This window comes from Lactuca virosa, chromosome 7, assembly GCF_052849685.1.
Source record: "Lactuca virosa cultivar CGN04683 chromosome 7, Lactuca_virosa_CGN04683_v6, whole genome shotgun sequence".
In the NCBI taxonomy this organism is placed as follows: domain Eukaryota; kingdom Viridiplantae; phylum Streptophyta; class Magnoliopsida; order Asterales; family Asteraceae; genus Lactuca; species Lactuca virosa.
Genome location: NC_136432.1, coordinates 252837616 through 252909704, shown reverse-complemented (window position 1 = coordinate 252909704; position 72089 = coordinate 252837616). Strand labels below are relative to the sequence as shown.

At 37.2% G+C, this 72089-nt stretch overlaps 3 protein-coding genes and 1 pseudogene across 8 annotated transcripts; 3 read left to right on the top strand and 1 right to left on the bottom strand.

Annotated features, from left to right (window-relative positions):
• Window positions 1-36060: 36060 nt before the first annotated feature.
• LOC145125566 (EID1-like F-box protein 2) lies at window positions 36061-38406 on the top strand. 4 transcript variants are annotated; one of them, XR_013716048.1, is made up of 5 exons: window positions 36061-36199; window positions 36365-36493; window positions 36830-37609; window positions 37708-37780; window positions 38174-38406. XR_013716048.1 is itself a non-coding variant. In XM_079061013.1 (4 exons), exons 2-3 carry the CDS (start codon window positions 36412-36414, stop codon window positions 37571-37573), a joined length of 747 nt encoding a protein of 248 aa, XP_078917139.1. In that variant the 5' UTR covers window positions 36062-36199; window positions 36365-36411; the 3' UTR covers window positions 37574-37609; window positions 38174-38406. The 4 variants fall into 4 exon arrangements, 1 of the variants encoding a protein (XP_078917139.1); XR_013716049.1 differs by having other exon boundaries at window positions 36062-36199; window positions 36365-36402; XR_013716047.1 differs by having other exon boundaries at window positions 36062-36199; window positions 36365-36414.
• A 3273-nt stretch (window positions 38407-41679) lies between these two features.
• Window positions 41680-44821, top strand: LOC145123472 (tRNA-specific adenosine deaminase TAD3-like). The gene is made up of 10 exons (XM_079058683.1): window positions 41680-41862; window positions 42481-42574; window positions 42645-42696; window positions 42776-42849; window positions 42937-43058; window positions 43162-43244; window positions 43335-43431; window positions 43515-43889; window positions 44370-44467; window positions 44557-44821. The coding sequence occupies exons 2-10, from the start codon at window positions 42490-42492 to the stop codon at window positions 44732-44734; spliced, it is 1164 nt and encodes a 387-aa protein (XP_078914809.1). The 5' UTR covers window positions 41680-41862; window positions 42481-42489; the 3' UTR covers window positions 44735-44821.
• Window positions 44822-50665: 5844 nt separating this feature from the next.
• LOC145124295 (putative ubiquitin conjugation factor E4) lies at window positions 50666-57024 on the top strand (annotated as a pseudogene). Its single transcript, XR_013715585.1, has 16 exons — window positions 50666-51629; window positions 51745-51949; window positions 52043-52194; window positions 52302-52524; window positions 52613-52748; window positions 53090-53293; window positions 53386-53498; window positions 53591-53708; window positions 54189-54278; window positions 54350-54544; window positions 55368-55463; window positions 55543-55665; window positions 55747-55797; window positions 55877-56032; window positions 56125-56214; window positions 56685-57024. The product of XR_013715585.1 is annotated as a putative ubiquitin conjugation factor E4 (transcript).
• A 1828-nt stretch (window positions 57025-58852) lies between these two features.
• LOC145123262 (uncharacterized) lies at window positions 58853-60911 on the bottom strand. 2 transcript variants are annotated; one of them, XM_079058487.1, is made up of 6 exons: window positions 60675-60911; window positions 60093-60585; window positions 59827-59965; window positions 59668-59729; window positions 59291-59429; window positions 58853-59132 (listed from the first exon to the last, which is right to left on the bottom strand). In XM_079058487.1, exons 1-6 carry the CDS (start codon window positions 60886-60888, stop codon window positions 59007-59009), a joined length of 1173 nt encoding a protein of 390 aa, XP_078914613.1. In that variant the 5' UTR covers window positions 60889-60911; the 3' UTR covers window positions 58853-59006. The 2 variants fall into 2 exon arrangements, with proteins under 2 accessions (XP_078914613.1, XP_078914612.1); XM_079058486.1 differs by having other exon boundaries at window positions 60093-60591; window positions 60675-60910.
• Between the last annotated feature and the right edge of the window lie 11178 nt (window positions 60912-72089).

Below are 72089 nucleotides of genomic sequence, written 5' to 3'. Positions count from 1 at the left end.
TCGGGCACTAGAGGTTCTAAGAGTTCATGAGCCCATTTTGAGTGTAAGAATATTCTCTCAAAAGCCATCCTTTGTCCAAGGTGTGTTGTGAACCATTTGAGGTGTCACACTTGGGGCACTAAGTTCTTAAAGGCCAAAACTACAAGCTACAACAAAGAGGTAATTCTATAACTCATTTCTATGATGTTTATGTCAATTGTATGCTAGTTGTAGGCTTAATGCTTTGGAAACAATATTACATGTATAATTAGAGAAAACATAGATCCAAAGCATTTAGGGTTGTATGTGCACCATAGGATGTTGTAGTATACTAAAACCCATCAGTGGTATCAGAGCCTAGGGTTGTTTTCTATTATACTTGATGTTTTATTGGTTTTCAAAGTGAAACAATCGAATTTTATGCCTTCTGCCCAGTGAACTCGCCGAGTCCATTGGGTGACTCACCGAGTCCCCTCATAAAATGGCCAACTCGACGAGTCCAGTTCATGTACTCGCCGAGTTGGTGCTCCAGTGGGTAAATTTTCGACTTTTGCCCAGAAATTGGATTAGGATCATTACCCCAAACTATTTTTTGAACCATGAAACGTGTTTTTTCATATGGTAATGATCATGCTTGTCTAATTAATAGATAATTGTCATAGTTTCAAGATTTGTATTAGTTTATATGATAGACTAATTTCTTGTAAATAGTTGATGTGAATTATCTTGACTTATGAGTTTAATCTAGATCATGGAAAAATTATTTGATAGTTTGTGTTAATTGAAATATTTGATCTAAATGTCATTTACGAATTCCATAACTTGTCCTCAAGTTATGGAAAATGAAGAGTTTTTCATAAATGTTTTTTAAAGTCTTCCATAACTTGTCCTCAAGTTATGGAACTTGAAAAGTTTTTCATAAAAACCATATTAAACTTATAAGTTATGGAAACCAAAAGTTTTGACAAGTTTCAAAACTTTCCCTCAAGTTTTGGAATTTGTAAAGTTTCACTTTTGAATACTTTAGTTCCAAACCCTAGAGTTTTAAAAGTTAAAATTCAACCCTTATACTATTATAATATTATAGGTTTAATATTTATATATATATATATATATATATATATATATATATATATATATAAGACTAGTCGGTCTTTCCGTTAGTAGGCCTCATTCACGAAGCCGATCTATAAGGGGGGGTATAAGGTTACTGCCTATAAAATGACAGTTTAATGGGTGTCCACTCTCATCCACCGCTTCCTTGACTGGTGGATGGTCGTTAGCCGAACGGGTTTGACATGACATTAATTTTCATTAAAAGTATAATGATAATTATAAAGTAACTAAACTTTTATTAAATTTCCAATCTTAGTTACTTTAGGAAAAATGTGAATTTTGTGCTAACCCATGAAATTGCACTTTGCACCTTGTTAAGTCGTTATTGGAGCGTGTGTGGTTAACGGACACACTAATCTGGGACTGACAATGTGTGGCAAAGGGTAGCTTGATGTTAATCATAGATCAATGGAGCGTGTGTGGTTAACCAGCATATTGATTAGGTGGTTTGTGACATCGAGAGCACCAAGCTAATTTGCATGGTTATTCACACCTTGTTTGTGATCCTCGGTATCCCATTCACAAACTTGAAGGGCACAATCGAGATTTAAACATGCCATTGAAAATTTCAATGAATCTCAAAACCATTTAAAACTTAATATTCAATTTTGTTTTTCATGGTGGAAATTGGTAAATCGTCATTTACCTACCTTCAAATATTTTGCAATTGGATTACGGCATCCCTCTTCCGAATTGTAAAATATTGTGTTGGGTCCTAGCCTTAATATTTCATTTTGGGTGTTATATTAAGGACTTAAATCAACTAACTTAAATTTCTCCCTTGTAGATGTCTAGTTCAGACAACTATGGTCTTCCCAAATATTTTGGAACAAGCTTTCCTAATGAAGATGATATCCAACATGGCGATCTAGGTGAAAGATTAATCCCTTTGTCGTGCATTAATGGGACTGTAAATCATGATTCATTTCCTCCACCTCCTCCAATTATTCTCCCTAACCCACAAGTTCAAAGACTTGAAAAGTTTAAGGTCACTCAAGCCCTATTGGCAAGCAAATACAAAGATGGAAGTCTATATATGCCAACATCTTGGAGATGAAGTTACATATTGACAGGCTGGGAGAGTTGGGTGTCGAAGTCTCAAGGAAGTTGGTTGTTGACTTGGTTCTTCAATCACTTCCTAAGTCATATAGTGGGTACTTTAAGGACTGCTATATGGGAGATCACGACATGACCCTTATTGATCTAACATATTTGCTTGTTGCGACTGAATCAGGAATGATTTAGCTCATCGGTAATGCAAATTTGGTTGGAAGATCCATTTCCTAAACTTCCATGAACATTGACAATGGAAACATTGGAAGTCCATAAAAGCTTTCTCTTCCCAATGGAAAAAGATCGGCCATAGTCAACCCGGTTGACCAAATGGTAAAAAGAAGGGCTAAATCTGAGATAGTCCTATGTACCATTCCCAAAGAGTCCATATGTTTTGTTTCCAAAAGAAGGGGCATTGGTTGCGAAGCTGCCATTTTTACCTAAAAGATTGCAAGGATGGTAAAGTCAAAAAGTTTGACTCTACTTCAGGTAAGTCCAATATCTAACTCTATTAAGTTCCTATTTGGAGATTCTTAATACATGATGTAATGTAATTACATTTTGATGTTTTGTAGAATCGAAGAAAAGAAAGGAGCTTAAAGGAAGAGTAAGCTGATTTTGATCGCGAAAAGATGGATTTCGATCGCATGGCTCGATGATCAGAATTTTGAGCTGCTGCTTAAGAGTTATGATAGATTACTTAGGAATAGATAACAACATAGTTTTCATTTGTATTTGCATTGTAAGGACAAGTTTTCCGCATTTTTATAAATTATGAAATTTTTTTGATTTTTATCTTATTTTAAGTCTCCTTACAATGGCATTTGTGAAAATTATTGTTAATATGTTTCCATTGATAGCAATATTGGATAATGGATTTGATTCATTCGTTTGTGGTATAGTCAAAATTTACTAAATAAGGAAAGATTCTCATCGCCCAAGTTTCAGTTGGATAGAAACTTGGAATCATGCAAGTTGCATTGTGTGATGAATGAGAACCTTCATCTTTGGGAAATTCAGACTAATTCCTTGTTCACATGTATATGTGAGTCAAGTGAAGGACTTGGGGATTAGGTACACTTGGTTGTGCGCTAGTTAGGTCCACCACAAAGAACGATAAGACTATTCGTCATGATTTACTAAAGTTTAGTAAATATGGTTATGCTTACAAGTTTAAGTGTAATTCTGAAACATTGGAATAGTTTCAATGTTTGGCATAACGAATGAGAAGAATCAAATTAGGCAGAAAGATAAAAGTTTCTCCAATCTGAAAAGATGGGAGAGTGATTTAGTATCGTGTTTTATGATCATATTAATGATTATGGAAAACCATATCACAATTGATCCTCTAAGGATATCTTAGTGCATTTGTATGGCTAAAAAGAGGAATCGTGAATTGTTGAAATGGTTAAGTCAAGAAGATGAGTCATACTTCGTTCCAAAAACAAGTCTTAGAGTCATACTCCAAGATTGTAGCTTGAGTGACATGGTCTTAAGGAAGGTTTATAACACTTATCAAATGTAGAGTAAAATGTTTTCTACTCTTGTACATTTGAAATTGAATAGTTGTGATGTTTTAGATAAAACAAAGACCAACTAAGACCAATTGTGTGAAGTGTTTGTCTTGATAAGAAACCGCACTAACTCTTGAATATTTGTTTATCAAGTAATGTTCCTTGACAAAGTGAATCTTATATGTCGAGAGGACAGTGGGAGTCTTAAGGATCTTGACAAGTTTCAAGAACTAATCAAGAATAAAACCTATTGTTTAATCACTAGCGCACGACTTGAGGTTTGTAACTTATCATGTTGATATATTCTTGTTTATGTGCCCATTCCAGTTAAAGTTGACTATGCATGTGAGTTCTATTAGTTCTCAATTGTTTGCATAACAACTTGGAAGCAATGGTAGGCCCTTGTGCTGCCAGGTGGCAATAAATTAAGATTGAACAAGTTTAGTCCATATGAGTTTGGATTTGTCACTAACCTTGTCTTGTGATTATGGTTATGACAAATTCACATGGATAGGAACACATACACCACAAAATCTAAGTGTCATAAGGTTTCTCTCCAATTCATGAAAATGATTGCGAGGAAACGCTTTCACTAAGTAGATTTTAAGGAGATAGCAATTGTGTTATTTGCATTCTCAAATTCGATTATGATTACGACATTTCTCTTCATAGTCCGAATTGTGAGAAATGGAAAAGGTTTAAACATTTGGGACTTATTGATGTAAGTTCTAAAATTGTTTAGACACACATGTGAGCTAGCTAAGGAAAGGTGTATTAGTTTGAGAAGCCTAGATAAAGTCTTATCGAAGCATCTCGTATCAGAAATCAGAACTTTGGTAAGAAAGTCAATAAGTATTGATTTCTAGAAGTCCAACTGATTTCTGAGTACGTGTCAAAGCTAGTGGGAGCATAAGTGTTATGCTAATAAGAATGTAATTATTATGCAAGTGGGAGCATAATTATTATGGTAAGTGTTGCAAGTTAGCAATGTTAATTATAAAAAACAAAATTTTCAATTCGCAAAGTAGCAGGGTTTGAAAAGTTGTTTCGCTATAATTAAGGGAGAGGAATTTATACTTCATCTCAAATCTAAAAGCTTAGATTGAGATTTTTAATCAAATTTAGTCAAGAATATATATGAATACTATGTTGGAATGGTTCAACAAAAGGAAATTATATATATATATATATATATATATATATATATATATATATATATATATATATATATATATATATATATATATATATATATATATATATATATATATATATGGAAATGTTAATTGCGTTCTCAAAATCGATTATGATTACGACATCCCTCTTCATAAGTTCGATTTGTGAGAACATGTCAAATAGAAATATTGTTGCAAAAGACTGATCAAGTATAATGTCTTTATGTGAGACATTATGAATCATATCCCATATGCTTCGGGTATAGGATCGATTACATATGCTATAATATTTATGTGGTCTAAATTTTCCAAATGCCTAGGGCATTAAGAGGGAAAAAGGACCAGAATTGTATATGACTAAAATGATTAAGCAATTATCGAGGACAATCTGAGGTTTACCAAAGATTGGTTGCTTATGGAGAGTTGGAAGTATATTCTGAATTTTGGAAAGGACCATATTGACATACTTTGAGAAGAGGTAACTCTTGTTCAAGAGTGATAGTCAAAATGGGAATATGGAGATGTTTCCATAAGTGTAAGTTATTCTTTAAATCTGTGTAAGATTAGAAAACTTAATGCAAGAAGGATGTTCAAAGGAATGTACTTTGAATGTGAGACTTCATTGAAATGTACTTGGAATTGTGAAATGAGCATCATTGAAATGTTGTCAATTGATCTATTTCACAAAGAAAGGACCATAGGCAAACATAGTGTGCATGCTTGGAGCATGGGATAACTATTGTTTTAATTCAAGTAATAAGTTGATTATTCGAAACATTATACAATGAATGATGAGTAATCAAAATGGCGATTAAATAAAAGGTGTTTTATTTACACCCAAAAGTTTTGGGCCCAGTCTAGTTGAATCCTTTACTAACTCCACTCACTGATCCGAATCAAAACAGAAGGGTTTGGGTTTGCGACCCGACTCGCCGAGTCCATGCACTGACTCGCCAAGTCCACCTTGTGACATATCTATTCTGTCGATTACAGTCCATTGCAACACCTTCAACCCATAGATCTGGACCTCTAATGCTAGCATTGCACGTAAAGTTGCTAACTTTACGTGCATGCAAAGTGCAATGAAGCTAAAACTCTTAATCCAAACTAAAATGAAGGTCTAGGTCATGAAATAAAGCCATGGCTGGGTAAAGCTGTCCCCTCAGAGCTTCTAAAGCTCAGAAATGCTTAGATCTTAAGTCCTTTTCGTCCTCAATGGCTCAATGTTCGGATTGACCTTGGAAATGGTCCAAATGTGACAAAATCTATGCTAGAAAGGGGATCTAGATGATTAACAGTCAAGGTATAAGCTTTTTACCTCTAATAGTCTGAAATGTTACCCCAAATCTGGATTTATAGCTTCTTCTTGCACCACCAAGGTCCTTCTTCCTTCTCCAAGCTTCAATTCACTCTCAAGGCAAGAACTAGCTCAACAATGGAGTTGGGTGGCTAGGGTTTCGAGTTCTGGACAATAGGGGCCGCAAATGAGCCCTAGGGAAGAGAATAAGATGCTTAGATAGGGTACCAAGTCCCGGAATTAGGGTTTCCAAACCCAGACCAGACTCGCCGAGTCGGTCACTTAATCTTTGACACGGAACCCGCTCCGACTAGTCGAGTTCTTCCCTAGACTCGACGAGTTGACCCCCTTTGACTTAGGGTATCCTTTTCTTTCTTGGTCTTTCTGATTTTGGGTGTTACAACTCTCCCCCACGTAAACTAGACTTCATCCTCGAAGTCCGCTACGGCCAACTGTCCTGCAATCTTCTTTCAACCTTCCTGCCTGATGAATCTAACTCCTGCTGACCACTTCTATTGACCTACCTCCTGGTCATTACGGCTAAACTAGTCGCTGCAGATAATACCCTCAAGTGCGTTCTAATCCCGTCAATCCTGAGAACGCAACTTACTCAACTGACAATCCTTCCGGTACTCCTCGAGCACTTATGCTGGACATCCTAGAGGTTCACTCCCTTTTTCCTTGCGAGTCTTCTGGCCTTCCAAAGGCAACGTTCCATAACTAATCACCTCCTTTATCACTGTGAAGGACATATCCCTCACGATATTCATCACTCCAGCCACTCCTAGTGCTGGTCCCTACTGCCGATACACACTGAATACTCCTTACTACTATACTTTAGTGCTGAGCGCCCATCCCAGCGAATGGTTCAGATAATCCTTCGAGTAATAGACTCATCCCTGCAACGGTTAGACTCAAACGAGAGCTGCGTAACAGAGTCAAATCACTCATTCTGAGATTATTTAATCCTGTTGTTAGTGGCCCAGCACCTCCAGTTCCTCGGACATCTCGTTAACCAGGAAGGGATTTTGGTCGACCCGGACAAAGTCGAGGCAGTTATGCAGTGGGAGATTCCGAAATCTCCCTCAGACATCAGGAGTTTCTTGGGATTAGCAGGGTACTACCATAGATTCATTCGAGATTTCTCCAAGATTGCAGTACCCCTCACTCGTCTAACGAGGAAGGGGTGGATTTCCGGTGGGGCCCTGAGCAGCAAAGGGCGTTTGAGACCCTCCGGCGATGTTTATGCGAGGCGCCAGTGTTGACACTCCCCGAGGGAGTCGAGGATTTTGTGGTATATTGTGTTGCATCCATCACAGGCCTGGGGGCAGTCCTCATGCAGAGGGGACGAGTAATAGCCTATGCATCGCGGCAACTGAAGCCGTATGAGACTAGATACCCTACGCACGATCTTGAGTTAGGAGCGGTGGTATTCGCTCTCAAGATTTTGAGGGATTATCTGTACGGGGTCCGATGTACTATATACACGGATCACAAGAGTTTGAGGCACATCATGGATCAGCCGAACCTGAATATGAGGCGGCGCAGGTGGCTGGATGTAGTCAAGGACTATGATTGTGAGATCCTTTACCATCCTGGTAAAGCGAATGTGGTTGCGGATGCTTTGAGCCGTAAGTCAGCTGGGTCTTCTACCCCAGCAAGGTGTATGAGGATAGTGGTGGATTCCCCGCTTGTGAGCTTGATTAGGGATGCTCAGGTGGAGGGCATGAGACCAGAGAACTGGAAGTTGGAGCGGATTAAGGGAGAAAGCGCCCGGTTTGTTCGGGATAGCCGCGGATTATTGACCCGACACGGTCGGGTTTGGGTTCTGATGTCCGGAGGGGTCCGGCAGACAGTAATGGAGGAGGCTCATAAGTCTCATTTTTCTATACACCCGGGGCCACCAAGATGTACCGCGATCTGAGTTTCAGCTACTGGTGGCCATGTATGAAGCGATAAATCGCTTGGTATGTTGAGAGGTGCCTGACCTACAGAATGGTCAAGGCCGAGCATCAGAGGCCGCATGGTAAGCTGCAGCCTCTGGAGATTCCCATGTGCAAATGGGAACAGATCACGATGGACTTCATTACGAAGTTGCTGAGGACGGCGAAGGGGTTCGATGCTATATGGGTCATCGTGGATCGGTTGACCAAGAGTGCCCATTTCTTGGCCATGCGGGAGAGTTCGTCGGCCGAGAGATTGGCCGACATGTACGTCCGCGAGATTTTCTCTCACCATGGGGTTCCAGTTTCCATTGTTTCTGATCGAGATGTTAGGTTTACTTCCCGTTTTTGGCAGAAGTTCCATGAGGAACTGGGTACGCGGCTGCACTTTAGTACAGCGTTCCATCCGCAAACCGATGGACAGAGTGGGCGAACCATTCAGACCCTCGAGGATATGTTGAGGGTGTGCGTCATTGATTTCGGTGGGAGTTGGGATTCCCACCTACCGCTTGCAGAGTTCGCCTACAACAACAGCTATCATTCCAGTATTGGTGCCCCGCCTTTTGAGCTGTTGTATCGTCGTAGATGTAGAACCCCGGTCTGTTGGGGTGAGGTTGGATACAGAGTGATAGGTCGGACGGAGGTAGTCTTATAGACTACCGAAAAGATCCAGCAGATCAGACAGCGGCTGCAGACCGCTCAGAGTCGGCAAAATAATTACGCTGATAAACGCCGATCGGATTTAGAGTTTCAGTTTGGTGACATGGTACTTTTGAAGGTCTCGTCCTGGAAGGGTGTGATCCGCTTTAGGAAGAGGGGAAAATTGGGTCCCCGTTACATTGGTTCATCGTGGATCGGTTGACCAAGAGTGCCCATTTCTTGGCCATACGGGAGAGTTTGTCGGCCGAGAGATTGGCCGACATGTACGTCCGCGAGATTGTCTCTCGCCATGGGGTTCCAGTTTCCATTGTTTCCGATCGAGATGTCAGGTTTACTTCCCGTTTTTGGCAAAAGTTCCATGAGGAACTGGGTACGCGGCTGCACTTTAGTACAGCGTTCCATCCGCAGACCGATGGAAAGAGTGGGCGAACCATTCAGACCCTCGAGGATATGTTGAGGGCGTGCGTCATTGATTTTGGTGGGAGTTGGGATTCCCACCTACCGCTTGCAGAGTTCGCCTACAACAACAGCTATCATTCCAGTATTGGTGCCCCGCCTTTTGAGCTGTTGTATGGTCGTAGATGTAGAACCTCGGTCTGTTGGGGTGAGGTTGGACACAGAGTGAGGGGTCGTACAGAGGTAGTCTTGCAGACTACCGAAAAGATCCAACAGATCAGACAGCGGTTGCAGACCGCTCAGAGTCGGCAAAAGAATTACGCCGATAAACGCCGATCAGATTTAGAGTTTCAGGTTGGTGACATGGTACTTTTGAAGGTCTCGCCCTGGAAGGGTGTGATCCGCTTCAGGAAGAGGGGAAAATTGGGTCCCCGTTACATTGGGCCATTCAGGATCATTGCCAGGGTTGGCAAAGTGGCTTATAGGCTAGAGCTACCGGAGGAGCTCAGCCGAATTCATAGCACGTTCCATGTTTCCCAATTGCGAATGTGTATTATGGATCAGGAGGCAGTAGTATCGCTGGATGATATCCAGGTCGATGAGCGTCTGAATTACATGGAGAGGCCTGTAGCCATCTTGGAAAGGAAGAAGAAGATTTTGCGGAACAAAGAAATACCTTTGGTAAAAGTGCAGTGGGAGCATCGGAGGGGATCCGAGTGGACATGGGAGCCGGAAGCGGAAATGCGAGAGCATTACCCGGCGCTGTTTATTCCAGCAGACTTCGAGGGCGAAGTCTAGTTCAAGTGGGGGAGAATTGTAACGCCCTGATTCTCAGGTATTGTTTAAATATGGATTTCTTTGATTTTAAGGTCTACTCGACGAGTTGGTTATCCTACTCGTCGAGTAGCAGCGGGTTGGGGACGCGTATTTAGTGGCCTACTCGCCGAGTCCATAAAAGGACTCGACGAGTAGGAGCTGGCAGATGAAACCCTAAATCCCGAGGTTTTTCACCCTATTTAAGGAAGCATAAGCCTCCTTTGGCCTCTTTGCAGTCCTTTGAGAGCTCTGAAAACCCTATATCGTGTGGTGCTTCATTCTTGTGTGTCTAAAGCTTTGGAGAGGAGATCTTTTGAGAAGAAGAGCTTGGAGAACAAGAGGCTAGGAGCAAGGAAGTGTGGGAAATCAGAAATCTACCTCAGATAGCATCATTTGGAGGTATCAAGTCGTCACCTTTTCTTCTTTTTCCTTCTAGACCTTTTTTGGTTGAGATCTAGGGTTTCATGGGTTGGTTGAGATGCAAATGTGGGATATGAGCTAGATCTGAAGTTGTAACTTCAGATCTGTACCCTTCTTGGGTTCCAGAGTCGTAAAGCTCCGAATTTGGTCATGTATGAAGCCTCTTTGAGTATGAAACCCCATTGAGAGCTTGGATTTGACATTAATAGCCCTTGTAGCTATGCATGCACGTAAAGTTTGCAACTTTACGTGAAAAGCATGCCTTAGAAGCTTGGATCTGTAGTTTGGAGCCGCTGCATGGCTCAAATGAGTCTGTATGGCAAAAAGGACTGAAGGGACTCGGCGAGTCGCATGGTCGACTCGGCGAGTCGCATGGTCGACTCGGCGAGTCATATGAAGATAGGCATGAACTCGGCGAGTTGGAAGAACAACTCGGCGAGTCCGATGAAGATTGTCGTAGACTCGACGAGTGGATAAACAACTCGGCGAGTCGGTTGAGGTTTCCCCCAATTTTGTATGCGCATGTAACCGTCGAGTTGCAAGAAGGAAACTCGACAAGTGGCCGCAGGGTTTCGATCGTAACCGAAGGAACTCGACGAGTCACTCCGGTGACTCGGCGAGTGGGTTAGTACTTCTAGGAACTCGGCGAGTAGCCGAGGGTACTCGGCGAGTCAAGGTCAACATGGACTGTTGACCTTGGCTGATGACTTTGACTTTGACCAGGGTCTGATTAGTTGGCTTATGGGTATGATTATACTATGGTAATAGGTGGTGGAGTTTGTGGCAGTGATCCGAGGGTTGAAGTTTATCTACCGAGTCGACATCTGCAAGGTAAGTTATCCTCACTATATCGATAGGTTCTACGGCACCAAGGCCGGCCCTTTAGTTCTTATCGTTATGTTATGCTACATGTGGATATGATCTGTTAGATCGGAATCAGGATAGACAGTATGTTATGCTCTTATGATCCGTAGGGATTGATATGTTAGTGACCTGCTAGGTCAGTGCTCTAGTTATGAGAGATTGCTATGTTTGGCGATCAGTGAGATAGATATGTTTGATGTTTGTATATGCCAGTATATGTTAGTTATGCGCACATGGTTATTTGCTTGTTGCTTGGGTTGAGGCGGTCCTGCTTTGTGCTGAAGGCCAACACACCCTATGAGCGGTCCGGGGAGACTGTAGGCCCACGTGGCGGTCCAGTTATGCCGAAGGCTCGGGACAGATTCAGATAGACTGTAGGCCCTGCAGGGCGGTCCAGTCAGGCCAAAGGCCCAGTATGCATGTTGATGTTATTGGTGATTGATATGGTATTATCAGTGTGGTATTGGTATTTTGGGGGTAGCTCACTAAGCCCTCGGGCTTACAGTTTTCAGTTTATTGTTTCAGGTACTTCAGGAGATCATGGCAAGGCGAAGGTGTGACCGTACCGCTCCTCATCCTTATGATCTGGTTATTGGGACACTCTGATGGAAAAATGATTGAAAACATTTTGTAAACAAATACTATTTGGTTGTATTTATGGTTGAAAAAGTTTAAATTTGGCGTAAAATTTTTGAATGTTACAAGTTGGTATCAGAGCCTTGGTTTGAGTGAATTGGGGGAGCACTCGTGTGAACCCAGTCTCAAATCAAGGGAGTTTTCGGAATAAATTCTAAAATGGTTTTCAAAATAAAAGATGGAGGATGCGGAGGGTACGATCAGCCGGAGCCTGTAAGTAAACCCCAAAATACCATACAGTTATTGATATTATGATATGTTAGAACAGTATGCTAGTGCTTGGCTAGGGATCTTCAGGGATCGCATGATAGACTTGCCTGATTATATGATGCCTACTAGCCTACGGTTTCTTATATATGGGATTGACATCATTACTGTAGTCGTTAGTGTAGGCATCACTGTTGCACGTAATCAAGATCTTATAGCCTGAGAATGTTTAATTCAGTCTTCGGATAGGATTGGATATTCGAAAGTCTATTGGGTCCAGTGTTATGTGCGACTAGCCTGCACTAGCACTGCAGGGGTTGATGGAAGTTTCATGGATGTGTGGGTTGTGAGGAGCTGCGAGATCAGTTGTGGGATAGGCGATGTTTCCCTAGTAGTAAGGGTTGAGCGCATATTATGTTGATGATAGTGTTAGGGTGTTGTGGTGATAGTTGAGACAAATATGGGTAGGTGTGGAAGGTAGTATGGGCCCGTACTACTGAAAGCACAGGACCCATACGCGTACAAGGAAGTCACAATCCCTAGGGTTTGTGGGTTTTGGTCTCCCGATATTATGTTATTTATCTGATGACTTGAGTACATTTTTCAGTATGGTGGTGATGAGACATTTTACTACTGGATCCGGGTCAGGATCAGGATCAGGATCAGGATCGGGAGACGGAGGGTCGGAGGTGACGATAGCACCTGAGCCCGTGGTACAGATAGGGACAGAGGAGTTGGATGCCAGGATCCGGGAGATTATGCACGACAATGTTGCTGCAGCATTCCGAGCGCAGCTGCCAAAGATGTTTGGGTCGATTAAGACCGTGATGGTTGAGTACTTTGATGAGTAATATGCAGCTCTAGCAGAGACAGCTGCCACTGCAGCCGCATCGGCTGTAACTGCGACAGGGGTTAGAGGAGAAGCCAGCAGGGCTTTCTAGTACCGGGACATCGATAACACGAAGCCCCCGACATTTGATGGTACACAGGATGCGATCAGGGCTATGAGGTGGTTATCTGACGTGGAGGGCTGTTTCTTCACGTGTTCATGTCCTGCTGACCAGAAGGTCAGATGTGCCCTGAACCTGCTGAGGCTTGGGGCAAAGGACTGGTGGAGATTGACGACAGGATCGTATATTGATGATCAGCGAGCTGCTGTTACTTGGGAGCAATTCTGGGATATGTTCCGCACCCGCGACGTTCCACGCGTTGAGCGGGAGCGGCTTGCTCAGGAGTTTTTGACATTGAGACAGGATGGGGAGTTAGTGATGGAGATGGAGATCACTCGTATGTTCACGGAGAGGGCTATGTTTTGCCCGGAGTTTGCTTCAGAGCAGTCTCAGATGACTCGTTATCTGAGTATGCTCAAGACTGATATTCGACAGTTTGTTGCTACGCAACGTTGTGAGACTCTTTTGGATCTTCAGGAAGCCGCGAGGCGGCGCGAGTTGGAGATAGAGCTGCAGTTGAAGGAGCAGCATCAGGTTCCGGCACAGTCTCAGCCGGCACCTAAGCGGTCCAAGACCGCTGATACTCGGACCGGGGGTCAGCAGAGCCGCACTTGTGGAAAGTGTGGTAGGGTTCATTCTGGGGTTTGTCGAGCAGGAGGTAGTTGCCACAAATGTGGCAAGGAGGGGTACTATGCCAGGGACTGTCGCCAATCCGCCCCTCCAGCAGATATGAGGATTTGTTACCTTTGTCATCAGGTTGGTCACGTGAAGACCAACTGCCCGCAGCTTGCCACCAAGCCGGCGCAGGGATCCGCACCGGCTACTTTGAGGATGGGAGATGGGAGACCAGTCAAGGTGGAGCCTCCGAAGGCTTAGGGGCGCGCCTTCCAGCTCACGGCCGAGGAGGCCAAGGCAGCACCGGATGCGGTTGCTGGTATGTTTCTATTTTCTGTTTCAGTTATTGTATCTGTGTCATGCTTATCGGTGGTACCTGTATTTGGGTACATTTTTAGTAAACTCCTTGCCTGCTTTAGTTTTATTCGACTCGGGGGCAAGTCGATCGTTTGTATCTCAGACTTTCAGTAGAGAGTTCAGTGTGTCGGTAGATGAGCTTGAGTGTCCGTTGCGAGTTTCGATCGCCAACGAGCACGGGGTTTCTGCTTCTTCGGTCTACCGGGGATGCGAGCTGGAGATTTTCGGGGTATCATTCCCGATAGATTTGATTCCTATTCCCATGGGGGAAGTATGTGTGATCGTAGGGATGGATTGGCTCAGCCGTTTTGGCGCCATGATCGATTGTGAGGGACAGCGAGTAGTAGTTAGAACCCCAAGATGGGGAGAACTGGTGGTATATGGTGAGGGCACCAGAGTAGGGTCAGGGTTTTGTTCGGCCGTCAGGGCTTGGCAGTATATTCAGCACGGATGTGCGGATTATTTAGCGTATGTGATGGATACGCGGGTCAGGGATCAGACTTCAGTTTTAGAGGTCCCGGTGGTTAGAGAGTTCGCTGACGTGTTTCCAGAAGAGTTACCTGGAGTGCCTCCGGAGAGGTAGGTGGAGTTCAGGATTGATCTAGTGCCGGGTGCGGCCCCTATCGCTAAGGCATCGTACCGTCTGGCACCGCCGGAGATGCAGGAGTTGTCATCCCAGTTGCAGGAGCTGCTGGGTAAGCAGTTTATTCGTCCGAGTAGTTCCCCATGGGGAGCACCGATCCTTTTTGTCAGGAAAAAGGACGGTTCGCACAGGATGTGCATTGACTATAGGGAGCTGAACAAGTTAACGGTGAAGAACCGTTATCCACTCCCAAGGATAGATGATCTCTTCGATCAGCTGGAGGGTGCATCTTGGTTTTCCAAGATCGATTTGAGATCCGGGTATCACCAGGTCAGGGTGAGGGAGGAAGACGTGGAGAAGACTGCGTTCCGAACTCGTTATGGTCATTACGAGTTCGTGGTGATGCCGTTTGGGCTCACCAACGTGTCGGCAGTGTTTATGGATCTGATGAATCAGGTCTGCAGACCGATGCTCGATCGCTCTGTCATTGTGTTCATAGATGATATCTTGGTGTATTCCAAGACCCGAGAGCAGCACGAGGAGCATCTCAGGGAGTTGTTGGACGTTCTGCGACGAGAACGGCTGTATGCCAAGTTCTCGAAGTGCGAGTTTTGGTTATGAGAGGTCCAGTTCCTCGGACATCTCGTTAACCAGGAAGGGATTTTGGCCGACCCGGCCAAAATCGAGGCAGTTATGTAGTGGGAGATTCTGAAATCTCCCTCAGACATTAGGAGTTTCTTGGGATTAGTAGGGTACTACCGGAGATTCATTCGAGATTTCTCCAAGATTGCAGTACCCCTCACTCGTCTAACGAGGAAGGGGGTGGATTTCCGGTGGGGCCCTGAGCAGCAAAGGGCGTTTGAGACCCTCCGGCGATGTTTATGCGAGGCGCCAGTGTTGACACTCCCTGAGGGAGTCGAGGATTTTGTGGTATATTGTGATGCATCCATCACAGGCCTAGGGGCAGTCCTCATGCAGAGGGGATGAGTAATAGCCTATGCATCGCGGCAACTGAAGCCGCATGAGACTAGATACCCTACGCACGATCTTGAGTTGGGAGCGGCGGTATTCGCTCTCAAGATTTGGAGGCATTATCTGTACGGGGTCCGATGTACTATATACACGGATCACAAGAGTTTGAGGCACATCATGGATCAGCCGAACCTGAATATGAGGCGGCGCAGGTGGCTGGATGTAGTCAAGGACTATGATTGTGAGATCCTTTACCATCCTGGTAAAGCGAATGTGGTTGCGGATGCTTTGAGCCGCAAGTCAGCTGGGTCTTCTACCCCAACAAGGTGTATGAGGATAGCGGTGGATTCCCCGCTTGTGAGCTTGATTAGGGATGCTCAGGTGGAGGGCATGAGACCAGAGAACTGGTAGTTGGAGCGGATTAAGGGCGAAAGCGCCCGGTTTGTTCAGGATAGCCGCGAATTATTGACCCGACACGGTCGGGTTTGGGTTCCGATGTCCGGAGGGGTCCGGCAGATAGTAATGGAGGAGGCTCATAAGTCTCATTTTTCTATACACCCGGGGGCCACCAAGATGTACCGCGATCTGAGTTTGAGCTACTGGTGGCCATGTATGAAGCGAGAAATCGCTTGGTATGTTGAGAGGTGCCTGACCTGCATAATGGTCAAGGCCGAGCATCAGAGGCCGCATGGTAAGCTGCAGCCTCTGGAGATTCCCATGTGCAAATGGGAACAGATCACGATGGACTTCATTACGAAGTTGCCAAGGACGGCGAAGGGGTTCGATGTTATATGGGTCATCGTGGATCGGTTGACCAAGAGTGCCCATTTCTTGGCCATACGGGAGAGTTCGTCGGCCGAGAGATTGGCCGACATGTACGTCCGCGAGATTGTCTCTCGCCATGGGGTTCCAGTTTCCATTGTTTCCGATCGAGATGTTAGGTTTACTTCCCGTTTTTGGCAGAAGTTCCATGAGGAACTGGGTACCCGGCTGCACTTTAGTACAACGTTCCATCCGCAGACCGATGGACAGAGTGAGCGAACCATTCAAACCCTCAAGGATATGTCGAGGGCGTGCGTCATTGATTTTGGTGGGAGTTGGGAATCCCACCTACCGCTTGCAGAGTTCGCCTACAACAACAGCTATCATTCCAGTATTGGCGCCCCGCCTTTTGAGCTGTTGTATGGTCGTAGATGTAGAACCCCAGTTTGTTGGGGTGAGGTTGGATACAGAGTGATAGGTCGGACGGAGGTAGTCTTGCAGACTACCGAAAAGATCCAGCAGATCAGACAGCGGCTACAGACCGCTCAGAGTCGGCAAAAGAATTACGCTGATAAACGCCGATCGGATTTAGAGTTTCAGGTTGGTGACATGGTACTTTTGAAGGTCTCGCCCTGGAAGGGTGTGATCCGCTTTAGGAAGAGGGGAAAATTGGGTCCCCGTTACATTGGGCCATTCAGGATCATTGCCAGGGTTAGCAAAGTGGCTTATAGGCTAGAGCTACCGGAGGAGCTCAGCCGAATTCATAGCACGTTCCATGTTTCGCAATTGCAAAAGTGTATTATGGATCAAGAGGCAGTAGTATCGCTGGATGATATCCAGGTCGATGAGCGCCTGAATTACGTGGAGAGGCCTGTAGCCATCTTGGAAAGGAAGAAAAAGATTTTGCAGAACAAAGAAATACCTTTGGTAAAAGTGTAGTGGGAGCATCGGAGGGGATCCAAGTGGACATGGGAGCCGGAAGCGGAAATGCGAGAGCATTACCCGGCGCTGTTTATTCCAGCAGACTTCGAGGGCGAAGTCTAGTTCAAGTTGTTGGATTAATGTCTAAGTCCATAACTATATTTGGTATGTACTTGACCCGACCCGGCATGGTCCATTTGGGTTGCACTTCACCGGCACAATTTATATGGATAGTCTTTTGAGAATAGTATATTTATGATTTATATTAATATATTATAAGTTCTAATATATTAATATGGAATCATATTATTTAATTAGTATTGATCAAGAATTAATTTAGAATTAATTAAGTGATCAAAAAGAACTAATTAAATATGGACTCTTATATATATGGAATGGGCCAAGTTCATTTAGGTTGGGCTAAGCTTTCATGGATGGTCCATGGAGCTTTTAACCCATGGATCCTATGTAAATGAAAGGTCATGGGTATTAGGGTTTACATGGATGTAACCCTAATCCTCCATAATATATAAAGGGGTCCTTGGCTCACAAAATTGGCACAAGTGTGTGAAAATAAGAGTGGGCCGATTTTAGTGTGCATACATATTCTCTCAAGTTCTTCCAAGGTGTTTTGGTGATTTGTGATTCCATTTGAGGCTTCCACACTATTGGGGCTAAGCTCTTAAAGCTTGAAGACATCAAGCTACATCAAAAGGTATGTCATCTAACTAGAACTTTGTAGTATAGGTGCTTCATAATATGCTAGTTAGGATGAAACCTTGGAATAGTTAATATTTGCATGTATAATAGAGAAAACATAGATCCAAGGTTTATAGGGTTGCATGTACACCATAGGAGTGTTAGAATGCTCAAAACCCAACAGTGGTATCAGAGCCATGGGTTGTTTTCTGTTATATTGATGCAAATGTTTTATTTTCAAAGTTGGAAAAAAAAGAAAAAAAACATGACGTTTGTCAAATTTTAAGATAATTACTTGTTTTTGTGAACAACTAATTATTTGTAAAATTTGAATCATTTGCTATATGAGTTGAATTAGGTCAAATTTAGTAAAAGATAAAATGATATGATTATTTTATTAGTTTTAAAAGTTTGATCTAAAGAGTTTTTTGAAACCTCCATAAGTTATGGATATGAAAAGGTTTTTAAAAAAATTGATTCAAAGTTTTTTATGGAGTTACAAAACTTGGTCTTAATGTTTTAAAGAATTCCATAACTTGTTCTTAAGTTATGGAACATGAAAAGTTTCATCATAAAACAAGTATTTAACTCCATAAGTTATGGAATCCAAAAGTTTTCAAGAGTTACAAAACTTGCCCTCAAGTTTTGGAATTTGGAAAAAGTTTTTTTATGATAAAAAAAAAAGAATTGAATTCTAAAACTCTTGGGTTCATAACTTAAACAATTAATTAAATGTTTTTAATTTTGAATTTAATAATTGGAATTATGATGTTTTTATTGAATAATTCAATGAACTCTTATGGACTTTATTAATAGTTAATTAAAGCGTTTAATTAAAAGAGTATTATTAATCCATAAATATATGGTTTGAGTTTAATTAAATTAAAAGTCTAGTTTAATTAATAGATTAAACCACCAAGTATTTTAAATGTCTAAAATACACCCTTATACTATTATAATATTAAAAGTTTAATATATTATATGTATAAGAGCAAGTCGTCTTACCATTAGTAGGCCTCATTCACGAAGCCGGTCTATAAGGGGGGGTATAAGGTTACTGCCTATAAAATGGCAGTTTAATGGGTGTCCACTCTCACTCACCGCTTCCTTGACCGGTGGAGGGTCGTTAGCCGAACAGGTAGGACAAGGACTATAATTCTCCCTTCATTATAAGTATAATGATAAATACTAAGTAACTAAACACTTATAAATTCCCAATCTTAGTTACTTAGGAAAATGTGAATAAGGTGCTAATCCATGAAATTACACTTTGCACTTTGTTTAAGCTGTTAGTGGAGCGTGTGTGGTTAACCGGCACACTAACCTGGACTTAACAAGGTAGGCAAAGGGTAACTTAATGTTTATCATAGTATCGTTGGAGCGTGTGTGTTTAACCGGCACATCAATTGAGGGGTAAATATTAAGGGTACCAAGTATATTTGCATGGTTACTTCACACCTTGTTTTGTGATCCTTGGCATCCCAGTCACAAAACCTGAAGGGCACACTCGAGATTGAAACATGCCATTGAAAAGTTCAATGAATCTCAAAAGAATCTAGGAGTTTCAAAACCAATTAAAACCTAATAATACATTTCGTTTATCTTGGTGGAAATTGGTGAATCGTCATTCACCTACCTTCAAATATTTTATAGCTTGGATTACGGCATCCCTCTTCCAAGTTATAAAATAGTTTGTTGGGTCCTAGCCTTAATATATCATATTGGGTGTTATATTAAGGACTTAAATCAACTTTACGTGAATTTCTCCCATTGTTGATGTCTGGTTTAGACAACAATGATCTTCCCAAACCAAGCTTTCCTAATGAATATGACTTCCCGAGTTTGGTTCATGGAAGTCATACTTCTCTTCCTCCACCTCCTCCAATTATTCTCCCTAACCCACAAGTTCAAGGTCACTCAAGCCCTAATGGCAAGCAAGGTCTATGTGTGATCACATCTTAGAGATGAAGTCACATATTGACAAGCCGGGAGAGTTGGGTGTCAAAGTCTTGAGAAAGTTGGATGTTCAATCACTTTCTAAGTCACATAGTGAGTTCCTTTGGGACTACTATGAAACAGACTATGACATGAACCTTAATGATCATATCTATTTGCTTGGTGCTGCTGAATCAGCAATGATTTGGAACGATAGTAAAGCAAATTTGATTAGAAGATCAACTTCCCAAAAACTTTATGGACAGTGACAATGGTGACACTGGAAATCCAGAAAAAGCATTCTCTTCCCAATGGAAAGGGATTGGCCATAGTCAACCCGGTTGACCAAATGGTAAGAGAAAGGCTAAGTCTGAGATAGTCCCATTACCAAAGGGTCCATATGTTTATTTTGCCAAAGGAAGGGGCGTTGATTGCAAAGCTGCCAAATTTACCTAAGGATGTTAAAGTCAATAAGTTTGACTCTACATCAGGTAGAGCCCATTATCTAACTCTGTTAAGTTCTATTCTGAGATCCTCATTACATGATGTGACTGGGTCACATGTTGATGTTTTAAGAATCAAAGAATAGAGAGAAATCTTAAAGGAAGTATATGTTGATTCTGATCGCGAAGGTGGATTTCGATCGCATCAGAATTTTGAGCAGTTGCTTAAGAAGTTATGATATATTGCTAAGGAATAGATAACAACAATTTTCCATGTGGATTGTAAGGATAAGTTTTTCCGCAAAGTTTTAAAATAAAAGAAAATTGTTTAATTTTATTTATTTGAAGTATCCTTACAATGGCATTTGTGGAAAATTGTTGCTTATATGATTCCACTGACAGCAATATTGGAAAATGGATTTGATTCTTTCATTTGTGGTAGTGTCTAAATTTACCAAATCAGGAAAGTTCCTCATCGCCCAAGTTTTAATTGGACCGAAACTTGGAATCATGCAAGTTGAATAGTATGATGAATTAGAACTTTCAAGCATTGGGAAATCAAGATTAATTACTTGTTCACATGGATGTGTGAGTCAAGTGAAGGACTAAAGGGATCGAGTACACATTCTTGTGCACTGGTCATGTCCACCATAAAGCTCGTTAAGACTATTTGATTTACTAAAGTTTAGTAAATATGGTTATACTTACAAGTTTAAGTATAATTCTGAAACATTGGAAAAGTCTCAATGTATGGCAGAACGAATGGGAAGAATCAAATTAGGCAGAAAGATAAAAGTTTCTCAAATCTGAAAAGATGGGAGAGTACTTTAGTATCATGTTTGTGATCATCTTAATGATTTAGAAATCATATCACAATTAGTCCTCTAAAGGTCATCTTAGTGCATTCTTATGACTAAGAAGAGGAGTCATGAATTGTTGAAATGGTTAGATCAGGAAGATGAGTCATACTTCGTTCCAAAACAATTCTTAGAGTCATACTCCAAGATTGTAACTTGAGTGACATATCTTAAAGAAAGGTTTAAAACATTTGTCAAATGTAAGAGTAAAAGTGTCCTACTCTTGTACATTTGAAATTGGTAAGTTGTGATGTTTTAGATAAAACAAAGACCAACTAAGGCCAATTGTGTGAAGTGTTTGTCTTGATAAAAAATCCGCACTATCTCTTGAATATTTGGCAAGATAGTCTTATATGTCAAGAGGATAGTGGGAGTCTTAAAGATCCTAAAAAGAATTTCAAGAACTAATCAAGAATAAAACTTGAGGTTCTTCACTAGCACACGACTTGAGGTTTATAACCTATCGTGTTGACATATTCTGTGCCCATTCCAGTTAAAGTTGGCTTTGCATAGGAGTTCTGAAAGTTCTCAATTGGTTGCATAACAACTTGGAAGCAATGGCAGGCCCTGTACTGCCAGGTGGCAAGAAGTTAAGATTGCATAAGTTCAGTCCATATGAGTTTGGATTTGTCATTATCCTTGTCTTGTGACTATGGTTTTGACGATTCACATGGATAAGAACACATACCATAAAATCTAAGGGTCATAAGGTTTCTCTCCGATTCATGAAAATGATGGTGAGGAAACACTTCCACCAAGTAGATTTGAAGCAGATGGCAAAAGGTCTAAACAATTGAGACTATGATTACGGCATCCCTTTTCATAGTTCTGGAATTGTTTAGACACACATGCATGCTATCTAAGGAAAGGTGTATGATTTTGATAAAGTTTTATCAAAGCATCTCATATCAGAAATCTGAACTTTGGTAAGAAAGTCAATAAAGTATTGATTTCTAGAAGTCCAGCTGATTTCTGAGTACATGTCAAAGCTAGTGGGAGCATAAGTGGTATGCTAATAATCATCATGTTAGTGGGAGCATGATAATTATTGTTAGTGTTGCAAGTTATCAATGTTAATTATAGAAAACAAAAGTTTCAATTCGTGAGGCTGCAGGGATTGAAAAAGTTGTTTTGCTATAATTAAGGGAGAGGATATACTTCATTTCAGTTCTAAAGGCTTAGATTGAGACCTTAATCATCTTTAGTCAAGAATATATATATGAATTTCATGTTGGATTGGATCAACTTAAGGAAATTCTATATATTGCGTTCTCAAAATTCGATTATGATTACGGCATCCCTCTTCATAGTCAAATTTTGAAAACATGGCAAATAAAAATATTGTAGCAAAAGACTAGTCTAGAATCATGTCTTTATGTGAGACATCATGAATCATGTACCATTTGCTTTGGGTACAGGATCGATTGCATGTGCTATAATATTTGTCATTTCTAAATTTTTCCAAATGCCCAGAGGCATTAAGAAGGGAAAAGGTCTAGAATTGGATATGACTAAAATGATTAAGCAATTGTCGAGGATAATCTGAGGTTTACCAAATATTGGTTGCTCAGGGACAGTTGGAAGTATAGTGCTAATTTTGGAAGGACCATATTGACATATTCTGAAAAGAGGCATCTCTTATTCAGAAGTGATAGTCAAAATGAGAATATGGAGTTGTCTCCATAGGTGGAAGTTATTTGTGTAAGATTAGAAAACTTAATACAAGAAGCATGTCCAAAGCAATGTACTTTGAATATGAGACTTAGTTTCCATGGAGTTGATCTCCATTGGAATACCTTATAATGACTGTTGACAAGTCTTTGTGACTTTGTACATATTCATTACAGGAGGGTCAATCCATATAAGTTTAAAATCTAAACAGATTTCAATAAATGATAGGAATTTGAAATTCTCAGATTTTTCGATAAGGATTTGGGAGTGTGAAATTAGAATCATTGAAATTATGTTCAATTGGTTTATTTCACAAAGTAAGGATCATAGACAAACATAGAGTGCATACTTGGTGTATGGCAAAGCTATTGTTTAGAAAAACATAGTATACATGCTTGGAGCATGGGAAAACTAGTGTTTTTAATTCAGGTATAAAGTTGATAAAACCGAAACAATGAAATAATGAGTAATCAGTATGGTGATAAATAAAAGTGGTCTATTTATATTCATAGGGTTTGATACCATATTTGATTCATTTATTCTTGTGTTTCATTTTGCATGTTTTGACTTCCAGAATAAACTAGGTCATTCTTCTTGAATGACTAAGTTATTCAAACTATCCACAGTCGGTCATATGTTGGAAGTAGATATGAATCAAGACTGTCATGGGTTGGTTTGTAGAGGTCCAAGTTGGTGGACAAAGTGGTGCTACAACACTCATGAGTGCTCATAAGTTCTGAGTATTGGATTCAACCCACGCTCATTTGAATCACTTCATGGATTTTATCACGAGTGATCATGAGACGATAATATCTTATATTCTTCAAACCTAGAGATATGAGTTGTTACTATGAGTTGGTTATACATTGATTGCACGAAAACGCATTGGTAACTCGATGTTATAAAACGTTTCTTTGTGTATGATTCAACAAGTAGTAGAACAAGCCATATGAGTCGAAGTTTATCCATTCCTTTTACCCTTAAAGAAATAAAAGCGATATATGTGGGTCCCTCGATGATTTAGTGATGACACCCTAAGTGCTTGGCCAAGCCTGGACTGATTTGATTTGTTCAATTAGTCGGTCGTCATAAATCGGAAATCGGGAAACAACAAATGGACAGAGAGAATGATTATAATCCATGTCTCAGTCCATATGATATCTAGAATGGAGGAATATATGATCCCTTATCTAATGGACAAGTCATTGACAAGGTCAGAGTTCGACATCGGCTTTAAGAGCTACGATTGCCAGTTAGGTTTTGAAGTCATACTCAATAATAGTTTTAGACTTATCCAAGTGGGAGACTGTTGGATTAATGTCTAAGTCCATAACTATATTTGGTATGTACTTGACCCGACCCGGCATGGTCCATTTGGGTTGCACTTCACCGGCACAATTTATATGGATAGTCTTTTGAGAATAGTATATTTATGATTTATATTAATATATTATAAGTTCTAATATATTAATATGGAATCATATTATTTAATTAGTATTGATCAAGAATTAATTTAGAATTAATTAAGTGATCAAAAAGAACTAATTAAATATGGACTCTTATATATATGGAATGGGCCAAGTTCATTTAGGTTGGGCTAAGCTTTCATGGATGGTCCATGGAGCTTTTAACCCATGGATCCTATGTAAATGAAAGGTCATGGGTATTAGGGTTTACATGGATGTAACCCTAATCCTCCATAATATATAAAGGGGTCCTTGGCTCACAAAATTGGCACAAGTGTGTGAAAATAAGAGTGGGCCGATTTTAGTGTGCATACATATTCTCTCAAGTTCTTCCAAGGTGTTTTGGTGATTTGTGATTCCATTTGAGGCTTCCACACTATTGGGGCTAAGCTCTTAAAGCTTGAAGACATCAAGCTACATCAAAAGGTATGTCATCTAACTAGAACTTTGTAGTATAGGTGCTTCATAATATGCTAGTTAGGATGAAACCTTGGAATAGTTAATATTTGCATGTATAATAGAGAAAACATAGATCCAAGGTTTATAGGGTTGCATGTACACCATAGGAGTGTTAGAATGCTCAAAACCCAACACAAGTGGGGGAGAATTGTAACGCCCCGATTCTCAGGTATTGTTTAAATACGGATTTCTTTGATTTTAAGGTCTACTCGACGAGTTGGTTATCCTACTCGTCGAGTAGCAGCGGGGTTGGGACGCGTATTTAGTGGCCTACTCGCCGAGTCCATAAAAGGACTCGACGAGTAGGAGCTGGCAGATGAAACCCTAAATCCCGAGGTTTTTCACCCTATTTAAGGAAGCATAAGCCTCCTTTGGCCTCTTTGCAGTCCTTTGAGAGCTCAGAAAACCCTAAATTGTGTGGTGCTTCATTCTTGTGTGTCTAAAGCTTTGGAGAGGAGATCTTTTGAGAAGAAGAGCTTGGAGAACAAGAGGCTAGGAGCAAGGAAGTGTGGAAAATCAGAAATCTACCTCAGATAGCATCATTTGGAGGTATCAAGTCGTCACCTTTTCTTCTTTTTCCTTCTAGACCTTTTTTGGTTGAGATCTAGGGTTTCATGGGTTGGTTGAGATGAAAATGTGGGATATGAGCTAAATCTGAAGTTGTAACTTCAGATCTGTACCCTTCTTGGGTTCCAGAGTCATAAAGCTCCGAATTTGGTCATGTATGAAGCCTCTTTGAGTATGAAACCCCCATTGAGAGCTTGGATTTGACATTAATAGCCCTTGTAGCTATGCATGCACGTAAAGTTTGCAACTTTACGTGAAAAGCATGCCTTAGAAGCTTGGATCTGTAGTTTGGAGCCGCTGCATGGCTCAAATGAGTCTGTATGGCAAAAAGGACTGAAGGGACTCGGCGAGTCGCATGGTCGACTCGACGAGTCATATGAAGATAGGCATGAACTCGGCGAGTTGGAAGAACAACTCAGCGAGTCTGATGAAGATTGGCGTAGACTCGATGAGTGGATGAACAACTCGGCGAGTCGGTTGAGGTTTCCCCCAATTTTGTATGCGCATGTAACCGTCGAGTTGCAAGAAAGAAACTCGACGAGTGGCCGCAGGGTTTCGATCGTAACCGAAGGAACTCGACGAGTCACTCCGGTGACTCACGAGTGGGTTAGTACTTCTAGGAACTCGGCGAGTAGCCGAGGGTACTCGGCGAGTCAAGGTCAACATGGACGGTTGACCTTGGCTGATGACTTTGACTTTGACCAGGGTCTGATTAGTTGGCTTATGGGTATGATTATACTATGGTAATAGGTGGTGGAGTTTGTGGCAGTGATCCGAGGGTTGAAGTTTATCTACCGAGTCGACATCTGCAAGGTGAGTTATCCTCACTATATCGATAGGTTCTACGGCACCAAGGCCGGCCCTTTAGTTCTTATCGTTATGTTATGCTACATGTGGATATGATCTGTTAGATCGGAATCAGGATAGACAGTATGTTATGCTCTTATGATCCGTAGGGATTGATATGTTAGTGACCTGCTAGGTCAGTGCTCTAGTTATGAGAGATTGCTATGTTTGGTGATCAGTGAGATAGATATGTTTGATGTTTGTATATGCCAGTATATGTTAGTTATGCGCACATGGTTATTTGCTTGTTGCTTGGGTTGAGGCGGTCCTGCTTTGTGCTGAAGGCCAACACACCCTATGAGCGGTCCGGGGAGACTGTAGGCCCACGTGGCGGTCCAGTTATGCCGAAGGCTCGGGACAGATTCAGATAGAATGTAGGCCCTGCAGGGCGGTCCAGTCAGGCCAAAGGCCCAGTATGTATGTTGATGTTATTGGTGATTGATATGGTATTATCAGTGTGGTATTGGTATTTTGGGGGTAGCTCACTAAGCCCTCGGGATTACAGTTTTCAGTTTATTGTTTCAGGTACTTCAGGAGATCATGGCAAGGCGAAGGTGTGACCGTACCGCTCCTCATCCTTATGATCTGGTTATTGGGACACTCTGATGGAAAAATGATTGAAAACATTTTGTAAACAAATACTATTTGGTTTTACTTATGGTTGAAAAAGTTTAAATTTGGCGTAAAATTTTTGAATGTTACAACGGGTCTCACCCAAACTAGATCTAGAGCGGTCTCTCCCTCCAGTTTCACCTGTACTGCTACTAATATACGGGCCTCGCCCACGGGTCTCACCCAACTGTATCATGGAGTAGCCTCTCCCTCAGGTCTCACCTAGCTAGGGATATGCAGGCCTGCCTCCATACTAAATCTCAATGAACTATGTCTACCTGATCCTGATCATACTACTAGGAGATACGGGCCTCGCCCACACTCTGCTAACTAGGAGATACGGGCCCTCGCCCACACTCCTCTAACTGGCTACTAACAAATATTGCGGCTATCCTGCAGTCTTACTACACTTCCCATGCTGTCTCTACCCCTGACTACTAATCTGGAAGCATCCCATGCTGGACGTTCTCACAATCTACATTCTGGCTCACTTGAGTCCTGCAGGCGATCCCCAACCTGGTTTCCAAACCAGCTATCAACTAACGCGAATACTACGGTCATCCCGTAGCCTTACTTCACTTCCCGTACTGTCTACCTACTGGTGAATGCTAAGGCTACAACCGCAGACTTACAACACTTTAACACTCTCTGGCTGCTAGTGAATGCTACGGCTACACCCGCAGACTTACAACACCTTTCTCACACTATCTGGCTGCTAGTGAATGCTACGGCTACACCCGTAGACTTACAACACCTTCTCACACTATCTGACTACTAGTGAATGCTACGGCTACACCCGCAGACTTACAACACCTACTCACACTATCTGACTACTAGTGAATGCTACGGCTACACCCGCAGACTTACAACACCTACTCACACTATCTGACTACTAGTGAATGCTACGGCTACATCCGCAGACTTACAACACCTACTCACACTATGTCGAACACTTACTCGACCTAACACTCAACTGCACTTGGGTCTTGACAGGGCTCTAACCTGGTTCCTGAAACCTGCTTCCCAACGCGAAGGAAAAGAATCAACCAAATGTTGGAACACTTTCTGAACTCCCAACTCATCCAATCCTAAATCAAGACGACCACTCGACCATCTCTCGTTCTGACGGAAAAATCTCTAGCCGGGTTTCCCAACCCATCATCAGCTAATCGTGCATATACGAACCCAACTTCGGGAAGTTTACCCCAACTCCCGCTCACGTGCTCCTCCGGCCAAACAACCACTTGGGCTGCTTTCCTTCTCAACAATGATGCGAAACCCAATCCAGTCACGCACTTACATCTGCTCCTGACCACTCGGGTAGTTCTCCCCCACTTTGATCCCGCTAATTTCTTACAGCCCACAACTTGAGGAAAGCATTCCCAATCCTTCCTATCACCTAACGATCAATCGGATGCCAACCAATACTTACTATTGGTAGTGCTCAAAAACTAACCAATACCGAATCTGAACCACTCTGAAGGACTAACAGAACACCTCCCGAGTCCCAGTCACACACTTGCTACAGTGACTGCATCCTGAGAACCTGCTCTAAAAGGAACATCTTTGAACTACTACACTAACATCCATAGTATGCAGATGGCGTATAAATCAATCACAAACAGGCCACAAAATTCTGAAATAGCCTTACCAATATCGATGCAGTACCATAACAATAAATTCATGAACAAAAGCTGAATTTGGAATACATACCAGCGATCTATTGTGGCTCGGTCTTGACTTCCTACGGAACCATGGGCGCTGGAGCCTGAACTACTCTTCCCTGCTGGAGTATCTGCAATGATACTGGAGCTACCTTAACCCCTATACGGGGGCAATTCGCTCTGATGTGTCCAGGATGATGACAACGATGGCACAACTCTTCCTCCAACAAGCATTCTTGACGTTTGTGACCCTTCCAACCGCACCTTCCGCACTTAGACCTGCTACAAACATCTTTTTGTAACCCTTCGTCCTTTGTCGAACCGCCACGACCCTTAGGATTTTTAACTCCTACTACAGCCGAACTCAACTGCTCGGTTGGTTGACTCAGACCATGTTCTCGCTTCCTCTTTCCTAGGTGCACATCTAAACCAATCTCTTGCTCCCGAGTCACCCTGACTACTTCATCAACCGCCTGTGCAGTCGCTGTCTGACCTTGAAACTTGGCGGTCACCCTGTCAGTAACACGCTCGATAAAGTCGGGTAACTCCTTGCGTATGGCTCGCAAAACCTCCACAGTGATCCCATCCTGTAGTGAACTCTTCCGAAAACAAGGTGCATAACCCACCTCCGATCCCTGACGACCAGAGCTAATAACCGAATCCTTCCTCCCGAGGGATCCCAGAAATCCATACACGTCGGGCCCCAGAGGAGCCCCTAACCTCCCCGCAGCAATCTCGGCCCAGAAGGCCTCGAGGCGGCTATCCAAAAGCTCCATAACTCCCTCCTGGACTGTACCGAAGATCAAAGGAGTCTGATCCAAAATACTGCGCGTAATCTCCGTTGATACAAACTCTCTCATCGGCTCCTCGAGCTGACTGGCTCCTGAACCTGAGCCCGATCCTTCACCGGCGCCTGAACCGCCAACTGGTCTACCCCGAAGTGTCACCATTCTGCAACATATCATAACTATCATTAACATACACACCTCTACTGAGGGATCACCCTCACACTACAAGTTCCTCGGTTTCATCTCGGCCCTTCTTGAATCGAGTACAGATCCTCTGCTTTCAGTAGTATGGGCCCCTACTACCTGCCACATCTATCCGTACTTTCCTCAAGAATTGCCTCGAGTACACCAAGTCTCTCTCACTGCTACTAACACTGCTCCCAGCACTACTCTCATCCTAGGCTTGTCCTAGGGTAACCTCTAACTCACTATCTCCCATCAGCTGCATAAGAAGTCCCTGTTATCTCTCTTAACTAACTCGCGAATACCATTAATATTGCTCAGACTAGATAATTCTTCGAATGAGAGGTCCTACCCTACAACGGTTAGACTCAAACGAGAGCTGCGAAATAGGGCTAGACCTAACCTTCTGAAATTATTTAGTCCTTGCAATATGTAACTTAGCATATTCGTTTACTAGTTAATTAGAGATAATTAGAACTCCTAATAGCACAAAGCCTTCAGCATTCGGGCATTGGGAAAGCTAACCACATAATCCAATCAAGCTGTTCTATCCTCTAATCAGGAATCTGTACTAGCATGCAGTTCATAAAGCTCATACACATAAAGCAGGCATATAAGGCATCTTCCTAGATCCTTAGTCCTAAACTAGCATGCAATTCTCATAAATTTGATACACATATAATAGGCACATAAGGCATCCTTCCTAGATCCTTAGTCCTAAACTAGCATGCAATTCTTATAAACTGATAAACATAACATAAACTTGTATGGGTAATTTGGGGAGTACTTACTAGAGTTCGGCTGATTGCATGCACCACACCCTTTTCTCTTTTTCAAAATTCTTTTCGCTTTTTCTAAAACTCTTTTCTTATACTTTTTCTAAAATTGTTTCCTTTTCTCAAAATCCTTCAGAAAAATGAGTTTTTCTTTTGAAAATTTCATACCACTTCCTCAGTTTGAGTTCAGACACACCCGAAAGCGTGCCTAAATCCCTCAAATCAAGGCTCTGATACCAACTTGTCACACCCCAAAAATACAGTCTAAAAATTTCGTTTTCATTTAATAATAAAACCATAGTCATCGAACATCATATACAAATCATAAACAGTGTATCTCAAAATATCGTAACAATTGTCAAAATATCAGAGTATAAACGTCCCAGGCTAAACAGATGGTGTGTGCACTGCAATCGTCCCGAGCTCCTCTTTTGAAAACTGAGTACCTGAAACCAAAACTGAAACTGTAAGCACGAAGCTTAGTGAGCTCCCCCAAACTACCATATACCATACAATAACATATAAAGCACGTACTGGGCCTTGCCCCCTGCATCGGACCGAAGTCCGGAACTAACTAGGGCCTTACCCACTGCATCGGACCGAAGTCCGGAACTGACTAGGGCCTTGCCCACTGCATCGGACCGAAGTCCGGAACTGACTAGGGCCTTGCCCACTACATCGGACCGAAGTCCGGAACTGACTAAACATAGCATAACATAGCATATAATATGAACACATATACTGCATACTGCATCGGACCATAGTCCAGAACACATAACGCATACCATGCCTGAATCACAAAGACATCACGCATACTGAATTGCTTCTCGGGACCACCCCGACATCAGACCGCAGTCCGGAACTACTGCTATCTAAACGGGCCGGCATTATGGCCGTAGACCCGTTCCTACTGGAAGGAAACTCACCTCGTACTGCAGAAACTGCTGATAACCCTCTGGCTGCTATCCAACAACTCTCCGAACTGCTGCTCCTCTAGCTCCCCGAGCTACCAATACCAAATAATAGTAATACTTAGCCTAACTATCCTCAAGAAGTTAACTAAGTCAACTCTGGTCAAAGTCCTTCTCAAGGTCAAAGTCCTGGTCAAAGTCAACCTTCCAGTTGACTCGACTCGTCGAGTTGTTCTGCCAACTCGCCGAGTCCATGCTCCTCAAATACCAAAACAACCCCGAATTCACTCGTCGAGTCTAGCGAGAACTCGACGAGTTCTCCTTCATCTAACACTTCAGGACTATCTTCAACCGACTCGCCGAGTTCATCCCTGAACTCGTCGAGTTCATCATCATCGTATGAATACCTAGGCCATGACTCGCCGAGTTGTATGGACAACTCGTCGAGTTCATCTTCCTAACTAAGAAGATTGTCTTGGACTCGCCGAGTTCCTTTTCGAACTCGTCGAGTACTATGATCTTCATGTCCATTACGGGGCCCAGTCTGGTTGAATCCTTTAATAACTCCACTCACTGATCCGAATCAAAACAGAAGGGTTTGGGTTTGCGACCCGACTCGCCGAGTCCATGTACTGACTCGTCGAGTCCACCTTGTGACATCTCTATTCTGTCGATTACAGTCCATTGCAACACCTTCAACCCATAGATTTGGACCTCTAATGCTAGAATTGCACGTAAAGTTGCTAACTTTACGTGCATGTAAGGTGCTATGAAGCTAAAACTCTTAATCCAAACTAAAATGAAGGTCTAGGTCATGAAATGAAGCCATGGCTGGGTAAAGCTGTCCCCTCAGAGCTTCTAAAGCTCAGAAATGCTTAGATCTTAAGTCCTTTTCGTCCTCAATGGCTCAATGTTTGGATTGACCTTGGAAATGGTCCAAATGTGACAAAATCTATGCTAGAAAGGGGATCTAGATGATTAACAGTCAAGGTATAAGCTTTTTACCTCTAATGGTCTGAAATGCTACCCCAACTCTGGATCTATAGCTTCTTCTTGCACCACCAAGGTCCTTCTTCCTTCTCCAAGCTTCAACTCACTCTCAAGGCAAGAACTAGCTCAACAATGGAGTTGGGTGGCTAGGGTTTTGAGTTTCGCAAATGAGCCCTAGGGAAGAGAATAAGATGCTTAGATAGGGTACCAAGTCCCGAAATTAGGGTTTCCAAACCCAGACGAGACTCGCCGAGTCCACTCGCCGGCTCGCCGAGTCGGTCACTTAATCTTTGACACGGAACCCGCTCCGACTCGTCGAGTTCTTCCCTAGACTCGACGAGTTGACCCCCTTTGACTTAGGGTTTCCTTTTCTTTCTTGGTCTTTCTGATTCTGGGTGTTACAGCATATCACCACGACAATTTGATAGGATGAACTTTTGAGAAGAGGTTATTTATGATTTGTTAATATGTTATAAGTTCTAATATATTAATATGAAATCATATAATTTAATTAGGATTGATCAATAATTAATTTTGTGATCAAAAGAGACTAATTAAATATATGGGGATTGATTTGGTAGATCAATGATTCTTATAGTATGGGCCAATTGTTATTTACGATGGGCCAAACCAATATGGTAGTCCATGGATAGTCCATGGAGGTTTAACCCATGGATCCTAAGTAATATGAAAGGTCATGGGCATTAGGGTTTGCATAGATGTAACCCTAATCTTGCCACACCATATAAGAAGCCCATTAGCATCCAAAATCGAGCACTAGAGGTTCTAAGAGTCCATGAGCCGATTTTAAGTGTAAGAATATTCTCTCAAAAGCCATCCTTTGTCCAAGGTGTGTTGTCAACGATTTGATGTGTCACACTTGGGGCACTAAGTTCTTAAAGGCCAAAACTACAAGCTACAACAAAGAGGTAATTCTATAACTCATTTCTATGATGTTTATGTCAATTGTATGCTAGTTGTAGGCTTAATGCTTTGGAAACAATATTGCATGTATAATTAGAGAAAACATAGATCCAAAGCATTTAGGGTTGTATGTGCACCATAGGATGTTGTAGTATACTAAAACCCATCAAACTCAACCATGGAGTCTGAGTTTGTTGCATTGTATGCTGCTGGTAAAGAAGCTGAGTGGCTAAGGAATTTGATTTATGAAATTCCATTATGGCCCAAACCAATATCTACCATTTCTATCAGATGTGATAGTGATGCAACCTTGGCTAAGACTTATAGTCAAGTGTACAATGGAAAGTCTAGACATTTAGGTTTTAGACATAGCATGATTCGTGAGCTCATCATGACTGGTGTGATATCTGTGGATTTTGTAAGAACTCAGTTGAATTTAGCCGATCATCTAACCAAAGGGTTAGCAAAAGATCTTGTGCACAAGGGGGCTGTAGGGATGGGTTTAAAGTCCACTTAAAATCTTTTATATTGAGATACCAAATTCCCATCTAATGTAATATTAGATGCTGAATTCAATGCGGAAAGCTTGATATTTGAATATTGGAACACATTATTATCATCATCCCAAGGTATGTGTTCAGTACTGCAAGTAAAGGAGGTTGAATTTATATTCTTAATAGTTCTTTTGAAAAATTGCATTTGCATGTGCAAGAATAAAAGGAGTACCTATATAAGCATGAAGTTTAGCTGCTTCAAGAAGTTAGGACTTGGCTTTGATATGCTTATTGAAGGATGGGACACAAGCTAGTAAAATATAGTGTCAAGTTAGAACTTATAAGAATGTAAACTGTTGTGTGTATTATCTTCATGTATTCACTATGGATAGAAATGGTTCAATCCTTAGTGACACCCTGATATTCGAATATTTGGATTGTATAATATACAAATGTGAAATTCAATCGTCACGACATTTCATTTATGCATCTGTTTGTTGGTGTTATGTTTCATTTCAGTTAATCAAGATTACACTTAAATGGGGGAGGTTTGTTGGCGATTTGTTATCATCAATGTTATTTTAAGTGTAATGGGATTACTTTGTTGACCAACAGCGATCTTGATAAATATTAAACAAGTAAGGAAGGTGTGGAGTACACGCTTGTTTGAGTTTGATCAAGTTTCAAAGTACAATGTCATTTAGGGACGAAGCCCCTGAACGAACGGGGATCCGGGGGTAGCGCCCTTGGGAGCGGGGTCCAAGGGGTGGCAGCCCCTAACGGGGTCCAAGACCTGGCTGGGATCGAGCTCAGCGCGGAAATTTTTTATATAGGGTATGTTACTATATTAAAAATCCATCAGAAAATTGGTTTTTCAGAGAATTGACCATTAGTTTGACCCTTATCCAAATATCCGTTTTTATGTCAGTTTTTATGGTTTCATGAGAGTTTGAAACCGTCATATGACAGTTTTCAGAAAGAGATCTAAATGTTGGTTTTGGTCACATTTTCTGGTACATACGAAATTATCATCAAACACTCTCTATTCTTGTCTCTCCGAGTCTTATCCAATCAAATATTAGGGAGTACCACCCAAATACTTTAATTTGAAGTGATAATCACGATACTCAGATTTCCAAGTGTCATTATTACCCCAAATTTCTAACAACTTGGATGGTCCCTAACACTTGCATGGTTGTGGCTTAACCATAAAGATCCGATTTTATAACTGAAAACACCTCCAAGAGTCCATAAGGACAGCTCATATGGTCTGAAACTGCTCATACTCTAAGAATCCAAACTATGGGACCAAAAGATACCATTTCTACCCTAAACCTAGATCTAAGCTTGTATTGATCAATGTTTAAACTTTATACCTTCAATGGGTCAGAAATGGTGCCAATCTTCTGGATCTACAAGCTCTTCCCACGTCCTTTCTTCTTCACAAGCTTCTTTCTCCTTCAAACTCACCAAATAACACCACAATCACTCAAGAAAGCTCACAAATGCACTCAAGGTGGCTTAGGGTTCGAGATTTACACTACAAGGGAAATTGAGGCTGAAAAGGTAAGGGACTTGGGGGACTTAAGGTCCTTAAATAGGGTGCAAACTGTAAAAATTAGGGTTTTCCCCTGGCTTGGTTACGCTCATCGTACGCATGGGTATTCCCAGCGTACGTTGAGGATCCCCGATGGCGCGCATGCAACGATTACGCCATGCATACATAATGTACGCCCAACGTACTCACCATCCTTCCACCACCTTAACTTGAATTGAAAAATAGACTAAGTTAGAAACTTCATACCTGGCGACCCGGGTGCTACAATTTTATTTAAATTTCAGTTTACCGCAACAGTCTGTAGATGTTAAAAAACAAATATGCTTCTTATTACAGACTACAGACGTTTGATCTACCTCTTCTACTGTAGAGAGTTGTAGAGGTGGTCCACATATTTTATGAATTTTTGTTTAAAAAAACAAACAACACCTTAATAATGTTAAGTAACTAAAAAGTTGCAATTAAATAAAACCAAAAAGACTAATGATATCGTTTTTATACTTATTCCGAAGATAATATATTTTATGAATCATTTAAACCAATAATAAAAATTTATCTAATATATAATATATGCATATATATGGTGTATGTCATTAGAATCAAGGTGAGGTGTTAATAACTCTTTACCCAAATGACTTTTTGTAATTGTTTGTTTTTACATCAGACCAAACACAAATGTGAAATGTAATTAAAAAGAAAATAAATTAAATTAAAAAGAAAAGAAAAAACCAGGAAAGCGGCTATTTACCAAACGCCCCATCAAATTGAAGAAAATGCCAACTGTTGGCGTGCCAATTGCATCCATCCGATAAATCTCAAGACTTACCTGGTGACTTGGATGGGTTTCCATACATCCCCACAACCCAATCACAATCATCCACGTATAACCGGGGCCCACATCACCGATACACTATGTCATCTATCTCACATTAAAATAACCTGCATGTCATTTTATCACTTTCTTTAATCTTTAATAATACCCTCCTCGAGTCGACTCAATTTATTTTCTTTTCCATCCAATCAGATATGCAACTACTCCAAAGAGGCATTTCCCCATTCTTCACTCCCATTTCTTGATTTTCCTTTTTTTTTCCTTCACGCCAACTAACCCTTAAAAAAGGCAAGTTTTTTTCATCTGGGTTTTGTAAAGATTCAGTCTATGCATGTTTTGAATGTCTAGATTCAGTCGGGTTCTTTGATTTCTTCAGTAATTTGTCAATGTCTGTTCTTCAAGAAACCCTAACTTTATATGTTTTCTTTTTTCCCTTTGATTTCTTCGTCGCAGGTGGTTTGTTTTGAACAGGGTGTTGCGTATGAGCTGAGGTGAGGAACATGGCAAGTATCTAACTCTGATCTTTGCGCAGTTTCTTTGTAATTTCAAGTTTATTTTAGTTGGGAATCATCGCTCTTTGTGGTTAGTTGTTGTCATGGTTTAATTTAGTTTTTTATATGATAGAAAGATAATTCTATCTGTTTCTTTATTGCATTTATGCTTAAGGCGAATAGTGATTACTGATTAGATACAAATTTCTAAACTGTTTCGATCTTTGGCTACTTAGTTTTATCAATTTCGGGGATATTAATCAATAAAGATGCTCCTACTGTGATTCCGCAAATTGTGATAAATCAACCCTCAACCATTTATTGTGTCTCATATTGCAACATTGTACTCTTAATCTTGTACTTAGAAAAATCCACCCAATTACGTTGCTATTTTTCGAATTTAACTCTTTATCGTCACAATGTGCAGACAATGATCATAACAAAACAATACCGATGCATACACTCTGCAAGCTGTATATGCACAAAAGGCCATTTAAGTGAAGACGTAATCTTCCTACTTCTCCAACATCTAAATTGGAACCCTAAAATAATCGCCACTCTCTCATGCGTATGCAAATGGTTTGACGATCTTGTGAAAAGAGTACTCTGGAAAGAATTTTGCAGAACGCGGGCCCCCAAAATGATGCATGATCTTCAATCAAGTGGGTCCCACAGTGTAGATGGCAATTGGAGTGCACTCGGGAAGCTTCTAATCTATTGTTCTGGATGCAAAAAAGACGGCTTATTCAACAAAATCCAAATCCCAGGACATTTTGCACATCGTACTAGGTTTTCAAGAACTTCCGGAAAGAGTTTTTTGTTGCCAAATTGTAGGACGGATGTTTTGTATGTTTCCGACCCATGTGAGCATTTGGATCAAGGAGAAGAAGGGGATGTGGGGTTTTTCCGAGGGGTATTTAAGTCATTTGCCACTTCGAAAGTAAGGAAGATGCTAATTAGAAGAGGGGCGAAGTTTCATGAGAGTGAATTTTGTCCTTATTGTAAAGCGAAATTGTGGAGTATGTTGCAAGCTAAAATGATTCCTCAAAGTGCAAGTTGTAGATTGGGGGCTTATGAAGATTGTATTGAGTATTTTGTGTGTTTGAATGGACATGTTCTTGGTGTTTGTACGCTTTTGCCCTTGTCGGATTCTGAAGAGGTGTCGGAATAGGATTGATGGAGAAGGGCAGAATCGTCCAGTTACCAGGTAAATTGTCACTATAAAATTTGTTGTTTTGAAAGTTTAGTATAAGCATGAGTTAATCTTATAGTATCTTGTTTTTTTACTTTAAATATGATTTTAAGGGGTGTTTGGAATTTGGATGTGCGTTTTGAAGTTTTCAAAGTGATTATTGAAGACTTCAAGAATCAGAATAAGGTAATTAGTTAAGTAGTTTAATATTTATCTCAATCGACTTATTATCATCTCCAAATTTGATGACTCTAATTGGGTTTTGCCAAATTTAGATTTATTTGTTTGATTGTTTGAGTGAAAGTCATGGTAGGATTATATATAGAAAGACCAAAATCATAACTTATGTATTGTTTCTTCATATGGTAAATTTGTAAAAAGTTAGTACTTAATGGGGAAAGAAAGAAAGTCTCATTTGCATGACTTTTTTTCTATCAAGTTGTTCTTTGTGCATTAAGTCAAAAAGAACACAAACATATATATATAGCTTATAGGATTAAGGTGTTGTTTCTTTTTGACTTAAGGGATTTAATTTCAAAGGGATATGACTTGATTTTTGTTTTTGACTTTCATGGGCAGGTTTACGAGTGTAAGACGGGGGAGATTGGTTGGAAATGCACAAATTGGCTGCCTTTTTGACTTGTTTTTTTCGGTCCAAGCTGCAATCTTTTATTGTGATATATTTTTACTAGACGCATACTGTTTCAACTATTGTATTGATGGTAGATGGATTCAAAAAGATGTTGGATGTCGTTATGTACATGCCGTGTTTTTTATGTGTATTTGGAAGCAAAATGCAGATGGATTTAACATATATTTTGTTAGGGGTGGGTTTAAAAGTAAAACCAAATTATATGACCAAACCAAGGACGCGAGATCTTGATTGTAGGCTTATGAACCTACCTATGAAAATCTTGCTGAATTGCAATAGGATCGTTTTGTATGTAAGATTGCAGATAGGATTGGGATCTGATTCTACAAATCCATGAAAATTGCCAAAATTTAATTCGGGTTTTTATTATTTGTACTCTTTTACTAGTTGATCCGGTCTTCTTACCCAAAGGTTAATCGAAAATAGTCCTATTTTTATAGTGTTTTGTGAATTGTAAATATGATCAACAACTCTAGAATTTATTTTTTCCTTTTACGTTTTACCCTCATCAATGATAGAATTTGAGATTCAACTTTGGACTGTTAATAACTACCACATGATAAGCTATTTAACCATGAAATACGAAAAGAAAAGGTTTTGTATACGATCAATTACCTTTTTATGTCATTTTTGTGGGATCCCGGTCCTGATTTTGCAAACTTGAAAATAATCCTACGTAGGATTTTGATCTTGACAATGTTAGATCAAATCATCGAACTCAATTTAGGCTGTTGATTAAATTCAATTTGATTGTTGTAATTGGAAAGGGGTCATGACTTTTATAATTTTGTTTGTAGACGTTTTTAGAGGGTGTTTGGATAAATTAGATTATAGCTTATTAGCTTATCGCTTATTAGTTTATTTGCGGTGGGAATAAGCAATAAGCAATAAGCAAGGGGGAAGATGCTTATTAAAATCAGCTTATTTAGTTTATCTCTACCACAATAAGCTGATTTTTAATGATTTCTATCCAAACACTTAAACTTAGCTTATTGTGGTGAGAATAAGCAATAAGCAATAAACTAGGGGTGTGCATCAAACCACATAAACCGCACAAACCGCCCACACCGCACCAAACCGCACCGCATAATGCGGTTTTCGACGTTTGCGGTGCGGTTTGCGGTTTGTAATTTTTTTAAACCGCGCTATTCGGTGCGATTTGTGGTTTACATTTACAAATTCGCGGTTCAAACCGCACCGCACCGCAATGTTATATATATATATATATATATATATATATATATATATATATATATATATATATATATATATATATATATATATATATATATATTAATTGCATTGAAACTCAGACAAATCGAACCAAATTATATATATATATATATATATATATATATATATATATATATTCTAACTGCATTGTATAATTTGTTAAGGGTTGTAATATATTTGATGACCTGTAGAACGATAACTAATTATGCAATGTAATCCAAACCATATATGTACTCATAATATTCAATAATGGCTATTAAATATTTAATAAATAATTATATATATATATATATATATATATATATATATATATATATATATATATATATATATATATATTCTATTTGCAATGGTATCAAACCGCACCTAAACCGGCCGCACCGTATCAAACCGCACCGCACCGCATAACGCGGTTTACAACCTTCGCGGTGCGGTTTGCGGTTTCCAAATATTTCAAACCGCACATGTGGTGCGGTTTACGGTTTTGACTCTAAACCGCACCAAACCACACCGCGCACACCTCTACAATAAACACCCTCTTTTTTCCCTATCCAAACACCCCCTTAATCTTAGTTGTTGACTTTTTTGATCAAACAATCCCAATCATGGTTTTGTGTTTTGCCCAGATAATTTGGTTTCGTTTTTAACATTGGGTCAGCAGAAAAGATGAATTGGTTTTGACATTTGACTCGAACATTTTTTATAGGGGTATGCCATTTTCTATAACTAGGCCAAACATATCTGGTTTTATTGGACCGTACCGAATGAGACCGGTTCATAACATATAAAATAGATCTGTCCAAAAGGTTAGGCATAAGTTTTGTTGGCTATGCCATCTTTTAGGCATAAGTTTAAGTTTAACCTTTTGGAGTATGCCATCTTTATTAACCTTTCAGAAAAAATGTTTGAATAAAGAAATTTGTATGGATATAAGTTTTTTTCACATTGCAGGATAAACAGAAAATTATTATGTGAAATGTTTAATTTCATAAATGGGTAACAAACTATTTATTTTTTTATATGAGAAACCATTATTCTAAAAAGGGTTATAAATGAATAACAAATTATTTGTTTTTGTTCATAAAATACTATTTGAATAGAGGTACAAGATACATTAATTCCATTTGTTAACCTTTTGATAGGAATTTTTTTAGATTAAAGGTGTTTTCTGAAAAAAAAATAATAATAAAACAAATAGTTTTTTACATATGACATTAATCATTTGTGAAATGTATTCGATTACTTTTGTATTTTTTTTAAAGTGATCAGACAACATTAAAAGTTTTTTTTTTCTCAATTTATCTTAAAAATCATATCAAGTTTAGTATATATCATATCATATCTATTGTTTTTATATAGATCAATAATATATTTGAGATTATAAATGTTGTCAGACCTTACCCAGTGTGATTTTATGTTTTACAACATTGTGATCATGAAATCGGATATGGATCGAAATCCTACTATAATGAACTCATTTTCAAATTTGCTCGTAAGATCTTGGGTGCGCATTATACATTATAACTTGATGTTGATTAAGATATCGATATGGAATCAACTTTAACTTTTAAGCATGGACCATAACTTTTGTTACTGCAAACTTTAAAAATTAGGAAAAAAACATCTTAATTACAAAAAAGAAACAAGATCATGTACAACTAAAGGCTTAAGATCACTGAGATGAATTATGAAGTGATAATGCTCTATGAGACTTCATGCAACTTGCGATACTCGATATCAAATTGAATAGATGGATTTTTGAGGCTCGACTATGTAATAAAACTAAAGATATGATATCAGATCGTGTTAAGATTTTAAGATTCTAATCGGGATCTAAAATCTCACTATAAATCTTGCTTCAGATAGATACTAGTAAGATCGGGATCGTTTTTCGCTTATAAGATCTTCAAATCGTAAAATCTTAAGATTAAGACCGAGATCTTAGAGGGTATTTAGTTAAACTTATTTAAAGATCTTTTTAACTTATTACCTATAAACTAAAACTAATGTTTAGATAAAGACTTTTTAAAAAATAATAATAATAACTTATAGCTACTCCTTACCTATAATAAGTCATTTTTGATGAGTTGATTATAAAGAACAAAAACTTCTTATTTCTCAATATTTGGAAATTGACGGATATGCCCTTTAACATAATAAAACCTTAGTGAAACACAGTTTATACGACCCCTCCATCGCTTCTCTCGTCGTCAGCTCCAAGCGATTCCTCCCTGGTCGCCGCCGTATGCGATCGCCTCCCCTGTGAAGCCAACGGCCAGAGACCTTCGAACTAGAGACGGAGACGGCGTCTCTGGCATTCTAACAAGTTGCAGACTCCTCCTCTTACTTTTTTTGTTTGGATTTTTCGCAACTCAAGACCTTTGTAAGTAAATTTATCTCCTAGTCTTATGTACAGAACTTCAATTTTTCTGTACCAGTTGAAATTGAAAAATTGAAACGCGGAGGTTCTTTTTTTATTCTGTTTGTGGTGAATAACGTGGCATTGTATTTGTAGGGTTTTTTTTTTTTTTTTTTTTTTTTTTTTTTTTTTTGCTCACTGTGTTAGGAGTCAAATTTAGATGTAAAAAAGCTTCAAATTGACCGAAAAGTTTTTTTTTTTAATCAGTGGGAGTTCTTAATTTTCCGGATTGACTATTGTAGAACATGATTTTGATCAATGTTGTTTCATTATCATCTATTCATCTTAATTTGGTTTGAAAGGGAACAACAAATCTCAAATGTCAGAGCTTGATTCTGGATACTAGGGTAGGGTTTCACTGTAAAATTTGGGTTAGGTGTTTTGTAGCTTCTGTAAGTGTAAAGTGACAGATGAGAATCTATGATTTTACCATGGTTTTAATATGTTTATTATGCTGCTAAACATTGTTATATACGAGTTATATCTTACATGCATATGATGAATCATCTTTCTACAGTTTTAACACTCTTACATCAACTCTATTTATTCAGTTATGCATGATTTGTAACTTGAAATTTGTAGTTAGGAAATATGAACAAGTGTGAAGAGAATAAAAGCTGGGAAATTATTCACATCCCAGATAAACCACCTTTCCCTCTCCACCAACAACCCACTGGTAGCTTCTTCAACCTCTGTTCTTTAGCATCTGTCATTTTCTTTTTACTGAATTTGATTATATTCTGCAGTTAAAGTTTATGCTGCTGTAATAGATCCTAAACATGCCAACACTCTTGTAAGGTATGCACACACTCTTTAATAACTTCAACTTTTCTTGAATTTCATCATTCATTGCTAATTAAAACTGTTTGCTCTTCAGGAAATTAAATAAGATTCTACCATTAGAAAACCTTCATCATGTCAAACGAATTCGAAAACAAGACCTTGATGAAGGTTTTGCCTTTTTCTCTGATAAAAAATAGCATAAAACTTGGCAATAGTTTTTATGATCTTATGTTTCACTTTTGTGGCTTTCATCAGGATGCATACATTTATCAGTGATCCTATGTTTAGTTGGTGAAAGTGAAAGCCAATTGGACAATATACCTCAAGAGGTTGTGGAGCTTATAAATTCCTATAAGTTGGAAACTTTCATTACAAAAGTATGCTATTTCTATATTTGGTGATTTAGAGATGTATTTTGTTATTGTAGGATGATCATTTAAAAAAAAAAAAAAAAAGAATTCATGTTAATGTTAATGTTAGGTATGCAAATATGCTCCATTATCAAAAGAAGAATGGATAGAACAATGCAAAATATGGCCAACATCTTATCATCCACCAACCTAGTAATTCATCTTAAATTTCATTTCATAATCAAGTATTTTCCATGGTTTGACTTTGTTGACTTCTATTTGAACGTGTGGTTTAAACTGTAGCAATATAAGGGGCATTACGGGGTTTTCAAAAGAGGAATCTAACTCTGTTTGCACCTTCATGAAACAAGCACTTGATTTGGCAAAATGTGAATGCCAGGTGAAATTTCAATAAAGAAAAATGTAAAATTATCCTTAAAACTTTATATAAAAGAAAAATAAAAGCAATTTCATTATGTGCAGATGATGAATGCTGCTATTATCATTGATCCTTCAACCAATCAGGTGATTGCTGAAGCACGTGATCAGGTCAACTCTTGCAGCTGTTGTTCCATAAATCATGAAGCAACTTCTCAAAATCATGACAAATTGCTTTTAAATTCTTCAGCTACAAAACCCAAATTGTTAAATTATGGCAATGGTGTTTCTTGTTTAAATCCATGGAAATGGTCCAATCAGAAGTCATGTTCATGGCATCCTTTAAGACATGCTGCCATTGTAGCCATTGAAAATTCTTCAGTTAGAGATAAACTTCTTTTTCATGGCAATGAACATGCTGCAGATCATCTTGATGAAACAAATCCTTTGTTAAAGAAACAGAAGATCAAATCTATCCATGTAAGCTCATTTTTTTATTTTTTATTTTTTATTTTGTTACCAATAATAGCTACGTAGTCCATATTTTGCTAGGGCTTTTGACATAAAAGTCCTTAAGTTTACAAATCTTTTATGTTTTTACGGTTTTACCCTAAGTATGTTTTCCGAATTTGACATGGAAGTCCTTAAGTTTGTCAAAATTTGGACATTAATGAACAAAAAATCGTAACAGGGACAAAAACCGAGAAAATTTGACAAACTTAAGGACTTTCATGTCAAAAGCCCTATTTTGCTACCAATATGGGCAAATCTACTTTATTTGTTACATATTGCTATTATTGGTCAAAATCTGTAATTATGTTGCTATTATTGGTTAAAAAAAATTGCTATTATCCGTAGAAAAAAAATGTAAGTACATTGCTATAATGGGTAAAAGATAAAGTATATTACCTTATATTGGTGAAAAACTTAAAGTAGGTTGCTATTTTCTTCTATTTTTAGGTAAAGAACGAAGAGGAGGTGGTCAACTCTCAGTCAAATGGCAGACCGTATCTATGTACGGGTTATGACATTTATCTTGTTTGGGAACCGTGCGCAATGTAAGTTCTTTAATTACAACTTTGTGTTATCTTATTTATCAGTGTTTGTATCTGTATCTGTATCTGTATCTGTATGTTGTTTTGAGCAGGTGTGCGATGGCGCTTGTTCATCAAAGAGTGAAGAGTATATTCTACGCGTTCCCAAATAAGAGTGATGGTGCGCTTGGAAGTGTTCATAGGTTACAAGGAGAGAAAAGCTTAAATCATCATTATGCTGTATTTCGAGTTATGTTGCCTCAAGAATCCTTTGATGAATGTTTAATGTAGATTGTTTATTTAGTTATTTCATTTGATTGTTTTATTTTATATTTTTATTATATGTATGTTTTTTATATAATTTTTGTTTAAAGTTTATTTGGACTTGTGTGTTTTAATATAACAATGTTTCAATATGATCTTTAAACTTTTTTTTATATATTTTTTTTACATCTTTTTAAAATTTTGAAATTTACATACAACTTTATTTTATAACTTCTTTTTACAATTGTCTAATCGCCTAATGTTTTTTTTAACATATTTATTTAGGTAGTGTTAGAAATACTTCTGTTTACATTTCTACTTGGGTGTTTTTTTTTATTTTTTTTTTATTTTTTTTAAATTTGAACGTCACAAGTAAAATATGTTTGTCCTCAAATTTGGAAAAAAAGTAATGGTTTACAAACTTTGCAAATAGTAATTATAAATTTTTTAAAAAGATAAGTCTTAACATATGAGATTTGTTGTACAAACTGTTTAACACTGTTTAAAAAAATGTTAAAACCCAAAAACAGTGTTACATTATAAAACAAAATGAATATGTTATTATGTTAATGCTTATATTTTTAAAAATTATAACCATTATTTGCAGATTTGGTAAATCATTTTTTTTCTTATCCAAAATTGATGACAAACAGCCTCTTGTGGTCTTTAATTTTAAAAAATAAAGCAAGTAGAATTGTAAAATAAATGTTAAACAGGAAAAATCATAGGTGAAAAAAAGTTGTATGAAAGTGTAAAAGGATTATGAAAAAGATTTGACAAGTTAAAAAAAAAAAAAGTAGTTGGTAACACCATTTTAAAACAAAAAATGGTGCATATATGATGGTTAGGTGTTGCCTAGCTTTACAATATTGTTTGAGCTTTTATTTATTAAGTATGCTTTGTGTTAACTTGTTTAACATGCTCTATCTAGCCATCCGCCACTAGGAGTAAAAATGTAACACTCTTTAGATGTTGAGGATATTGAAATGATACGAGATGACTTGGAGTTTGGATATGTGAGTTCATATCATGAGTTGCATCGTTATATAAATTGTTTAGCATTTACTATGTTTAATATAATGATGTATGATTTATATATAATCCTCAAAGATATTTAAAGATGAAAAATGTCTTTGTTATGTTTTCAGATGAAAAGATGTTATCTTTAAAGTTCATAAATTTAATACACATTGATATATTAAGTTACACGAGTCTAATACATTATTTTACATGAGCTCATGTGAGAAACAAATACCATATTATACCATAATATGCATCGAGAAGAAAACGTCACATGAACACATATTTAATGATTTTACACATTGCTCCAAAGTTCATTTAAGGAGAGAAAAAGGAAAGTCGAAGGATTGATAAAATAGTATTGCTACCGAGTTTATTTATTGGAAAGAAGAGAAGAGAAAGGAAATAAAGATTTATACCAATCTTTCTTAGATATTGTCCTCCCAAATAGGAAGAAATTTGAGAGAAAGGAAAGGAACATCATTTACTTTTTTTTTTCTTTCATTTTCCTTCCTTTAGTGAACTCAGCGTTATCTTAGAAACTTATATATATATATATATATATATATATATATATATATATATATATATATATATATATATATATATGTATTATTCATTGTTATATTTTTGAACAATTTAATCCGTTTTGATGAATAGACTTTTGCTCTAAGTTGAAGATGTTTTCATATTATTTCAAATTGATATATACGAAAGGTGTTAGCAATCAAAGGATGTACCCAATTAGATTATACGGAGTATTAATAACACAAATTAATTAAAAATATAAAATATAGTTGTAATGATATAACACATCAATTGATCAACTAAAGAATTAAAACGAAATCTAATAGACTTTTTTGTAGAAGAATTCTAATAAGCTTAAGAGAAAAAAAATTGTACTCATCCACTACTTTTTAAAAAGTTGTCAAAAGTTAAGATAATCATCAAAATAGTTATCATTTTCCTATATAGCATATGTTAAATGGGCATACTAACTGCACAATCATCCAAGCGACGTTGTTTCGATCAATGTATTAAAAACCGGTTTTTTAGTTGAACCGGTATGGTTACCGGTTTCCGGTTCAACCGGTTTGACCGTTGAGTAAACCGGTTTCTATAATTTTCATATTTTTTCGGATTTTCATACACATACATACATACACAAATCAAGAATTTGATGTCCACAAGTTCAAACATTAAAATACACATGAAAACAAGTTGTAGATCAATCAAAATACATTAAAATAACTCATAACCATAAGTTTTACATCAATCCACATGCATTAAAAAGAAAATAAAGTCCTAGATAAATATAAACGCATCAAAAAACTTCATAACATTTATCATGTGTTTTTATTCAGAAAAATTTTAATAAATGTGAAAAAACTACCAAAGTTTATTATGCAAAATGTTTCAATTCCATATGTTTTTATTCAATTTAACCGATTTAATTGAACAGGTTCAACCAGATTTTTGTAAAAACCGACCGGTTCGATCCGGTTCAGAAATAGACATAAAATCGGTGATAGTTGAACCGCTCCCTTCCCCGATTCCCGGTCCAACCGGTTCAAACCGGGTTTTAAAACATTGGTTTCGATGATACCCATTTCGTAGATGCATCATGCAAAATAGTGGTCCTACATATTATATGTATAAAAACGTTAATTTTCATATTTTTCCATCATTTTACAAAAAATATAAACTTATAATTCCCTCAAAAACACTCTCAAGCACACATTGCTCTCAATGTTACTCTTACACATCGATCTCGCTTTAAAGATCACATTTTAAGATGTTGCAAGTTTATTTTAAGGTTATTGCTTTTTTTTTGTAGATTATAAAAATATATTAAGTATACATGTTATTGTTGATTTTCTAAAGACTAAATTGTACAAATGGTCCCTGTGGTTTGCTGAAAATTGTCATTTTGGTCTAAAAATGTTTGGACTAGCAACACGGGTCTAAAGTTTTCATTTTGTTGCAAGTTTAGTCCAATTTATTTTAAAATTTTATGTAATGACGATTTTACCCTTGTTTTTTGCTTTTTCAGGTTTTTTTTATTTATTTAAATATTTTTATGATTAAAAGAAAAATAAAAAATACTTCTCTCTCTCTCTCTCTCTCTCTCTCTCTCTCTTACGAGACAAAATATCACCACCACCCCTATCTTCTTCCCCATGAAACACACCCATCATCTTCCTCAAACACACACACACACGCACAGAGAAAAAGGCAGCCCCTTCCCTTTTGCTACCCTCTATTCTCATACCTCAAAACAAATATCAAAATTGATTTGTGTTCTCGGATCGAAATCAAAATCGATTTGTGTTCTAAGATGCTGGAAAAACAAGAAGGAGAATCTGACAGTGAAGATTTAAGGTGGGTTGTAGTTGACTTTCAGGTGGGTCTTTTGGTTCCTTCGTCTTTCCTTCTTGATTGCCTTTTTCTCCTATTTCCTTGGATTTAGTTGTTGTTCGTTTTTCATTGAGGGTATCCTCTATATCTGAATCTCGATTTTTTTACATTGAAAGGGGAAATAAGTGCAAAATCGATTGTTGGCTCAAAATTGGTTCCTGTTGACGCCTCTAACCATCATTTTGACCCTTTGCAACCTAAATCAGTTTCATTACTTGTCAAAAAGATTGATACATAAGAGAAATTCCCAGAAAACCGATTTTCGAGTTTGAAGGGTAGTGCGACTTTGATAAATCCGGTTCTAGTTCGTCGACTCCTGTCCTTTTGGCTGTTGATGTTGTTATGGCTGAGCTTCCTGACCCTTCTCGTAACATTATTAAGCTGGTGGATTTTTTTAATGTGGAATCTAGTACCCTTATGTGGCTATGCTCGAATTTGAAAGGGATATTACCCTCATCTGCAGTCCTGGTGAGAAGGAAGCTATGATGATATTCCGAAACAATCTCACTATAAAGGATCGGTGGTACCAATCAGTAGCGTTGGTGGCATTCATATCTCCGGCCGATGATCGTGGTGGTCGTATTTTTCTACATGTGAAAACCAGGTGGAAGATATGAACTGTGTAGAAAAGTGTGTGTGTGTGTGTAAGAGAGAGAGAGAGAGAGAGAGAGAGAGAGAGAGAGAGAAGAGAGATATAGAAGTATTTTTTAAATTTTCTTTTAATCATAAAAATGTTTAAATAAATAAAAAAACTGAAAAAACAAAAAACAAGGGTAAAATCGTCATTATAAAAAAGTTTAAAGTAAATTGGACCAAACTCTCAACAAAATAAAAACTTTGGACCTGTGGTGCTATCCAAACCTTTTTTGGATCAAATTGGTAATTTTCGGCAAACCCACAAGGACCATTTGTGCAGTTTAGTCTTTTCTAAATGTTTAGTAAGATACAAGTAGTGAGCAGTGAAGTATTAATTTCAAAGAAAAAAACTTATTGAGAAATAACATTTCCACACATATCATCTGTGAAATATTTATTTTGTATTTACAATTGAAATCTTGTTGGATGTCGGTACCAAGTAAGACCTTGCTATAATTTCTACCTAAGACCTCGAAAATCAAACGACCCAAAACTTTTTTGTTTGCTTGACGATGGTTTGGTTTTAAGCGTGTGTTCTTTTGTAAGTTTTAAGCGTGTGTTCTTCTGCAAGTTTTTAGACCTGTAACATGCCACTATTCTCCAGTCGCACAATCAAAATACTCCAAGTGAAATTTTCTTGTTAACATGATGCTTGAAACCTTAGTTTTAAAGATCTATTAGTTTTTATGAACACTTTGCAATCCTAGTGCTAGTTGGAAAACTTATTTCTTTTTGAATGTTCGTAGGTTTTCGATCCTTTCTGACGAGTTTTGCCTATGTGTAGTATGGTATATCGAATCTAGATATCGTAGTTTAACATGTATACCATAGAATAATGTTATTGTGTATATGTATCATCATCCGATCATTCAATTTTAGTACCACCTTTTTTCAAGGTAAACAGGATAGGTCTATATAAAAACCTAATGGCATAAGGAAGTAGATTGGTATCATCCACCAATAGAAGTACTTTTTGGTAATCTTTATCATCACCTATACCAACATCTGTATCATCATCTTTACTGACATAGACATCATCATATTTACCAACATCATTGCTTGTGTGGGAATAACATTGTCACATATAGCAACATTATCATCACCAACATACTTCTAGTGTTTCATATACAACATATCCAAGATTTTGTGGTTATACCACATCGACATAATAAAAGGTGGTTGTTTAGGTGTTTCACATACATAATATCCATGAGGATATTGATAAACACTTTGAGAGATAAAGATACATATGTGATTGTTGCCACCTCTTTTGCTATATCTATTCTTAACTGAGCTATTTCCTCTTCCATTAGCTCATTTCTCATCGGAGCCTTTTTGATAGAATGATTTCCGCCAATAGTTGATTATTCCACTGCATTGCATTGGACAATTAGAGCATCTTCCACTAGATCACTGTCGGTATACATATGTCTGCCGGTTGAGACTTTATGAATAATTTTTTCAAGTGTTTCAAGTTATTCTTACCGACTATTTATGTAACATATTTCAATATGGGATGTTGGAAAAACATATTGATATTAGGTATGCCTTCTAAGCATGTCTTAAGTTTGACCAAATTTCATAAATCGGAATAAATTATATTCGACGGGAATTCTACATTATAGTTTTGAACAAAAATCATAAGATTTACCATTGCCTAACCGCCATGAACCAAGGGGTATAAACAAAAATAACAAAAATAAAATATCCAATTGAAAATTTTGAAGACATGTATTTTGTGAAAGAAATGATACCAAATAATTGTTTGTGATTTTTGTATATACATCTTTATCTTTTTGTATGTAAAGTATTGTCTATTATGTTATTTATGTATATGTATATGTACATGTACATAAAGTCTTCAGATACATACAAGTCTCCATTGGCTTGTTGACAATGGAGAAACAAAATTCTTAGAACTTTTTGTTGATCCTTCTTCTTTACCCATTCAAAATAATCAAAACTGCCCATTTTCCCGTCTTCAATCAAATCAATCAATTCTGAGACTATGGCGACGACCACCGCAAAACCGCAGCGATCGCCTGAGGAAATCGAGGACATAATCCTACGCAAAATCTTCCTTGTAACCCTAATAGATTCAATGGGGAACGATTCACGAGTTGTTTACTTGGAGATGACGGCAGCTGAGATTTTAAGCGAAGGCGGTGAACTGAGACTTTCTAGGGATGTGATGGAACGAGTTCTTGTTGATCGTCTATCAGGTAATTTCACTTCTGCGGAAACCCCTTTCCAGTACCTAGTTGGGATTTATCGTCGCGCATATGAAGAAGGGAAGAAAATCGCTAATATGAAAGATAAAACAGTTAGGGCTCAGATGGAGTTAGTTGTAAATCAAGCGAAGAAATTAGCAGTGTCCTATTGTAGAATTCACTTAGGTAACCCCGATATGTTCGCCGATTCCCAAAGAGATAAATCGAATGTTTCTCCATTGTTGCCTTTGATTTTCTCTGAAGTTTCTAGTTCCATTGATACTTTTGGTGGTGGTAGTAGTGGTGGTGCCTCTTCTCCTCCTGGTTTTTTGGATGAGTTGTTTAGGGATTCAGATTACGATTCCATGGAAACGATCTTGAAGCAGTTGTATGAAGATTTAAGAGGGACTGTGCTCAAGTGTTCTGCTCTTGGAAACTTTCAGCAGCCATTGAGGGCTTTGATGTACTTGATAAGTTTTCCAGTTGGTGCTAAAGCTTTGGTGAATCATCAATGGTGGATTCCCAAAGGTTTTTTTCATAAATGGCCGTGCTATTGAGATGACAAGCATCTTGGGTCCTTTTTTTCATATCAGTGCTCTTCCTGATCAAAGTTTTTACAAGAGTCAGCCTGATGTTGGGTGAGTTTGATCTTGATTTTCTATTTCCATGGCTATTATATGACTTGCCTTTTCAAGTTTCCATCTGTTCTGTTAGATCATTTTTGTTTAACTTTCATATCCATGGAATATGCAGCGAGCAGTGTTTTATGGACTCATCAACAAGACGCCCTGCTGACCTTTTATCTTCATTTGCAACAATCAAATCTGTCATGAACAATTTATACGATGGATTGGCAGAAATTCTTAGGTCTCTTTTAAAGAACACAAACACACGAGAGAATGTGCTCCAATATATTGCAGAAGTGATCAACAAAAATGCATCAAGGGCTCATATCCAGGTAAAAAAAAAAAACTTTTTAGACCATAAAGACATAATTTATCTATCCAGGTGAAAGTTTTATTAATATTGGATAATTTGTGATTGGTGATAGGTTGATCCTATGTCTTCTGCAAGTTCAGGCATGTTTGTGAACCTTAGTGCTGTTATGCTTCGATTGTGTGAACCTTTCTTGGATGCAAATTCAACAAAGAAAGACAAAATTGACCCTAAATATGTCTTTTATGGTTCTCGTTTGGATTTCAAGTAAGATACTCTTTATCTACTGTAGATGTATCTTTTCTAAATAAGAAAAGATTGAAACTACAATCCCTCAATATGAATTTGATCATATGATTCTCAACTGAATACAGAGAACTAACTGCTCTTCATGCATCTTCGGAGGAAGTTACTGAATGGTTAAACAAAAACAAGCCAAACAATGAAGAAAACAGGTTGCTTCAATCTCAAGAAACAACAAGTTCTGGTCAACCAAGTGAAAGCTATTCATTTATTTGTGAATGTTTCTTTATGACTGCTCGGGTTCTAAATTTGGGTCTTCTGAAAGCTTTTTTAGACTTCAAGCATCTTGTCCAGGTATTCATTTCCTTAATCCCATGATTCAAAGTACAATGTCCTTCCTAATAAGAAAAATAAAAAAGTTCAATGCTTTATTTGGTAGCAGGATATTCAAAGAAGTGAAGATAGTTTAGCAACCTTGAAAACCATGCAAGAGCAAACACCTTCCCCTCGAGTGACACAAGAAGGAAATCGAAACGTTAACACAGGAGAAATTATGTTATGAAGCTCAGATACTGAGGGTAAATTAGTCTTTTTCGTTTTTTCAGTATTTGAGTTTCAGTTTTCAAATCTTTTCATGGTATATATCAATGTGAGGCCTTTGTTTGTCTTGATAAATGAGAAAAAGACAAGGGCAAATCTGTAAATAGTTAGGACTTACTGGGAAAGTATTATGTTACATATTGCTATTATCAGAAAAGATAAAGTGTATTTTTCATATATTAGTAAAAAGAGTAAAGTAGGTTGCTATTTCCTGCAGTTTCTTCTAAAAGACACTGATATATTATATATAGCTTATCAGATTGAGTAAAAAAGAAGTGATTGTGTTTTGTGATTCTGTTTTTTTTTTTTGTTAAAATAGGATGCAGGACTACTTCAACAGGCATTATCTTTCTATCAGTTAATGGTGGTTTGGTTAGTGAGTAGAATTGGTGGTTTCAAAATGCCTTTACCACAACCTTGCCCCATGGAATTTGCATGTATGCCTGAACACTTTGTGGAAGATGTTATGGAGTTGCTTATTTTTGCTTCTAGAATCCCTAGAGCTTTAGATGGTGTCAAATTGGTACTAAAAACAGATTCTTTTTTTTTTTTTTAAAAACTTTTTATTAATTATCTTCTCTAGTCTCTCACTTTTGCTTTTTTTTTCTTTGGCAGGATGATTTTATGAACTTTATTATCATGTTTATGGCAAGTCCAGAGTACATTAGGAACCCTTACCTAAGAGCCAAAATGGTTGAAGTCTTGAATTGTTGGATGCCTCGTAGGAGGTATTTATTTATTGATTCTATCATGTTATGTTATTTGCTTACAAAGGGTATTTGCATCTTTTTACGTGTTGTGTGTGTGTTTGTGTGTGAAGTGGCTCATCTTCTGCTACCAGTACACTTTTTGAGGGGCACCAACTCTCTGTTCAGTATCTTGTGAAGAATCTTTTGAAACTCTATGTGGATATCGAGTTCACAGGATCCCACACTCAGGTGAGTGATTATTTCAAATATTTAAAGAAATAGCAATGTCATCAAAGTACAAAAACAGTTTTTACTGTTATAAATTCTCTAGATTTTTCAAAACATCATGTTTTTATAAGAGAAAGTTGAAAGTACAACAATGTTATATATAGCTGTTTAGATATTCCAAAGTACAAAACCATACTAATAAAAAAGTTAAAAGTACAATGATGCAATTAGAAGAAGCAAAAGAGTTGTAATTTTAGCAATGTCATCCAAATACAAAGCAACTTTCACTGTTACAATTTTTTTTTAAAAAAAAAATTCAAAATATCATGTATTTAATAAGAAAAGAAATGAAAAGTACATTGCTATGATCACATAGATATTCAAAATAGAATGTCTTAGTAGTAAAAAAAAAGTAATGAGAAGAAATGAAATTTGGATTCTATAATAAACAGAGTAAAAGTAGATTGCTATTTCTTATGATATTTGTTCACTGTTATGCAGTTTTATGACAAGTTTAACATCCGCCATAACATTGCTGAACTTCTAGAATACCTTTGGCAAGTCCCTGTCCACCAAAATGCTTGAAAACAGGTAATTATTATTATTATTATAATTTTTAATCAACTCATTATTAACTGTAACTGTTTTTGAAAAAATTACAGATTGCGAAAGAAGAGGAAAAGGGTGTTTACTTGAACTTTTTAATCAACGATAGCATCTTTCTTCTTGATGAAAGTCTGAACAAGATTCTTGAGCTTAAAGAGCTTGAAGCTGAAATGGCTAACACAACTGAATGGGAACAAAGATCAGCACAAGAAAGACAGGAGAGAACTAGACTTTTCCACTCTCAAGAAAATGTCCGTCTTTTCTCCCCCTCTCTCCCTCTCTATCCTTTCAAATATATTTATAGGGATATTTTCGTCATTTTCTCAATTTAATACTTTTTTGACCATCTAAAAACACCATTTTTTTCCTGTTTTGAAAAAAAACGCAATGTACAACCATTATTTTGTCTTTTCTCCCTTCTATCCTTCAAAATATGTACAGGGGTATTTTCGTCATTTTCTCGATTTACCCATTAATACTTTTTTGACCATCTAAAAACACCACAAAATACCAAAAAACGCAATGTAGATTCATTATCTTGTCAATTTAGCCATTGACTTGTTATTTTTTTTATGTTTTGTCCCTGAATATAGTTGATTTTTGCGATTTTGATCCCAATAAGTATTCTCTTTCATTTTTGGTCCTTATTTGAGGTTTTTGTAACGTGTTTGGTCCATGTTCCTAGTGAAATTACTATTTTGGTCCCTTAGCATAGATGATTCTTGCAATTTTGATCCCAAAAATAGTCATATTACTTGGAACAAGAACCAAAATGTTACAAACACACCAAATAAGGATCAAAATTGCAATAAAAAACTTTTCAGGACCAAATTTGCAAAAATCGGTTATACGCAGGGACCAAAATCGTAATTAACTCTTTCTTTTCAAATCGATAATGTGGTGAAGTATGTTGTGCCCTTTTGTACATTTCCCTTTTGAAAAAAATGTTATGGTCTAAATCGAATCACTACAGAAAATGATGAAAGTACAAGTCGTTTTTGCAAATTTCCCAAATATTTGTATTATAAATTTGTATTAAAAACGAAGTTATATGGGTGATTGGTATATATATAGATTATTAAGATTGACATGAAGTTAGCCATGGAAGACGTGAGCATGCTTGCTTTCACCACTGAGCAAATCACAGCCCCTTTCCTCTTACCCGAAATGGTAACCTACTTTCCCAACATAAATCTCATTTCCACTTTATAAAATATAAACTTTTAATAATCATTTCCTTATATTTCAGGTTGAAAGAGTTGGCAGTATGTTGAATTATTTCCTGTTACAGCTTGTGGGCCCTCAAAGAAAATCATTGAGTTTAAAAGATCCTGAAAAATACGAGTTTCGCCCAAAACAATTGCTTAAACAGGTTTTTCTTTTCTTTTCTTTTATTAAATGATATATTTGGAATATAATAAATATCTAATTATTATTTTTTTATATCTTGAAGATTGTCAACATATATGTCATTACAAAAGATGGACGTTCCTACAACGACCAGGTATTTTTTTATTTTTAAATAATTATATTACAAGGTTTTATAAAAATTATTTATTTATAAATTATAAATGTGTGTGCAGTTATTTACGGAAGCTGCAAATGTTCTTAGAAGAATCAGTGAAGATCCAAGAATGTTTGATGATTTGGGTAAAAAAGCTAGATCTGCAGCATCCGAAGCCATGGATGCTGAAGCTATTTTGGGAGATATTCCAGATGAATTTCTTGATCCAATCCAGGTTAATATTGTCCTTTTACATATATATATTTTTTTATTTATAAAAAAGAAAATACGTTTTACCGACACAAATATAAATGTTGGAATCTGCAGTACACTCTGATGAAAGATCCCGTCATTTTACCATCTTCAAGAATCATAGTAGACAGACCCGTGATTCAGAGGCATCTTCTCAGTGACCCTGTAAATTTTCTATCTTTATCTGGGGGGCATTTACGTCTTTTTCACAAACGAGAGCGAGAGAGCTTCAAAAATTGCAATTTTTGTCCCATTGATATCGGTTTCGGACTTTTGGTCCCATTCCAGTGCTATTTTTTATGATGATGAGGATTAAGGGCATTTACGTCTTTTGCACATATGAGAGATTTGTCTTTTTTTAAGTGGGACAAAAATTGCATTTTTAGACTCTCAGTCCCGGTCCAATGCATGCGAATCAAGGGCTTTTTTGTGTTTTTTGCACAAACAAGGAGGGTATTTATGTCTTTTGCGCAAACAAGAAATCAAAAGCAAGTCCCTGTCCCATTTTTTGGGCGGGACAAAAAAAGTAAAATTTTTTAATCGCATTGACATCGGTTTCAGTGTCTCAGTGTCTCAGTCTGATACATGTCAAACACAGTAAAAGAATTTTGTATTAATTTTTGTTTTTTTGGCAGACGGATCCGTTCAATCGATCACATCTTACACCGGACATGTTAATTCCAGACACGGAGTTGAAACAGAAAATAGAAGAATTTGTGAGGTTACAACAAAGGAAGCAAGAAGATATGAGCATGCAAAGCAGCTCTAAATCTTCTATTCAATCACCAGATGCTACAAGTACAAGGCCTTTAATTGATTGATTAGACTCTAGTTTTAGAGTTTGTAATTTCTTGTATCTATTATTAGCATCTCGTTGGTTGGTTGTTTGGTATTACTCAAAACAGGTTTCTTTTTTTTTTTCTTAAAACAACTTGTAAAATTTTTAATCATATCATATCATAGAAATTATCATTACATTTCATGTTGAGAACTAAACTAAACTTGTGTGTTCATAATCATTGCTCCATTATTAAAGATCAAAATAAGCACAAAAACCGATTATTTAAAATCAGCAGAGTTTCAGTTGCATTCTGATATCTTTCTTTCCATTTTCTGATTCAAATGTTCTTCCTATAACGATTTAATGCTAAAGTAGATGAACAATACAATACCAAATTTGGTGTATTCATGACACCAAATGGATACTTGATCCAAACAAGGAATAGAACCTTGATTCCTTGTCTGTATTGCATTACCAATAATCTGACTGGATGGATGATCTTTTAATGTTGTTATAGTGGGAGCTTGATGGGATTCAATGTTGAGAGAAATCTTGGTGAATGTCTATTGAATATGGATGAAAAAGTTTTTTAAGAATAGGAGGCTGATGTTCTTCTGAGGTAGATTGTGAGCAGGTTGAATGTTAATCATACTTCACATGAATAGATTCTTCAATAATCTTTCTCTTTTTCTTATAGACACACAAAGCTTTGGAAATTGAAGATTCATTCATTCATCAGCTTTGACCTCAGACTTAGACAATGGATCCTTTTGATTCAAGATGTAGCGTAGCATGGCTAGCCAAACACATGAAGTATGATATGTCTAGGGACTTCTTAAGATATCTTGGAATGTCTCTTCACACTAATGGATCTATTTTGTGTGTAGCAACTTGTGTTCGACAATTTCATCCCAGAAGTACAATGTCAACAGTTTCAACAATCATAGTTCTTTCTACTTCTATAAATCTACATCAAATTTGGCGTTAAGATTTAATGTAATTTGTGGTCTTTTTAGTTTGAGTTTATACATATTTAGTTTATTTTAGTTGTTTAAAGTTTGAGTTTACCAATTTCAAACCAATCAAATTGTATCGTTACATTTTAATAAATGTAATAATCGTTTCATAGACGATTAATTGTGTTATAAATGCCACTTTCTTTATCTAATCCTTTCTAATAAATGAAGATTTTTTTTGCCACTTGTCACACTCTCATTCAATTTGCTAAATGTCATTTTGTGGTTATTTTGAATTAATTTTTTTCCACATGTCATTTTATGAGTTTTCTATTTTATTAAATTCCATATAATATTTTAATATAATAATTGCAATAAATATAGTAATAAATGGATATCAATTTCATTAATGAACTTACCTTTTAATTTCAAAATTCTAAAAAATAAAGCTTTTTAGCTTCTGTTATTTATTTAAATTATTTGTTCAAATTTAAAAGATAAAAAACATATTTATTATAATAATTCATTATTTTTCTTATTTTCCTATAAATTTAAAGTTCTCAAATATTTTGACCTTTATATTTAATTTTTTTTTTATTTTAAATTAACCCATGTAATACATGGGTTTCACAACTAGTAAAATTAATACATAACAACTAATTCAAATTATATACAGATTTGTTTATTTATGTTTGTTTAATAATATAATTTCTAAAGTAATTGTGAAAATAGATATAAGACAAATTTGTAAAAAAAAACTAATAAATCAAATGTATGTTGTTGAAAATCTAAATAAATTAGGCAAAGAGAATATACTTCAAATATTTATTTTTTTGATGTAAAAAATAATGCTATGGTGCAGGATATCACTATTTCCACCATTTTTTGTGCAACATTTTTCAAATTACATCACACAAACAAATATTAACAAAAAGGTAACTTATTTGTTTCTATAATTATTTATAACCTATTTTATATAAATTATATATACAACAAAAAAAATAAATAATTAAAAAAACGGCAAATTTGTCATATAACATGCATACATTCTAACTCCTGTAAAAGATATACAAAAGAATAATTTCAATTCCATTCCAAATCCCGATCCATTATTGTCATAACCAAAAAAAAAAAAAATCCCAAAAGTACAAATGCTATAACTAAACAATTCTTTAAAGTACAATGCCTTAATATGAACCATGTGTTCATTTATCAAAGTTTCATACACTTTTGACCTTACGCTTTGCATACTCATGTGCAATGCTCATTGAACTCCTACTATGTCTTAAAGAAAATTCCGCAAGCAATATTTGTTTTTCTTCTGATGTTAAATCACCATGACCACCCTTCGCATGTAAAAAAACAAAATTAACACACTTTCAGTATACCAATGTACTTTCAAAACCAATGCTTATAAGTCTATAATAATTAAAGTTAAAGGACCTTAAACGTTGATTTTGAAAGTAGGTGTCCTAAAATAGAAATTGGTTAAAAAAATTCTTACCAAACGTGAAGTTCTATCACATACAGCATGGTGCATGAGGATTCCGGAAGCAACTGACACATTAAATGAATCCACCATTCCTTTCATTGGAATACTACAATGCATATCTGACATTTTCAAAGCTTCTTCACTAATCCCCCTGTCATATCAACCTACTTTCATTACTTTGCTTATTATAGTTATAACATCTTATTTTCTTTTTATAAAAAAAAAAAAAGAACATATACTTAAAGGTTGTTTGATAGTTGATGATTGAGTTCAGGCCTTAACTCAATCAGATCTGACTCAATTGTTATCTGACCGAGTCGGATCCAGTCTTTTACCAAATCCCGTAAGAGGCATATCAAACAGACCCTTAGTAATAGGTTAATTACTACCTGCCCTCATTTCCAACAACTATAGCAGTGGGACATGACCAATCCATATCATAGATAGAAACCTGTATTTAAAAATAAAAATAAAAATAAAAACAATTTTATTTGTCTCATAAATGTGAATGAAACCTTTATAGCTAAATGTATAAAATCCATACTTACAGCTTCAATTCCCACGTGAGTTGTAGCAATGCGATAGCCACGTGACCTCAAAACTTGAAAGCATTCTTCAGCAGAATCCCAGAGCTCAATATCTAACCATTTCTCAGCTCCCATACTAATATGGCGATGCTCTCTATACCTACATGTTGAAGATGAGAGGAATGGATAATGGATTCCAAAAACACAACAAATTCAAAGACTTTTTGTAAAGATGTCATCAATTGGTGAGTGCATAATGCATAAGTCACCTCAGATTGGGTTAACACCTTTTCCGGCTGTCAAGAGACACCACATGAACGGACTGAAACCCTAAAGCATCTGCTGACCGGAACACTGCAGAGACATTCCCGGGATCTGATAAACCCTCCACCACCATACACACAGAGTAGGTCCGATTATTCACGACGTTCATGAACCTCTCCTTTCTGAGCTCCATTAAAGAAGGATCAACTGCATCCAACACCTCTCCGCTACTCAAATACGTGTTTCCAGATTTGAATTTGTCCAGGTAAGGAAACCAGCGGTTTGATTGTGGTTCAGTCCTCCGTTCCATCTTCATGAAGCTGGCAACGTCGTCGTTTGTGTTTCTCCGCAACAGATCTCTAACTGAAATTCGTTTACTTTTTTCTTCTTCTTCTTCTTCTTCTTCTTCCTCCTCCTCGGCACATGTACAGCTATCTTCAGTCGATTCAATCGAAACGGAAGCTTGAATGGATCCATATGATCTTGAGGAATGCCGGTATGTTTTAAGCTTAAACCCTAAACCTTCGAATTGAAGTGTTTGCATAGGCACATAAGAGGATAATTTTCACATGAAGTATAACAATTGAGAAAACATTGAGATTCACCTGGACTTTGAGAGAGAAGACGGTGGCGGGGGAAATGCAAAGACGGAGTACACGTTGCGATGCGTGTTGTACTGAAGTCTAAGCAAGAGAGAGAATACCGGAGAAGGAATTTGCAGGCGCTCATGTCTGTGTTTGAGTGTGTGGTCTCGGCGGTGAGGATGACGGCGGAGTGAGAGGATAAACGGATACCGATCGGTGGTGATGGTGGCGACATAAGATAATAGAGATGACATTAATGGTAAATTGCAAAACGCTCACTAAAATACTTCTTGGTATGCATATTTGGTCCTCGAGTTTTAAACTTAAACATGTTTAGTACATAATAAACTTTTATGAGGCTATGGCATTTGTAAACATTGATAATGTATAAGGAAAATGACTCTTGAGGGTAATTAATTGTTGCGTTTGTTTTCATTTAGTCCTTTTTTTTGTACTCAATATACCATCAAACTTGTTGTTTGTGTTCACCATAACCCTTTTGACCGACTTTTGACCTGTGATTGTCGGTCAAAGGGTTATGGTGAACACAAACAACAAGTTCGATGGTATATTGAGTACAAAAAAAAGGAAAGAGACCAAATGAGAACAAAATCGACAGTTGGTTACCCTCCTGAGTCATTTTCCCCGAAAAGTTAAATGAAATTAAAGTTGCAAAATTATCAAAGATTGCAACCTTCTTTGGTCATAACGTATATGAAGAGCGTTTCGGAGGGGTAACTTTGTTAAAACATGGTCTATGCTATGTTTACTGTGGTTAGCTGTCAACACCTCTCTGCAAAAGGATATAACTGTGTATGAGAGGTATATTTATCAACATAAATGTTTACCTCAAGGTATATTATGGAGATGTGTCTACAAAAGCTGCATGATATTATACATATTGATGTTGTATCTTATCCCATGAATTCGATCTTAAAGCTAAGTAAACTCAAAAATCACAGCACTTATGATTCCAATCGTTTGTAGACTTGTCTAGAATCCATGATACGATAAATCATTTGATTGGAAATGTAAATATAGTCATAAAATACACCTGCTTAGTCAAGATTCCCCTAATAAATATTCAAGTGCATTACAAAGCTGTACATGTATGAATAATGTTCTTTCGTGGGTTATGTTTTGAAAAGAAGCAAGGAGGGTAACCAACTGTTGTATTTGTTCTCATTTGGTCCCTTTCCTTTTTTTGTACTCAATGTACCATTGAACTTGTTGTTTGTGTTCACCATAACCCTTTGACCGACTATCACATGTCAAAAGCCGGTCAAAAGGGTTATGGTAAACACAAACAACAAGTTTGATGGTATATTGAGTACAAAAAAAAGGAAAGAGACCAGATGAGAACAAACGCAATAGTTAGTTACCCTTAAGAGTCATTTTCCCTAATGTATACATAACACACTAGTTATGGAAACTCAAAAAATAAATACAAATTTTTTTTTGGATAAAATGATAGTAAGGGTCCGGATGAGAACCTCAATCATCTACTATCGACAATGTTGTATTATATTATTTGAATCGACACTATTGTATTTGTACATAACAGAATAAGATGTGTAAATATGTTTTTCGTATTGTCAGCATGCTATCTCTCCAATGTAGCAAGTGTTGCGATATTTGATGAACTCTTCATCCACAATTATGAGCAATATTGTATCAAACTCCAAATAATAAAGCATCATCATAGGCTCTTTTCAAACCCTTTTCAATTGTTTGAACACAAAATACTTGATTATTGGAATACTCAAGTATCAATAATTTCTTTTAAATCAAGAAAATGTGACGGTTGATTAGAAATGAGCTAAATATGAAAAATAACACTTTACTTTCCAACAAAATTATTACAACATTGCATATTTGGTTTTTTTATTATTAAAACTTATTGGTTACATTTGAAAAGCTTTGAAAAGCTTATTCATTAATAGCAATGTGCAACATTCAATCTTTTTAAATTGTTTACCCTATTGCTATAATTGATAAATTTTCCAAAATACAATATCCTAATAGAAAGACAGACTTTAAAATATAATGTTATGATAATAAGGAAAATAAATAATAAGGAAAATCTCCAAAAAGGTGTTGAGTTTTATTCAAAAATCGGTTCATAAAAAAACACTAAAAGCGGCAACGAAAACTTAAAATTTTTGATTAAACATAAAACTATTGTATTCCCACCAATGATTATTTTACATGAACATGAAAGAGTAAGATTAAAGAAATTACAACATTTGAAAACTTTGACTCCTCTTGGAAGTTGGAAGTTGATGAAGTGATGACAAGAGTACAAAAGATAGCTCATCTAGAAGTATCCACCAACAATTAGGATGCTAGTCCATCTTCTTGGAAAATAAGTTCTTAAGTCTTTAAGAAAAAAAGTCTATATTTTATCTTAAATTAGTTTTGTCATCCAAAAAGGGGTTGCGACACAGCTTGTTGCTCGTTTACCCGCTACGTCTATGTAAATCTTTCTTATGGAACTTTCTTAATAATTAGAAGAACTAGTTCTTAACACTTTTAAGAGATAATGAAGGAAAAGGATGAAAATTTCGTTCATACGGCTAAGGGAAAGAAGAATAGGTTGAAAACCTTTTGGCATTTTACAAGCTAGTATTTACCCTTTGAATCCCAACACTTTAAGACCATATTTTCATCATAATGTCTAGCCAAGCTTTTAAAGCATGACTTTCTTATCAAAATAAGAAACTAGCACATTACTTGTCCCCTCTCTTGGATTTTATATAAAAGAAAGAAAAAGTTTTTTTATAAAACTCTTCCAACTTTTATATTTTATAAAGCCATGACATCTTAACTAAAAGACAAAAAATCTTTAAGTCCAAAAAGACATACATGACTATATCATAAATGACTATATCATACTTTATGATATAAACCATATACTTTCATTGAAATAATATTATTTCCTCAAAATAAATAATTTCCAATTAATTGAAAGAATTATAATTATTTATCAAGAATCAAATTCTTATTAAATAATATATTTATGTCAATGTGTTATTGATGTAAACTCATAGGATCATATATTATTAGTAATATCATTATAAAATGATTATTGAACATATAGATTCAACAAAAATTATTATATTTTTGTCTTATAATCGATTTATTCATTATATTTTTTATTCAATCAAGTCTCAAAAACTGACAATTGTTTGTATTTTGACCATTTTACCCATAAACCGATCACCAACAGAATATGTGGATTTTTTTTTTGTAGATATGATTAAAATATAAAGACTATATATATATATATATATATATATATATATATATATATATATATATATATATATATGTTTAGGTTCTATGGAAAACAAAAAAACCCTAAAAATCATAAAAATGCATAAAAAAAATACTTAGAGATCACAAAACTTTTTTATCAAAAAATCGCAGCTTTTAACATAAAATCGCTGAAAAAAATTTTGAAAAATTTTTTTTTTTACAAAAAAAAAATGATTTTTTTTTCAGCGAAATTCTCTAAAAGGCTGCGATTTTTTGATAAAAAAAAATTCAAAAAACAGTTTTGTAATGTCTAGGTATTTTTTTATGCATTTTTATGATTTTTAGGGTTTTTTTAGGGTTTTTTTGTTTTCCAAATAACCCTTCCCTATATATATATATATATATATATATATATATATATATATATATATATAGGTTTAGGTTCTATGGAAAACAAAAAACCCTAAAAAAACCCTAAAAATCATAAAAATGCATAAAAAAAATACTTAGAGATCACAAAACTTTTTTTTGAATTTTTTTTTATAAAAAACCACAGCTTTTTATTAAAATTTGCTGAAAAAAAAAATAAAAAATCAATTGTTTTTTTTTTATAAATTTTTTTTTTCAAAATTTTTTTCAGCGAATTTCTTTAAAAACCTGCGATTTTTTCATAAAAAATATCAAAAAAAAGCTTTGTGATCTCTCGGTATTTTGTTTATGCATTTTTATGATTTTTAGGGTTTTTTAGTTTTCCAAATAACCCTTCCCTATATATATATATATATATATATATATATATATATATATATATATATATATATATATATATATATATATATATATATATACTAGATTGGTGCGGAATCTCAATCAAGTGAATGACACAAATCGTAAATATAAAATAAGAACACAATGTTGAATCTTCAATGCACACTATATTAATCAATAGTCTAGTACATAAGACTCTCTATGTCTCTCGGTTCTCTATTTCTCTCTCAAAATCTCGAAATCAACAACTAGAATGACTAACCCTAAAGACCACGGAATCAATACAATATATATACCTAGACCTAATTACAAATGCCCAACCCAAAGCCCAACTGAATTCACTTAATGATTTCGGTCCAAACACCACCAAATTCATGGTGTTTTCGGTCCTAGACCGAAAACTCTAAAAGCTATGTAAAGTAAAGTATAAACCACAAATCATGTCCCAACAATCTCCCCCTTGGCTTATAGCTTTCTTTTCTTTTCAATCTTCTCTTTGTTCTTGACTTTCAGCTTTTACCTTCGATTTCTTCACGATTTCAAGATGAACATATGAATTTCTACATGAATGACTTCATCTTGAATAGTTGGACTTCCTTTAAAATTTGACTTTGAACGTACATTGGGTATAGAGGCTTCTTGTATAGGTTCTTGTTGAAACATCCCAAAAATACAGACCAAAAATTTCTTTTTAAAATCATTTAGTAAAAACCATAATCCATCAATATCATAATAAATCACAAATCATATCTCTCGAAAACATCATGTCAAATACTGTATCACAATCACGTGAGAAAAATATCAGAGTCTAAACAATCCCAGGCTAAAGCTGTGGTGTGTGCCATGCGATCATCCCGAGCCCTTCCCCTTGCTAGTGGATGTACGTGAAACCAAAACTGAAAACTGTAAGCATGAAGCTTAGTGAGTCTCCCCAACTACCACATACCATACACATATCACATAACATATATTGGGCCGCGCCCTTGCTACATCGAGTCAAGCTCGACATCGGCTTTCCCGTCATCGGGCCCCAGCCGGCATCGAACCCTATTCGGCATTGGGCCCCGCCCGACATTGAGCATATCTCATCATACATATACATATCAACAAACATATAACATAAGCACATAACCCTAGCCTGTAAACATTCCTCGGGCCCCGCCCGACATTGGACCTAGATTCGGAAACATACTAACATTCCTCGGGAACCACCCCGACATCAGATCGGATTCCGGAGCATACTATCATAAGATATTAACTAGACATTCCTTGAGCTTGCCCCGGCATCAGACCTAATCCCGGAACACATAACACATAACAAGCACATGCAAGAATCACAAAGACATCAAGCATACAAGCATACAAGCATTCCTCGGGACTGCCCCGACATCAGATCGGAATCCGAAAAACATATAAACCTACTTCGGCCCCGCCCGACATCGGACCGTGGTCCGGAACTACTACTATCTAAACGGTCCGACCTTGGTGCCTTAGACCCGTTCCTACTGGAGAAAACTCACCTCGCAAAGCTGTCTGCAAAAACTCGCGGTGAGGAATATCTAATAGTTGTTCCAACGACTCCCCGACTATCAATATCACAATAATACTTAGTCAGAATCTGATAATCCTTCTCAGGGTAAAATGACCATATTACCCCTGGTCAAAGTCAACATCCTAGTCAAAGTCAAAGTCAAGGTCAACTCCCAGTCAACCCCAACTCGTCGAGTTATCTTCCAACTCGGCGAGTTCATGTACTACTCAGACCCGTGGTCAACCAATTCAACTCGTCGAGTCCCTTCCCAGACTCGTCGAGTTCTTCCTGACATATAATTGGGACATATCGACTTTAACTTGTCGACTCCCTCCTTGGACTCGTCGAGTTCTTCAGCTTCCGAGTCCTAATCTTGTCCAACTCACTGAGTCATCTCCTAGACTCAATGGTTTCACTCAAAATTAGAAAAGGGTTTAGGGTTCACGAACCGACTCGCTGAGTCCAAGAACAACTCGTCGAGTCCTACATATGACAAATCCATTCAGTCGATTCTAATCCATTCCAATGCTTCTAACTCATAGATCTAGACTCCTTAGACTAGCACTACACGTAAAGTTGCCAACTTTACGTGCATGCATGGTGTTATGAAGCTAAAACACCCATTGCAAGCTAAAATGAAGGTCTAAGTCATGAAATAGGGCCATGGCTGAATAAAGGTGGCAACTTTGAGCTTCTAAAGCTTACGAGTGCACAAATCTGAAGTCCTTACATCCCCAAAGGTTCAAATATCGGAATGACCTTGGAAATGGCCCAAAAGTAACAACATACAAGCTTAAATGAAGATCTAAGTGTATAAAAGACAAGGTATAAGCTTTATACCTCTATCAAGACAGAAATGTGTCCTTAGCTTTGGATCTTCATCCTTCCTTCTACAACTCTAAGCCTTTGCTTCCTTCTTCTAGCTTTAAATCACAAAAATGGCAAAGAACTAGCTCAAGATCACTCAAGGTTGATTAGGGTTTGGAGGTGATGGAGGCTGGGATGGAGGCCAAATTTGATGCTTAAATAGGGTGCAAGCCCAAAAGATTAGGGTTTCATCCAGCCTGTCCTACTCGTCGAGTCAAAACTTTGACTCGTCGAGTAGCTCACCTAAAATCCACACATATTTTTGATGGGTTTAGAGCATAAAAACAATCCTATGTGCTCATGCAAAACCCTAAAGCTTGGATCTAGGTTTCTCTATTGTACATGCAAATCATCCAAGACTTATGAACCCTAGATCTAGCATACATATTTCGAAATTAACCTAATAGATCAAATCTAGATGATTACCTTTCTTGAATGGCTTGAATCTTCAACTCTTGGAGCCAAGTGTCACAAATGTCACACCTCTAATGGCTTACAAACACCACAAGCAAGAGGATGATATTGGAGAGAAGGGAAGAAGGCATAATTTTGGCTATGAACTCTCTAGGGTTTCCAGTGGCTGAAATATGATGCCCTTAGGGTTCTATTTATACATGTGCTGCTAGGGTTTCAGTCAAAACCCTAATGGACAACTTAGGCCTTAAGCAATCCAAGGAACCTTCTGGAATAAGGCCTCCTTGGATGAATTCAAGACGGACTCCATCTTAATTTCTTCCATGCCCTAATCCATAAGGATTCTCTGCCCAATAACTAACTATCACACAATTGACAGTTTCAGTCCCCTTTATTTAATTAATCTCTTTCAGCCACATAATTAATTCTTAATTAATTATTGACTAATATTAATTAAACTATATGATTTCTCCTTTAATATATTATTCATATAATATATTAATAAACCATAATAACCTCCCTCTCTCTCTATAATCCATCCTGTCAAGTTGCTTTGGTGAAGGCAACCCAAAAGGACCATGCACAACCGGGTCAAGTACATACCAAATATTGTTACGAGCTTAGACACTAATCCAACAATTTTGCCTTCTACTCAACGAGTTAGGGCCACCAAATCGTCGAGTAGCCCTTCCAAAATGAATAAATAAATGAATTAAGTGCATATCAGGAACCAGGCGTTACGGTTCTTGAAAATCAGCACTTTCAGCTTTGAAATACTTCAGAGATAATTACAGAGAAACCGATTCTTCTGGATCACTTTAGCAGGTTCATAGATAGCAGCAAATTGATTGAGGAGGCTTCGATGCAATTCGTCACATAACTTCAAATACAGCTTCACCTTGCTTCTAGGGTTGAAAGGTTGTGTGTTGAAGAATAATCTTAACTTCTTGTTCCTTCGAATGGATATTCTTCATCGATCACAAATGCGTCTTGAAAAGTAACCATGAATAAAAGTCCCTGTGGATCACAGAGTCATAAAGAACCTTCTCACCATAGTTGTTCAAGGACCCAGCCTTGGCTTAGATGGAGCCTACTCGCAGTATCTGTGTGAACACGGAGGAACGCACTGCAATTTGTTGAGTATCGGAGAACTACTCATGGCTATTCTTGATGTTAGCCCCTGCATATCCTCGATCAAATATCTCAATATAGTTTTCAAGTTAACAACTTAACTTGGCCCTTGGCGAGACGTTCAATGATTTCTGAATCTTAGCTGAGTGTACCATTCTAGTGCTAGTGAGAGTTAATTATGAATAACTCACAAAACCATCCTGTGACAAAAGTATTCGAGGACATATTTCCACAGTTTAGCATGACACAAGGTCAAGGCCCTTTGGCGGGACATTCAACGATAATCGTGTCTTGCGAGGTGCATCGCCCTAGTGCCAATAACCGTTAATTCCTTACTTGCGCATAATGTATCCGAGAATACATTTGAGTCTCCGCAGTTTTGCATGGCAAAAAGAATGTCAAGACCCTGGGTGGGATGTTCAGCGATATCTATTTCCCGGTTGGGTGAATCGCCCTGATGTCATGACAGTTCATAGGTAAAGATAACCGACAAGATCAATTTTGACAATTTGTACAGTTGCAAACTTTCAATTCCTTAATACGACAGTTTTTAGAAAGATACTGCCTAACTGAAGTTTTGTACAGTTTCATGCCTTCAATTCCTTGAATACAACAGTTCTTAGCGAGATACTGCCTATCTGACAGTTTGTACAGTTTCATGCCTTCAATTCCTTGTGAGTTTAATATGAGTAATTCCGTCAATTCCTTTCAAGATCTCTTCTTGCACAGAAAATTCCGACACAGTCTCCTTGAGTCTCTTCTTCTTTTGAATTAGCGTTTTAAGACAAATGAAATTTTTGAGATAAAAATAAAAATAACTAAGAATAAAAATAAAATTTAAATACGCTCAAAAAACAATAAAAAAATTTTGGATTTTTTTAAAATTTTTTTTGAAAGAGAAATAAAAACAGAAATAAACGTATTTTTGGAATTTTTGAATTTTATGATTTTTGTTTGGTTTTAATTCTCCCCATAAATTTGTGCATAGAGGAGAAAAAGAAAAAAAATATGAGCAAATCTAAATAAAACAAAAATAAAATACAAAATGTACAAAAAAATTTATGTCAGTCTTCAAAACGAATCATTTTAAGAAAACCTAGGAGTATCAAGAAAATTCAAACCGTAATTCAACAATTTGAAGTTGCATCCAGATGACCTGAGAACAGCAAACAGAAGCAAGAACGTATTCAGCCTCAACTGTGTTTCAATTCCGGAACGAAGTTAACATATTCAAAATTCATCACGCCGTTAAATACGGTCCCCTCAATTAAAGTTCTGAATGTCATGCAGTTGATTGTAAAACCCCATTTGTGTGATCTTTTCTTTCTCCCTTCCCGCAAAGGACACATACTCTCAATTAAAGTTCTGAATGTTGTGTAGTTGAGAGATGTCTCCTGTCATGTGCCTGGAACAACCACTATCAACATACCAAGGTCTGATGATATTCTTTCATAGCTGTTCCTGCACAATATGCAGAATTAATTAGTTTTGGAAACCCAGTCCATTTTGAAACTGGGTTTACCATTACTATCTACACGAGATACTCTTTCCCATGACGTATATTGTTTATCAAATAATGAACATAAAGAAGTTATAGGACTTTTGGACGATTTTGAAATGTGACATTTGGGAACCCATTGGTAATTCGGTTTAAGCATTTTAATGTTTAACCTAATGGGTGCTTCAACACTTGATTTTGAAATGGAACTACCTTTTGATTGAGACTTGAATCGCAAGTGTGAGCTAGAGGACAATCCTTGAGATGAATTCGACCTCACCGATTTCGGTTTCGCTGAACCATCTGTCGAATTAGGCTTCTTGTCCGACATGCCCTTTTTGTCCTTAGGAGTCTGATTCTTGGCCTTTTTAGCATTCCAATCACCATTGCGTGAGCGTGACCTCGAAGGATTTCTTTTAGAAAATCTCCCCTTTGGCACGTTCTGCCAACCTTGTTCATAATAGGGAACATATGAACGATGTGGACAATTTCTAGCAATGTGACCGGGTGTTCCACATTAGAAACACATTTGTTTCTTCACGTGGAAGTTGTTGCTGCCCGTCCCTGGTTGCGTGCCCATGCCTTGTCTCGGATTGTTTCCACATGCACACTTACAGCAAGCAGTCTGTTTAACTTGTTCTAGTGGCTTATATTTACTAGTAGTTGGATTACTAGAATTTAAATTTAAATTAACATCACCACAAGTTTTTGAAGAAACAAAATCAACAAACTTGGTGTCTTGGTTCACACAATTAATAGAAACACCAAGAAACAAAATATTAGTTTTTGAAGAATTTTCCACAAAAATAGAATTATCTTTGTTTTTCTCTCACCCGTCTTTCATTGTTACTTTCTCTACACATGAAGTAGAAACATTAGTATCTTTCACCTCAATATTCCTAGTTTTTCCAGATTGTTCAGTCTTAACTGAAACAGTTACAGTAGGCCGACCATGTTGAACAAATTTTTTTGTCTCTGTGGTTTCAGAAGCCGGAGTATAGTTATCATTGAAAGGAGGTGGTACACTATGATACCCTAAACCCTCTTTCTGTTTATCTTTCCATTTTAATTTTTTTTCTATCATAGATTCAACTATCTCACTTGACACATCGAATTTCTTAAAGTTAAATTCAACATCTTTAAATTTAGCTTTTAACGCATCAAGTTCAACAGTTAAGTTGGCAGTTTTCTCTTTGGCAAAACGATAGTGAACACATTTTGTGCTATATTTATCTTTAATTCTAACTAGGTATTTATTTTGTGCTTCTAGTTTTTCTTTAAGAGGCTTGTTTACTTTCTTAATTTCATAGATTCATTTTTAAGATAAAAAACTTCTCTAACTAATAACTCATTTTGCTCACGATATTTATTAACTTTTATTGGGTTTTAGTATACTACAACATCCTATGGTGCACATACAACCCTAAATGCTTTGGATCTATGTTTTCTCTAATTATACATGCAATATTGTTTCCAAAGCATTAAGCCTACAACTAGCATACAATTGACATAAACAACATAGAATTGAGTTATGGAATTACCTCTTTGTTGTAGCTTGTAGTTTTGGCCTTTAAGAACTTAGCACCTCAAATGTGATGCCTCAAATGGTTCACAAACACCATGAACAAATGGAGGGCTTTTGAGAGAGAATATCCTTGCATAAAATCGGCTCAAAATGAACTCTTATAACATATGAGGTCATCGATTTTAGCTATTGGGTGACACACACACACACACACACACACATATATATATATATATATATATATATATATATATTGTAGGATTCTAAGAGTCATGGTTAAACCTTAATCCATACCCTTGAGCTTATTATCCATGATCCATGATCCATGATCCATACGAACTAACTCTTTATGGATTCTTTCATAAACTTAGTCCATCATGTATCATAAGCCCAAACAATATATATAACTAATTTACATAATTAGTCCGCATTAATTTAATTAGT

What these genes read in the sequence shown, in the direction of transcription:
- LOC145123472 (XM_079058683.1), top strand. Translation starts at nt 42,490, where the DNA reads ATGAACAAGTGTGAAGAGAATAAAAGCTGGGAAATTATTCACATCCCA. An exon ending in TCTTATCATCCACCAACCTA is followed by an intron (nt 43,245 to 43,334) that starts GTAATTCATCTT and finishes TTTAAACTGTAG; the next exon opens with CAATATAAGGGGCATTACGG. An exon ending in AGAAGATCAAATCTATCCAT is followed by an intron (nt 43,890 to 44,369) that starts GTAAGCTCATTT and finishes TTCTATTTTTAG; the next exon opens with GTAAAGAACGAAGAGGAGGT.
- LOC145123262 (XM_079058486.1), bottom strand. Translation starts at nt 60,888, where the DNA reads ATGTCGCCACCATCACCACCGATCGGTATCCGTTTATCCTCTCACTCC. An exon ending in TCTCTTGACAGCCGGAAAAG is followed by an intron (nt 59,966 to 60,092) that starts GTGTTAACCCAA and finishes TTCAACATGTAG; the next exon opens with GTATAGAGAGCATCGCCATA. An exon ending in CTCACGTGGGAATTGAAGCT is followed by an intron (nt 59,730 to 59,826) that starts GTAAGTATGGAT and finishes TTTTAAATACAG; the next exon opens with GTTTCTATCTATGATATGGA.